The 72089-nt window shown below is 42.0% G+C and overlaps 2 protein-coding genes across 2 annotated transcripts; both read right to left on the bottom strand.

Moving 5' to 3' along the window:
- Positions 1-15356: 15356 nt before the first annotated feature.
- Positions 15357-28978, bottom strand: LOC147884830 (UV radiation resistance-associated protein). The gene is made up of 6 exons (XM_087397551.1): positions 28656-28978; positions 28342-28548; positions 18033-18216; positions 17453-17628; positions 16678-16917; positions 15357-15856 (listed from the first exon to the last, which is right to left on the bottom strand). Exons 1-6 carry the CDS (start codon positions 28869-28871, stop codon positions 15740-15742), a joined length of 1140 nt encoding a protein of 379 aa, XP_087253677.1. The 5' UTR covers positions 28872-28978; the 3' UTR covers positions 15357-15739.
- A 28227-nt stretch (positions 28979-57205) lies between these two features.
- Positions 57206-59954, bottom strand: LOC147884829 (putative inorganic phosphate transporter 1-7). The gene is made up of 2 exons (XM_087397512.1): positions 59769-59954; positions 57206-59565 (listed from the first exon to the last, which is right to left on the bottom strand). The coding sequence occupies exon 2, from the start codon at positions 59512-59514 to the stop codon at positions 57784-57786; it is 1731 nt and encodes a 576-aa protein (XP_087253638.1). The 5' UTR covers positions 59515-59565; positions 59769-59954; the 3' UTR covers positions 57206-57783.
- Between the last annotated feature and the right edge of the window lie 12135 nt (positions 59955-72089).

The raw sequence follows: 72089 nt of genomic DNA, 5'->3' as shown, positions 1-72089 counted from the left end.
TGATGATTCTGGGGAATCAAAGAAGGACTGAGCATTACATTCCATCACACCCCTTTAATGGGAATGTCCTTCCTGTGCATCAAACCAAGAGCTAGTTGGTGTTTCTTGAATAGCTCTTTCCCGAGTGGTTTGGTAAAGATGTCTGCAACATTCTCTTTGCTATCACAATGCTGCAGTATGATGTCACCAAGTAACACTCTTTCTTTGATGAAGTGCTCTCTGACATCAATGTGCTTTGTCTTGGAGTGATATACTGGATTCTTGGCCAATGCTTGAGCCGATTGATTATCACTATATATTGTTATTGGCTTTGACTCATCAAAGTAATCTATTTTTGACAATAGTCTTCTGAGCCATATAGCCTCACATGCACCTGTAGTGAGTGCTCTATATTTGCTTCAGCCGAAGACAAAGAAATAGTTGGTTGTTTGTTTGACAACCATGATATAGCACCTTGACCAAGGAAAAATGCATATCCATGTGTCAATCTCCTAGTCTTATGATCTCCAGCATAGTCATTGTCACAGTATCCATGCAACCATGGATGACTTCCTCTGTATTCTATCCCAAACTGTCTTGTACCTCTGATGTATCTCAAGACTCTTTTGGCTACATTCTAGTGAGACTGTTTTGGATTTGCCATAAACTGTGCCAGTGAGCTTACTGCATAACAAATATCTAGCCGAGTGATAGTCAGATATATAAGAGATCCGATGAGCTGCCTGTAGTACCTATCATTGACCGTAGGCTTTTCTGAATTTTTAGTAAGTTTCAAACTCTGTTCCATGGGAGTGGCTGCAATCTTGCAATCTGCCATATGAAACTTCTTCAGGTGACTGTCAACATACTTCAGTTGACTCATGAATGTGCTATCTCAATCTCTCCAGAACTCAATTCCAAGACAATAGTGCATAAGTCCAAGATCTTTCATGTTGAACTCTACAAATAAGTCTTGTTTTAGTTTTTTGATGAAGCTATCCATGCTTCCTGTCACAATCAGATCATCTACATACAAAAGTGCAATAGTAATGTCTTCCCCTTGAACTTTGTAGTAGAGAGTATGATCTACATTGGACTTCATGTATCCCAGATTAGCAACTGGGATACTTATCAATTCTGTTGTACCAACTTCTGGGTGCTTGCTTTAAGCCATAGAGACTTTTCTTGAGATGGCAAACCTTGTTCTCCTTTCCTAGTTCAACATAACTTGCTAGTTGTTGCATGTAGACTTCCTCGTCTAGGTAACCATTGAGAAATGCATTTTTGACATCGAGCTGATACACATTCCATCTGTTGAGTGTCGCTAGTGATATTAAGAACCATATGGAATCCATCTTTGCTATTGGAGCATAAGTCTCATCATAGTCCTGACCATATTGTTGTGCAAATCCTTGTGCAACTACTCTAGCTTGGTATCTTTGAATACTTCCATCTCAATTTTACTTCACTTTGTATACCCATTTGTTTGCTATGGCCTTCTTTCCGGGTGGAAGGTCGCATAATTCCCAATTATTATTCTTATACAAAGCATCCATTTCTTCATTCATAGCCGTTTGCCATTCTAGCTTGTAAACTGTGTCTTCAAAGTACACTGGCTCTTCTGTAGCCATGATGGTAGTCATAAGAGCATAGTTGGTGGTTTCCACCTGAATTGCTTTGCCTTTTTGAGCATATTCAATCTAGGTGGAGGTCTGCTTTCCCTAGTAGACCGCCTGAGCTATTGTAGCACTACTTGTGGTGTTGCTAGCAATTCTTGCTCTTCTTCACATCAACCTATCTTGTAGATGACTGTGAAGTCGATGCTTCTATCTCCTATGTAGGTGAGGTTTTCCATTCTGATTCCTCATCAAAGTTACATCACAATTTGTATGATTTGCTTTCTTCAGTGTAGCCAACCATGATGCATTTGCATGACTTTGCATCCAATTTCGTGCGATGATCATCATGTATGTGGGCATATGCTATGCAACCAAATATGTGGAGATGCCCAATGTGTGGCTTGTATCTAGTGAATGCTTCATAAGGAGTCATTTGGTTCGGTAGGGAGCCGATTAAGCAAATAGTTTGTAGTGGCTATTGTTTCTACCCAATACTAATTCGAAAGATGCTTCTCACTAAGCATTGCTCTAGCACTATCTGCTAAAGTCCCATTCTTCCTTTCAGCTCTTGCATTCTGGTGAGGAGTATCTGCACACGTGAATTGTCTTCATATGCCATGACTTCTGCAAAAGTTCATGAATGTTGAAGACATGTATTCACCTCCTCTGTCTGATCTCATGACTTTGATCTTTTTGCCTATCTGGTTTTCTGCCATGGTTTGAATTCTTGAAATCTAGAAAACACTTCAAATTTCTCTTTCAAAAAGTAGACCCAACAATATCTACTGTAGTCATCGATGAAAGTCAAGTAGTAAAGTGAACCATTGATGCTACGGGTCTGGGCATAATCCCATACATCTGTATGTATCAAATTAAGACTACCTCGTGCACGAGAGGTACTTCTGACAAAGTGGTTCGCTTTTGTTTGCCAAAGCAGCATACTTCCCAAACTTTTCTAAGAAACTGTAGCTTAGGAATCCCAATTGCCATATTCTGAGTCCTGAGATTTAACAAGTACTTGAAATTAACATGACCATATCTCTTGTGCCATTTTGTAGATAGTGGCATCTGTTGTGGTTGTGAGCTGACATGGCATGCTTTTCTGGTACTGTAGCTAGCATTCTATATAAGCATCCTTCCTTGACACCTTTTGCTACTAGGTGATATCTTTTGGATTTATCTCTAATAGTGCATTCATCACCATCGAAGATGAAACTGTAGTTGTGTTCTGTCATTTGACCTGCTGACAAAAGGTTCTTGCTGAGCTTTGGAACATAGAGCACATCTTTCACCAATCCTTTCGTACCAGTGAAATTGTTCATAGGGATAACACCTGTCCCTTAAACTGGATTCGGTGTATTATCTCCTGTGTAGATGACATTTTTTGCATCCGATCTTAACTGTGTGGGAGGAAATGCATGACTCTACTAATGCAGCAGTTACAAAGACGGAGTTCAGTGAGGTCCAAGAAAGATTGGAGGCAAAGAGGGCGCAAAAATGCCATCGGACTTGAGAATACTGTAGAGGCCTCATCATCGGCACTAGCTCCAACAATTGATGAGAGCAAAAGCTCCATTGATATAACTCGACTGGGAATGGATGAACATGCTACTGACATTGTAAGTTCATGATATTTTGTCAATATGAATGAATTTATGTTCTTAGTTTGGCATTGAGAAGATTACTGATGTTATCTCAATTTTCAAGACGTCATCGAACTTGATAAGTTTGTGACACGTAAAGGGGGTCGAGATGATAGCATCGGTGTGGATTCAGCACTAAGACACTACATGGGAATGTTCGAGCGCCATAGCCTAGTGTGCTTTCATACTTTGTTCTCCGCTTATGGGAAGGAAGAGATGATAAAGTGCAAGGCACTTTCAAAGCTAGTCTCCCTTGTGCCTCTACCCCCTTCTGCGTGCAAGCGTATTTTTGTGAGGCAGGACTTGGCACTATCTACTTTTGGAGAGAAACTAGCAAGAAGAATCATGGCGATTGCTACTATGGGTGCTTTGGCAAGTGTTTATGGTGCTGGGTAGAATCTTTTAGTGAACCCACTGTTTTGTCAACTCAAAAGAGAGCAACAATAGTAGCTAAAGCTAAGCAAGCAAATATTTTGTAAAAAGTGCATCTATTTGATGCAATATACAATAAATATTGTATAGACATCAAAATTTAATATATATTTCTCTTGTTTTCTAGATGGGTGGTATTTTCCATTATAATTGACTCGTTTCATTTCTTGGATTTTAGTATATCCTTAATTTAAATATACCGTTGATTTTGAAGAAAAGTGCATTCCCTTATCAAAGGTTTCAAGAATTCTTCAAGTTACTAGGTGTATGAATAGACAAGATCAAGATTGCCGATGAACTCTAATCAAGATAGCAACAAAAGGTCAAATTGGATGCACAATCTCAAACCCTTCCGTATTTAGATTCATCTTGGGACTAGGAATGTTTTGCATCCCAAACCTAGGAGGAAAATAGAACAATAATATGGTGGCTAATTTAGTTATATGCATGGTTAGTTGGAAGGATTAGTTGGTCCACTCAAAATGAGAACTGTCCCATTCTAGATATACATGCAAATCTTGTAAAACAAGGGGATGTTTCATAGTTTCTTGTTTCTCATAATCTGCCATTGAATTATGAGTTTAGCAGGTCAAGCTTGTCCCTAATGAGTGATTATGAGAAACAAGAAACTATGAAACATCCCCTTGTTTTACAAGGCATAAATTCACCTATGCATTTCAAGTAGATTTCATCTTTGCATTGATCTTAACTTTCTTTTGTCACACTGCCAACTATGCTTAATAATCTTTTAATTAATTGAACATATTTTGGTGTTCAAGTTTGTTCCAAGTTTAGAATCAAAATCTTTGACAAAGCATGCAGTTCTAAGTTCACCAAAAACAATTTGCATGATTTTAGACCAAGAGCACACTATTCCTAGAGCATTTAATATAGCATCCAAAGGTCACATGTAAATTATTTGTCCAATTTAGACCTCATGCTAAGTTGGTAATACAAGATGATGAGTTTCCACAAAAGTACTAATAAAGAGGAAATCAAAACAATGATCTTAAGGAGGTGCAGGTCACATGTAGCAAGATGTTTAGTTGAGATGTCCTAAACTTTAAGAAGGGTCATCATGCTAACTCAAATCTATCCCCGCAGCAGTCTTTCTGCCCATGTGGCGTCTATTAGACCCTTTTCTTCCTACTCGTACACCACCCTCATGTTTTCATTTCAAGCTCACGAGTGGGGAATTGGCCATGATAATCCCAAGATCTCCTCTAACTGACCCACTATGGGCCAACATACACGTCGATGCAGATGCTCCATCATCTCCCTACAAAACTCTCATGACCAAGTCGAAGATGTCCTCCATCGTCAATCTCTGAACCCTCAACTCTTGCTCCTCCACGTCCAACCCCGTGCAAGCAAACCATCTTGGTACATAGGTAATCCAAGTAGCATGCTACCAAAGGTCTATGGCACCACCATTCTCAATCACGAATTCACCTTGTCAAACAATGCTAGCACAAACATCAATTCTATCCATCTATCTCCCTCAAAATCTAAAAACAGCCTGGATCCAATCGAGCACCACCAAGCACCACGCTCACTATGTCTATTTACTTTGCGATTGCCTAAGTGCTCCACTTGAACAATGAAATCCTAGTGGACAATCCATATACATCTCCAAGGCCAAGTGTCTTTCCATAAATCTTTGACCGTGAGCTCCCGCTCCCAACTGAGTAGTCCTCCAATAACAATATACCCTTTTGACTTATACATGCCCACAATAACAATATACCCTTTTGACTTATAGATGTCCGCATCTCCACCATGAAGACTTTAACAACTTCATTGTCACATGCACTAATGGAAGGCACATGTGGCCGTGAAACCTAGCTACATATGCATCAATCTAGTGCATCAACAAAAGACAATGCGGGCCAAACTGTAGAGTTGACTTTTTGAATCAAAAGTCAACGCATTAGCTTTTAATAACGTTGACATTTGATCAACCAAATCAATGGTTAGCGTTGCCCATCCAACCAAGGTTGACCAATCTACCCTAAAAGTCTAAGGAGGTGCCTTCCCATCATTCCAATTCATTAAAATCTACACATTCCAAGCAACATCATCTAAGCTTTCAGCAGCAGTCAGTGCTACAATAGTTAACCACCATCATCTAGGAGCTTACCTACATCAAGAGCAACTTCGAGAAGACAACAGTTCAACTTTAGGCAATCCTTCCACAAGCTGGAAATGCATTAGTATTTGCTAGAACATCTACATCTACACCTTGCCAACCTCAACTTCGCATCAAGAGTTAGTCAAAGCCTAGATCTACTAGGGCTCATCATTGTAATCAGTTCATTGCATTCATTTTAGTAATTGCACATTACGTTGTATCTTATTTGATTGTCTTGTGTTAGACCTTGCCTCTCTGATTAGGAGAATGAAGATGTCCATGCCGTCAGTCATTTAGTTCAATTCTACTCAAATAAATCCAAACTTGAAGATCTTGCTGCAAGTCATGTGCTTCTTGCATGAGCATGTAGGATTATATAGATAAAACTTGCATCAGCATATAGGCATAGTCAATCTAGTCGATCAATCTACAAAAAGCGTTTGTCTGTCTAGCCAATAGGTGCATTACAAACAAGACCACCAGTGACATCTTATGGGGTGGTCTGGCATCCGTCATCGAAGGGAGAGAGTGGAGTTCCCTACATGCTTCGGCATCATTGAGGTAACCTTCAACATTCCCATCATTAGCGGAAGCCCTCAACCTTGGGTAGAAAAATGCGGAGGTGTGTGGTTTCCTAGAGGAAATGGATGGATGACTTGCATCAAGTTGTCAAGTCCCCAACATCACACGCGACAACAGCATGCTCCGATGCAAGGCACAAGTGACAAGTGACACCTACACTTGAATCACCGCCAAGTGTCTTCAAAGCATTCTTGCTTTTTCGTGCACTAGAATGAACAACAAAAAATCCCAAGTTTCTCATCAAGACTCGGCTTTAAGCCACTAGACTCACCATTCACATGACATTACACTGGTGTGGTACAAGGGATGGAGTGGGTGGCAAAAGAAGAAAGATGTAAACATCAAAATGAGTTGTACTTGTGTGTAAGCCTACCACAAAATCCATGGAAATACTTTACCATTTACTCATGGTAAGCCTACCACAAAATCCATGGAAATAGTGCATCAGCAGAAGACAATGCAGGTCAAACCAAAGAGTTGACTTTTTTTGAACAAAAGTCAATGCATTGACTTTTTTTGAACAAAAGTCAATGCATTGACTTTTATCAGTATTAGCTTGGTCAACAGTCGGCATCGGCCATCCGACTAGGGTCAAGGGTCGGACTTGACCTCCGACCAAGGTCGACCAGTCTGCCCAAAGTCTAGAAGTGCCCATCATTCCAATTCTTTCAAATCTGCACATTCCGAGCAGCATCTTCCAGGCTTTCAACAGCAGTCAGGCCGTAGTATTCAGCCTCAGTTTTTGCAACAGTATTCAGCTGCCATCATCTAGGATTGCCTATATCAAGAGCACCTTTGAGAAGGCGCCCGTTCAGCTTTAGCAGATTTCCGGATCTGCATCAGCATCCACTACAGCATCTACATCAGCAGCTAGTCAGCCTCATCATCGCACCGTGAGGTGGTCAAAGCCCAGATCTATTTATTGTAAACAGTTCATCGCATTCATTTTAGTACTTGCACATTGCATTGCATCCTATTTGTGTGTCTTGTGTCAGATCGCACCTCTCTCTCTCTCTCTCTCTCTCTCTCTCTCTCTCTCGTTTTTGTTTGAGCCATTGAGCTCTTTTTATTTCAGCACAGTACTCAGCAAATGGTCTTAGAGCGCCCTTTGCCTTGTGGCTTGTATGAGTTTTTCTCTTTGGTGTCACTTTGTACCATAGGCCCACGAGGCCTTCTATGGACGTTAATATATCTTTCTTTCTTTCTTTCTCTCTCTCAGCTATCTAATTCTTCATTGCAATTAGTCTAAGGTTGTTACTATGGTCAAAGCCCTCCACATATTACATTCACCATGTTCCAGTTCCAGTAACCTGCGACTAAGCTTTGAAGAAGCAACCAGACTTCCCCTTCTGCCTACCGCACCCTCCAGTCCCTCAATACCTGAGAAACACAAAGCAAAGTCTTTGCCCAAAGCATGCTACTGAAGTCTAATGTATGCGCAACGAGTACACGCACCGATGAATCCACCAGTTTGCATGCTTGCTTTAAAAACTAGCAAGGTACCTCCCAGAGACACCCACAGCATCCATGTGTAACCTATAGCTAGACAGTGCGGCAGTAGAGTAGAACAGTAGATCATGTACTATAGATTACTACAAACAAATGGACAAAAGCTAATACAAAAGAATGTTTGTAATGTGCCACCATCTAGCAGACAGGGTTCTACCGAGATGTGGACCCCTGACCACCCAAATCTGTCATCTACCTCCTGCTAGCACCTCCAACCTTTGTGAGCCTGCCCACTCTCGAGCTTCAGTGGGCTGCGTCATGATGTGCTTCTAGACAATCCTTGCTGCTGCTCTTCCTGATGAAGACCTGCAGGCTGACTGCTCCACCAACCTTGATCCTATAGTGTGCAGTGTGCAGTGTGCAGCACTCTTGACCCTAGGTGATCTGCAGGCTGTACTGCCTGATTCCTGGCCTCTCTGCTGTCTGGTAGACAGCGAATAGTTTAGGTACTGTTGCAAGTGACTTAGTACCTCCCTGCTGCTGTGTGCACAGCCCAATTTGAGGCGGCAGAAGACCCAACCAGTAATCTGCAGGCTGTACTGCCTGATTCCTGGCCTCTCTGCTGTCTGGTAGACAGCGAATAGTTTAGATACTGTTGCAAGTGACTTAGGACCTCCCTGCTGCTGTGTGCACAGCCCAATTTGAGGCGGCAGAAGACCCAACCAGTAAATAAGTGAACTGCCCCTCGAGGGGCCATTATATAGGGCTTGGACGCCCCCAAACTAGGCAGAGCCAGTCAGCAGACTGCCCGACCTGTCTGCAAACATAAATGGGCCCCGCAACAAGCGCCTGGCTGCCACTGGCAGACATACATGTCTGCACCCTGTTCTGGCCCCATGTTTTGACCTGTTATAGTAGCCCCATTGCCTCCGATGATGTCATGTGCACGGATTGGTATCTGACGTGTACTAGGTACACAGGACTAGCTCAGGTAGCCTGGGGAGGCTTAGAGCTAGGCAGGCTTGATTCTCGGGTTGAGTGGCAAGGGTACGGACTATTTATAGGTCTTCGCTATTTTTGTCGCTCGGGGCCCGAGTCTATAAAAGGGGCCCAGGGGGTTCAGTTCTCAGTATGCAGTTGGGAGCAAGTTTCGTTCCCAGGTGCTAGGTCTGTTCCTGGATTGAGTCGCGGACGCGCGCCTGCATCTTAGCGTAGCCCAAGGACCAGTGGCAGTTCCCAGGCTTCACAACGCCACCTGGTGGTATGGGACACCAGGCTGGTTTGGATCTGATTGGGAGTTCGTGCCAGTAGCTCAGCTCGTGGCTCGGAGGGGACATCTCCTGATTCGGGATCACATCCCTTAGATGTCATGGTTGGGTGGTGAGCAGCCTGCTCAGTTCTCACATGGTGTGTGTTTGTTTGCAGATCAGAGGTTTCAAGAGTGCTGGGACGTGTAAGTTGGTATCAGAGCCAGCTCCTGAGGTAGGAATTTCTGATGCGAGTACTTTGGACGATTTCTTCCTCCAGGTATGCCCTAAATTTCGAAATTTGCTGCTGCAAATTCTGGTTGGCTCCTGGGTTAGCAAGGGTGGTCAGGATGTAGGGAAAAGGTAGGAGGAAGAAGGAGAGTGTTTCGAATTTACTGAAGGGTTTAAGAGAGAGAAGGATGCACGTAGCAGGGAGAGAGCAGAGAAGAAGGAAAGAGAGGCGATAGGGTAGCTGAGTTGCAGGCAAGCAGATAGCGACTGACGGGGCTGCGGTGGAGGCTGTGTTGGTGCGATGGCTGGTAGGATTTCCGGCCAGGGCAGGGAGAGGCGCAAGGAGCAGGAACAGGGTGCGGCCACCCTAAGAGAGGTGTTGCTTTTTTCGAAAAAGCACCACCCTCCAAAGCTGGGAGGGTGAGCCTTTTTTGGAAGCAGGGCTTCCTAATTAGGCTGCCCTGTTCCCTATATAGTTGGACAAGGTTCCAACCCCAGCCATAGCTTTGCGAGGAGCCCTCTTTGCCCTATGATCTGATTGCGCCATCGGGATTCGGGACAGCCTGCGCAGGCTACCGTACAGCCTGCGTCATCGGCCGTACAGCCTGCGTCATCACCGTACTGCCTGCGTCAGCTACCGTACGCACACGTCAACGACTGTACGGACTGCGTCAACGTCCGTACAGATTGCGTCAGCAACCGTACGGATCACGTCAGCAGCCATACAGCCACGTCAGCCATCCATACAGCTGCGTCACCTGTACGGTCAGCAGGAGGGTACCGTACGGTACAGTTTGCTGCAGGATTCCGTACACTGCAGCTTGCTACGAATTCAGCAAGACACCGGGTTTATTGCGCCTGCGGTTCGCCAGTTTTCAACATCTTCTTCCATCAGCATCTCTTGGGACGGTTTATCTCTGCTCCACTATCCTTTCAGCTACGATTTCTCAGTTATTTCTCTCAGTTTATATTCATTCCAAATCAGATTTCAGTTATGTCTGATTCTGCAAATCCCGAGTTCACCATGGGAGAGCAGGATTTGGATTACACTCCTGTGGGAGAGGAAGATCAGGGTCTTTATGATGACCTGATTACGAAAAGCCGGTTTCATGTCAAGTAAAGCGTTGCTATGGTGGAAGGAACTTCAGCCTAAGCCGGATACATGGATAGATTTCGAAGGGGTCTTCAGGAAGGAGTTCCTGAAGAAGGAGGACGATTATGATATTGTTGGCAAGCTTAAAGCCCTCGATATGTCAAAGCTTAACTTGTCATTTGAAATTTATCTTCAAAGGTTTCGAGATCTGCAGACCAGGGCCACAAAGATGGATCCAGTGACCTTGTTAGGTTTCTTTGTGGATGGTTTGCCAGATTCGTAAAAGTTGCAAATAAAGAACAACAAATGCACAACGTTGCAAGAGGCCATGAACTACGCGCGTATTTATGATGATACCATGGCCGGTGCAAAAGCAACTACGATTTCCAACACGAGTGGAAAGAACAAACACAAGTTCTTTCAGTCTACGACTGGTACTGGGGAGACGAAGTCTACGGACAACGCCTCCAAGAAACACTTGACTCAAGCAAAGAATGGTAAAGCCCGTTTCCTTCGTACTTTGAAGCTCAAGAAAGAAGGACGTTGCTTCTATTGCGAGAAGCGGGGCCACACCAAGAATGAGTGTCCAGAGCGCAAGAATCAAAAGTTAGTACTTGGACCGAAGCTCCAGGCAGGTCCAGGTACCAAAGCCAAGGGAGCGAACCAAGTTTCGCTGACAGGGATTTCTGTAAATGTCATTACCTGCCCACTTTCTTGTAATTGCACTTTCAATACTTCGTTGTTTGGTTCCCATGATCTTTTCCGAGTTTATGAAGAAGTTAGGGACCAACCGTTTCACATTCTCTTTGATCCGGGCAGCTCTCACAATTTTGTTAATTACAAATTTGTGCAAAAGATGGGGCTGTCCACAGTACCTAGCGATCACACCTATGAGGTGTAGCTTCCAGCTGGGAAGCAGTTTTGGGATCGCAAGGTTGAAGCGCTTCCTATCCGGATTCAAGCCTACACAGGGGTTCTTACGTGTTATGTTATGCACCTGGAGCATGTAGACTCGTTGATCGGAATAGAGTGGTTTAAAACCCACAATATTCAGATTGGATGGACGGAGCATACGCTTTCTTTTGTAGATAAGGACACCCATTGTATTCAGTGTGATAAAATTCCCTCTTCTCAGGGACCTATTGTATCTGCGATGCAGCTTCGGAATATATTAAACACTTCTCATTATGATGTCTATCAGTGTGTTTTGATTCCGCTTTCTTCATTTGTTGTTTCTGTAATTAACAAGAATGATTTAAGTGTGTTTGAACACCGGGAATTGAGAATGTTGTTAGATAGTTTCAAGGATGTATTCCCTGCTCAACTGCCGGAAGGTTTACCTCCAGAACGGGCAGTAGATCATCGCATAGACTTAGTCCCAGGGGCTCAACCTATTAGTGTACCACCTTATAGGATGAGCCAGGTCGAGGAGGATGAGTTAGCTACCCAGCTACAGGATTACCTGAATATGGGCTATATACGCCCAAGTAAATCACCTTGGGGTGCACCTGTCCTCTTAAGAAAGAAGAAACATTCTACCTGGAGAATGTGTATAGATTATAAACGATTAAATAAAGTGACAATTAAGAATCGATACCCTCTACCTCGTTCCGATGATTTGATCGACCGTTTGGCCGGAGCGAAGTATTTCACTAAGATTGATTTGCATACGGGTTATCACTAAATCCGTATCTATGCTAAACACATAAATAGAACCGCATTCCGAACTAGGTATGATTACTACGAGTTCCTTGTTTTACCTTTTGGTTTGACCAATGCTCCTGCCACATTTCAGCAGATGATGAACGATTTGTTCAGAGATTTTCTGGGCAAATTTGTTGTAGTGTTCTTAGATGACATCTTGGTATATAGTCGAATGCTTGAGGATCACATAGGACACCTCCGGATTGTCTTAGCAATTCTAAGACAGCATAAGCTCTATGCCAAGATGAGTAAATGTGACTTCTTTATGAAGGAGATCATTTACTTAGGACACAAGATTTCTTCTGAAGGTATTAGCATTGATCTGGATCGTATCCAGAAGGTTTTAGAATGGCCTATCCCTCAGACTGTGAAACAACTTCGTTCTTTCCTAGGATTTACTATATTTCTTCGAAAGTTTGTGCGTGATTATTCACATATCACGGCACCATTGACAAACATATTGAAAGGTCGTGGACGCAGGTCTACCCAGCCGATCTCTTGGAATGATGCAATGAACAAGGCTTTTGAAACCTTGAAGTTTTCTATCAAGGAAGCACCCGTTCTTGCATTACCCGATCCTACCCGACCTTATGTTTTAGAGGCGGATGCGAGTGATTATGCGATTGGGGCAGCTCTATTCCAAGAGGGCAGACCTGTAGCTTTCGAGAGTAAGAAGCTAGACGACACTCAATATCGTTGGCCCACACTCGAAAAAGGAACTTTATGTTGTAGTGTATGCCCTTAAGGTTTGGAGACACTACTTGTATGGTTCAAAGTTCCTTGTATTGACTGATCATCAGTCAATTAAGTATGTGTGTGATGGATCTGAATTGAGGGGACGAAAAGCTAGATGGGCAGAATTAATGCAGGATTTTGATTTTGAAATACGTTATCGTAAGGGTTCGTTGAATAGTGTGGCGGATGCCTTAAGTCAAGTTAAGTTTGTAAATGCTCTGTCATTTACGGAAATATCCTCAGACCTATTTCAGTCCTTGAGAGGGCTATACGCAACTGATAGTCATTTCAGTTCTTATTGGCAGAGAGTCCAGGATGGGAGCTCCATGGTTCACCAGGACTCAGGGATTGTGCCACCTACGGTACAGGCGGTGGGAGATCAGTGGATGATTAGGAACGGCTTGCTGTTCCGGAATCAAAAGATTTGTGTGACTGATGTTATGGACCTTAAATCCAAGATTCTCTGGAAGTGTCATGATGCTCCTAGTACTGGACATCCGGGTATACATACGACTCTGTCTCTTGTGAAGCATACCTTTTATTGGCCTAAGATGCGTGCATTTATTGAAAACTATGTAGTAGGTTGCTGAGTTTGTCAGGTTACTAAGGCAGAACGCCTTAGAAGCGCGGGTTTATTACAGCCATTACAGATTCCAAGTAATAAATGGGAAAGTATTTCCATGGATTTTATTACTGGTTTGCCCACAGAAAAGGTTAACCAGTTGGTTGAAGACATGCTTCGGGCATATGTATCTAAGAGACAGTCTTCATGGGAAGATTATCTACCTATGATAGAATTTGCTTACAACAATGCAAAGCATTCTAGTACTGATTACAGTCCTTTTATGCTTATGTACAGGTTTCAACCTAAGTCACCAGTTATGGTTGGGTTAAAAGGGATTCAAAATGATGCTGCTAAGACTTCTTGCAAGACATGCAAGAAATGTTGCAGTTTGCCAAGGAGTCTATTAGAAGTGCCCAAGATCGCGACAGATTTTATGCTAATAGACATCGTTCACCTAGAGAGTTCTCTGAAGGAACAATGGTATATTTGCGAATTCCCAAGGAATCCAAGAGCCTAAGTACTGGTTTGGTTCCGAAATTATCCCCCAGATACTGTGGCCCATTCAAGGTCATTAAAAGAATTGGACCAGTTGCATATCGACTAGAATTGCCTCCTAATGTTAAGTACATCCAGTCTTTCATGTCAGTAGACTGAAAGAAGTTTTGGGTGCAGATGATCAACTTGTCTCTCCTCACGAGATGATAGAAGTTACAGATTTGACTTTTATTCCCCACGAACCTGAGTGTATTCTTGAATTTCGTGACAGACAGATTCGCAATCGATCTATCACGGAATACAAGATCAAGTGGAAGGATCGTGTTGAGGAGGATGCAACATGGGAGACATTACAAAACCTCCAAAGAACATTCTCGGGTTTTTTAGCGAACTTAGGAGTGAGTTCTTAGAGAAGGGGGAGTATGTCATGTGCACGGATTGGTATCTGACGTGTACTAGGTACACAGGACTAGCTCAAGTAGCCTGAGGAGGCTTAGAGCTAGGCAGGCTTGATTCTCGGGTTGAGTGACAAGGGTACGGACTATTTATAGGTCTTCGCTATTTTTGGCGCTCGGGGCCCAGGGGGTTCAGTTCTCAGTATGCAGTTGGGAGCAAGTTTCGTTCCCAGGTGCTAGGTCTGTTCCTGGATTGAGTCGTGGACGCGCGCCTGCATCTTAGCGTAGCCCAAGGCCCAGTGGCAGTTCCCAGGCTTCACAGCGCCACCTGGTGGTATGGGACACCAGGCTGGTTTGGATCTGATTGGGAGTTCGTGCCAGTAGCTCAGCTCGTGGCTCGGAGGGGACATCTCTTGATTCGGGATCACATCCCGTAGATGTCATGGTTGGGTGGTGAGCAGCCTGCTCAGTTCTCACATGGTGTGTGTTTGTTTGCAGATCAGAGGTTTCAGGAGTGCTGGGACGTGTCAGATGACCCGGCCAGTCTGCTGCTGTCTGTCTGCAGGCCTGTTGCTGCTGTGCTGCTGCCCTGGAACCAAACCTATGGATGGCCCCAGCCTCCCCAGTAGCTGCTGCTCCTCCCTGGACCTCTGCACCGTCACTATAGCACCTCCAGCAAGCTGTCATGCATTCATAGAGCCTTATAGCAGTAGCTTTTCGTTGCTGTCCATGCTGTTCACATGGCGGCCTGCATGCTTCCGATGTGGAATCCCTGCAACCTAACTCAGACCTTCCCCCGTGGCAACCTCTCTCTGTGCCCACGTAGCATCTATCAGACCCTTTTCTTTCTGCTGGTACACCTCCCCAAGTCCTCCGGGAGCTCAAAGGTGGGGAGGTGACCATGATAATCCCAACAGTAGATTGGTGCTCCTTGCGCAGAGGTCACCGACTTTAAAAACAACATTGGCCAACCACACACACATTTTCACAACTTATAATAATTAAACACAACAGCTTGGCCATCAAATATATGTGAACATCATCGTAAGGACACTGACAAAAATGTAGCCAAAAAGGGAAAAATACATTCTAGAGAGGGGAATGGCTTGCATCTTACAGATGCTAAAAATTTCACATCACTCTCCAGAAGACATACATTGGAGATGTGATGACCTTTCTTACATGATAATATACAGAGCCTCATGAACTGTGATTGAATATTTGAACACTGGATTCAACAAATCAATTTCTGATGTGATCTTTTTCTATTGGCAATCTCTCAAGGTAAATAAACTGATTCACAACGTGGATATATCCTCGAGTGGCAACCCCTCCAGCCCCACAACCATGGGGAGTCACTGCTATATTGGTAGTCTTCATTCTCTTTTGATAAGTTGAAATCCTTGCTACATCAATAGCATAGAACAGCTTAATAAATTTTAAGCAATTGTGCAAGCTCCAGAGCATACCAGCTGAAGAATCTTGTTGAGATTTGGAAGTGTATGGCGTGGCCCAACACTTTCTGCACCCAAATAGTTCAGCACTTGTTCCAGATCCTGTGAGGGAGGCAAGAATTTACATAAATACAACAAAGTAGAAAGAGATACATAGGTGAGTTACCACTCAAGACCCAATGAAACATGAATCTGATTGAGAAGCCATGGTTGCAAATAGATAATTTGACCAATGCATACAAAGACGATGGCAACATGCAGATGATAGAAAACAATACAGCATGTTTAAAAGAACCTCGTCATCCATAGTTTAATTTTACTTCAATCTTGCAGAAACCCTTGACAATGCTATTCAGATGCAAGACTTGTAAATATGAATGTGACTGAGGTCCTTCACTGCCTCAAAATTACAGTGTACAACCATTCTGAAATGGAGAGTGCGACCTTTATGGACTGACTATAGTGTAAATAAAACCAAGAACTTCGAAAAGACTTTTTGCTTTTTTTATCAAACAGATGAGAACATGCCCCAAGGGGGCAAGCACGTATAATTTTCAAGGAACAAACCAGAAGGTTGAACATAAGCTGACACCAGAAAGTTGAACATAAGCCGACAGATCTTGCAAAGATACACATGAATATGGCCACTGGATTTTGAAAAGAAGAACCCAAGTACTCAGGTAAGGCTTAAGCTCGTGGCTAGAACAAGAGGTAGTAGGACACGCTACGTTTGAAAGAAATCAACCAGGACATCGTGAAGCACATGTGATCTCACGAGCATTTTATTATGGCCACATCCACACATGGTACGACAAAGTCGAGAAGATTATGTCCATTCTAGTTTGATCATGAGCAGTCCATTCTAATTTAGTCATGAGCAGCCATAGCTTGCCTTAAAATACTTACTTTGTTAAAATACTTACTTTGTTCAGCAGGAACACAGCATATGCTGACCTTGTAGGATCTTGGCCTTCAGAGAAAAGAGGGAACTCAGTAACAGCTTTGCGATTGCCTCCAAGAGACGGCCCTACCACACTCATCCCTGCTTCACCTGTGTTGTTCTCTACTGCTGGTGCAAGGTCTTGTATATATGAACGAGAAGCTCCTAAACGTACAGGATAGCGCAAAGGCAGATCCAAGTAACAGGCCAGCATTGATAGAGCCTGTCCAGCAACATCCAAGAATTATCCGATCGTATAGGCACTGTCGTACTTTGCTAGTCCAAGATTTTAAAAGGGTGCGAAGGAAGTTTGTGTTCTTAAGGATGACAACTAAGCCTACGATATTGAACGAATGATCCTATCAGATCGGGTTGAGGAAGGTAAAATAACAAACGGAAGAAATAATAGAATATTTCCTCGGTAAAAAATGTGCATCATTGGAGACTAAGTCAAGACAGGATCACTTTTTTTGCAGCTGATGTTCGTGGATTCCAATATATCCCTCCAATACATGAATTTACAGATGGGAGTGCATGCAGCAAGGTTTTGTTTCCCCTTACACCATGTGTGGAATGGCTATAATAATTGTGACATAAGAAAAAAAATTGTACATCAAAGTCAGAAAAATGATTAAGCTACATTTTTCTGATCAGTGTTCAAAAATTGAGACTTCACGCCCATTTATACAACTAGGTTATTGCATTCATGTTACTGAAAACCCAAGGAAGCTTCTAACTGCTATGAGCAATATACTCACATGTGCAACATAGCCAAGTGCTGTTGCAGAACCCTCAGAATCCAGTTGTTCTGTATAAAGACCAGGCTTTGTATTTAAAGGAGCCAGGACATGCAATCCTCCAATTGTCATCGGTAGCATGTCCACTTTGTCCACAGACACATCATGAGTAGACTGGCATGCTTTACTGGAAGAATCTGGCATATGCAAAATTGAGAATAAAAAAGAAAATCTAAATACAACTTAAAAAACCATCCACGTTTTATTTTGAAATATGATTCTCATTCCAAACAAAGAAAACTATAAGAGTCGCCTAAAAATTTTGAACCCGGAATGGAAAAACCTTCTTTATTCGACTTCCAGCTTGTGTCTGTGTGTGTTTTTTATTTGTGGCCCACGCACATGGGGGGGCGGGAAGGGGGGGGGGGAGAGAGAGAGAGAGAGAGAGAGAGAGTTGAGATTGATTTCTGGGAAATTTTAAAGTAATGCCAGGGATGGGAAACATTGCAAGAGGCCCTAAGCAGCAGCTTTTCTGTGAGCCATTGGAAAGACATAAACAAGCTTAAATATAGCAAACCCTTCTTTCTGGATTCATCCTCACCTAAACACCTCAAGATTGCTGAATCTTTTTGCTGAGAAGACAAACAATTAGATGCAGAACAAGGAACGATAGGATACAGCGCAGTAATTTGTTTCACCATCAGCCGGCGCCTTGCACCTAACATGTCCCTAAGGTGCAGAAGTCGACCACGTCCCCCTTCCCCCGCCAACAAGCTACAAGCATCCTGTGAATAGACACTATGAAATCAAATGACCACACCTTTGGGATATTACTGTAGCTTGTTTCATTATTTGTTTCTCAATGAAAGTGGTAAAAACAGGACATGAAAAAGAAATTTCACAAACCCTTCGCTTATGGATCTTAGAGTTCCAGTCACTACACATCATGCCTTTCTAAGGAGAGGCAGTGTATGTACATCTATATATACATACATACACGTGTGCATGCATGACACACACACACACACTTTTCTTTTTGGTAAAGAAATTCGCATAAAGTATTTACATTCATAACTGTCCCAGAGAAGAACAGTTACTACTGACAACAAAATACTAACAAGTAAAAGTAGTAGAAGCTGCTGCAGTAAAGAACAGCTATACAAAGAAATAAAAAAACTCAAAAGACAGCCCTAGCTGGACCACCAAAAGATCTCCCATGCAATGTGCATCCTGCAGATAGCAAAGCAGGAAGGAACGGAAGAAGTGATAAACATCTACAGCCGAGTGTCCATAGATCCGAGAAGTACGGGCATGATCTAATAACCAGAGAGCCCAATACCGACACCAACTGAAGAACTGAATATAGTCAGGGGTGGGGGTATAACTCCCAAACAACCAAAACTGCCTGCCAAAAGCGCTACGAGGAAAACGGGTACGAAGATAAGTCCCCAATCTGGGAAGAAAGTCACGCGCAACCGGGCAGTTCTAGAGTAGATGATGGACTGACCCCCTCAATGTGAACAAGATGAACAGTAGAGAAGTAATGCGCCTGGCAGCCAAGAAAGAGCCCACTAGCAAAGCACCAACTAAACACCGCCATAAAAAAAGCCGTTGTCTAAGCCGGAGCTTGCTGTTTTAAATGCGGCCAAGACAAACCTTCCACCAAGCAAGTGGTTTGTCAAGATGCCAAATAGAAAGACCCCACTCATGAATCAATCAATGGCTGCGGTAAAAGAACTGGCTGAAAAGGGAGGAGAAGGCTAATCAAAAGGTAGTCCAAAATCTCTTCATTCAAGCTACAACTGCTTGTGAAGTCTAAACATTTTCATTTTAGTCTCTCCCCAACGAGCAAAATGGCAAAGCTGAGAGGAAAAATAGAACTCTCATGGAGATGGACAGATGTATGCTGAAAAGCAAACACATGCCTCACAAATTCTGGCTTGAGGGTTTGATGTGTGCCAATTACATTTTGAATCGGGCTCCCACTAAGGCTTTAAAAACAAAAACTCCTTATGAGGTCTGGAATGATAGAAAGCCTTCAGTGGATCACTTTCGAGTCTTTGGATGCCTTGCTTATGCTCATGTGCCAGTTGAATTTAGGCACAAGTTGTCAAATAAAGCCATTAAGTGCATATTTGTTGGGTACAGTGCAGAAAGCAAGGGGTACCGTCTCTACAATCCTACTACACGCAAGATCATAGTAAGTACAGATGTGATATTTGCTGAAAATTCAGCTCACACTCAGGCTGAATTTCAAATGCCTTCTTCTTCAGAGGATGTCTTTGAGGGGTTGCTACCCATTGCCTTGGGTTCCCCTGCTGATTTTTCTGATGCAAATCAGAATTTACAGCAACCTCCAGATGCTTTAGTTCCGCCACAGGATGTCTTGCCCCCTCCACAGGCAGTGGAATAGGTGGTGCAACAAGAAATTGCAGACATACATGCAGCAAAAACAGTCCCAAACTGGCTGTTACAGACTCTCAGGGAAAGTAAAATTGATGCTCCGTTACCTGGCAGGACTCGCAGTGCAGCAAGGCACATGGAAGGTGCTAATTCAGTGGAATCAGCATATGCAAGTACTCTTCTTGATGAGGAGGAACCTGCCACATTCGAAGAAGCAAAGAACAATGTGCATTGGATGAATGCCATGCACGATGAGTTGCAGTCCATTGCAAAAAATCAGACTTGGGATGTTGTAGCCTTGCCACCGGGTAAACATGCCATTGGCACACGATGGGTTTTCAAGGTCAAACGGAAGCCAGATGGCTCCATTGACAGATATAAGGCCAGGCTGGTTGCTAAAGGCTATGCTCAGAAAAAGGGCATAGATTATGAGGAGACATTCGCTCCTACATCCCTGATGACCACCACCCGATCAGTTATTGCAATCGCTGCACATTTTGAGTGGAATGTTCATCACTTGGGACATAAAAACAGCCTTCTTAAATGGGGACTTACTGGAGGAGGTGTATGTCAAACAACCTCCAGGCTTTGAAATTACAGCAAATGCACTTCAAGTATGCAAGCTCAACAAAGCTTTATATGGGCTGAAACAGACCCCTCGTGCATGGTATGCCAAGATCCATGCCTTTTTTACCAGCAAGGGGCTGCACAATAGTCCTATTGAGAGCACCCTCTACATCAAGATGGATGGGGGGGAAATTTTAGTCATCCTTCTTTATGTCGATGACTTACTGCTCACAAGGTCCAATGAAAACAAAATTGCAGATTTCAAAGCTGATTTGCAGACCAACTTTGACATGTCAGATTTGGGGCTGCTTCACTTTTATTTGGGGATCCAGTTCTCTCATGAGAGACGTGGCACTGTTATGTCTCAGTCCAAGTATGTTCAGAAACTCTTGGACAGATTTAACATGCATAATTGTAAGCCCATAGCCACTCCCATGGAGCCGGGGCTGAAACTCACAATGCATGATGCAGGAGAATTAGTTGATGCCACACTTTACAGTCAGGCTGTTGGATGCCTCATATATCTCTGCAACACTAGACCTAATATTCAGTTTGCAGTATCTCAAGTGAGCAGGTACATGCACAGCCCAAAAACTATGCATTGGCAGGCAGTTAAGCGCATCTTCCGTTATTTGCAGCGCACGAAGTCTTTTGGCTTGCTATTTCCCAGGGGGGGTGACTTGCAGATGCATGCCTACAGTGATTCAGATTGGGCTGGTGATTATGACACTAGGCAGTCCACTAGTGGCAATTGTTCCTTTTTGGGTAAATCTTGCATTTCCTGGTTGAGCAAGAAACAATCTACACTGGCTACCTCATCATGTGAAGCTGAGTACAGGGCAGCTTTCACAGCAACAGTTGAATGTGTCTGGCTGCGACGTCTATTTGCTGATCTTCATCTGTCTTTGGAGGGTCCTTCTCCAATTCTCACTGATAGTCAGAGTGCCATTGCAGTAGCAAAGAATCCAGTGTTTCATGCTCGCACGAAGCACATTGAGGTTCACTGTCACATTCTGTTCCTTAGCACATTTCTAAATATAGTAAATCTAGGATTTCTTACAGTGGTATCAGAGCAAATTTCGCTCCTACCTGTAGGAAATGCCCCACCTTCTAGCGCCTATCTGATACATCTCTTTCCACTAGAAGGATATCCGCGCACATTGTGCATGGAAGAGATGGAGAGAATGAGCGTAAAAATTTTTAGCGCCAACCCCACCTAAAGTCATCAATGGCCTCTCCATCTCCCCCACATCACGAGTTGATGTGAATGGACACGACAAAAATCGTGTCTTTTGATGTGCTTGGGCTGTCCCAAAACCAAGGGACGCACCTTTTCCATCATTGGACACACCTTTTAATGAAGAGTTTTGACTCCTCACCCAAGGGACACACCCCATCATGAAAAAAAGGATACACCTTTTCGTGTGGGGACACCCCTTTTTAAAACAGGGTCACACCCCTTCATGAAAAGGTACACCTATTCCAAGGGCTCACCCCTTAGAATAGGCACACCTTTTGGCACCAAGCACCCTACAAAAGGGTACCTAAAAGGGCTAAAAAGGAAAACCAGCCCTATACCCAAGACCTAACCCTAGACTACCCAAGGGTTCTCCAAACCCACGTTTTAATTTTTGGTAACCACCACCCAGCAATAGGCACACAAATCAAAACGCAAATTCCTGCAATACGTTTCGTTTTTTCTGCAGTACATGTTTGCACCATATCCCTGCAGCAAGTCGTGCCCCTCGTCAGGCCTCCATCTTGTGTCATTCTCGATGGCCTGCATCAGCCGACTCTTTTGCAAACCTGCTTACAAGACCTGGTGATCGAACAGATCCCCTTTGCAGCCTCTATCGTCATCTTGCTGCCTCGATTTCTGCAAACAGCAAAGATGCCAGAAATTTGCCATCTTCTACCGCAAATCAGCCTGGAAGCAAGCAACCAGCAGCGCCAAATGCAAGCAGGCTTCCATCCTACAATCTACTGGTCGTTTTTGGCAGCCGGCCCTCGCTAGAGCAATCGCCACCATACCTACCTGTGACCAGCAGCCTCGCTGCCCCTCTATCGTGATTCAGACCAGCCTGGATCCTGCTAGCTCATCTCGCCACCTTAGCCTGTGAACAGCGGCCTTTTGCTGCCTTCCAATTCCGACCAGCCAGGCCCAGATCTGCTCCTCGCACCCCACAGGTACTTGCGTCTGAATTCAACGCAGGAAAAGCATGTCTGGTTCCACGCAATCTGCCCTTTTCTGCACCACGCCTCTCTCGGCGCCCCTATCTGCCTCGAAAGTCTCGCCAGGCACTTTTTCTTGTTCACATATCCACGTGGACTTGCAAGGACAGCAACATGGACCTCCGGACAGTGATCTACAGGCCTTTTCTACACAACTAATTGGCAGATCTAATCTATGCCAGGTGGATTCTTTCCATTCTATTTCTAAGGATTCTCTTTCATATTGTTATTTGACGCTCATTATCAAATTACAGCAAATGAAAGCCTCCTCCTTAAAGCATGGAAACCCCTAGTAATTCCCCAGTCCCTTCAAGGACACCTCAGGCATCATCTACCACACAATATCATGTTCAGATTGCACAACCAGCCCATTTCGGAGCTTTTGCATCGTGGGTCTTCTGTGTCACGTGCCCTTCCAATGACTTGGACCACATCCTATACCTTCTGCGTGAGGCACCTCAATTACATTACTTCCTCAGCACAGTCCACGTGGTGTTCCACGAGACACGTAGATACCCAGAATCCGATATTCCTCAGGAGTTTGCTGTCCATCTTTGGAGAGACTTTTACCCCTCAGCTTCAGCATCTCCAAGGTACTCTCCACCTCCTTCAGCTCCCAGATATCCTCCTATACAGGTTGTACCTTCCCCAAGACAGTATTTACACTCTAAAGGCACTCCTCCTGGATATCCTCCACTTCCGACAACAGCTCCTTTTCCCTTCTCAGATCCGTGGACTCTGCAACCTACCCCTGTACTCTCACGAGCAGTAACACCCTTTTCGGCATCACCAGTGTTACCTCAGACAAGACCTCCTTTACCAGATTTCCACAATTGGTTCCATCATGCTTCACCTGCCCCCTCCAACATGAGCAACCTCAGGGAGCAGCCCGAATCTTCTTCCAAGAATGGTACAAACTAGAGCGCACATTCGTGCTTTTCTTACAGGAATCTCAGATATGTCGCAACGCTCGCGTGCAGCCTATCCAGAGATAAGCAACTCAAGTCCAAAAAAGACCCCTGAAGTCAACTTACAAGGCGAAGCACTACTTCAACTTCAAATTTCCCAGCTTCAGGACAGCATCTCCGACTTGGTCCAGAAAGTCCAACAACTCCAAGATTCTCGCAGTACCACACATACAGAGGATGACGTGACGCAACCACACGACTATGTGGACTCATTTCCACTAGAGTTAGAAAACACTGAACTTCATGCCCTCTACCGTTTACTCCAAGCTTCCAAAATTTAAGACTTGACATTAAACTTCCGGAAGCCTACACTAGTCAACGAAATCGCCGAACAGTTGACCAATGGCTCGCAAAACTGCGCATGTACTTTGATACTGTTGACCTCACTGAAGGCAAAAAGATTGCCTTGGCAACCTCCCTCCTCAAGGATACAGCTTTCCTATGGTGGCAACGACGCTTAAAGGACGGCAAAAGTGTGTTAACTTGGAAACGTTTTGAACACGTGCTCTGTAAGCAGTTCATACCTGCCAATGCGGACTTCCAAGCACGTTCAAAACTCAGACAGTTGGAGCAAACAGGCTCCTTGTCTTTCTACATCTCGCAGTTCACCACATTGGTGCTGGAGATTCATGGTTTAACTGATGATGATTGCCTTCATGCTTTCATCTCAAGCCTAAACCCCTCGTTACGCATTGATGTCCTCAAAGCAAACATCACCACCACAGCTGGCGCTATTGCTTACGCAGAGCGCATTACAAATTTCCAAAACACAGGGAAGCAGAGTACTAATAGAACGCAGAACTCTACTATGGCCAAAGGTGCTCGCCCTCAAGATAACCCCAAGTTTAGAAAAAACTGAGGAAATCAAGGTCAACGACACTCTCAAGATCAATGCCCCGGCCACATTCATGACACTAATAAACGACATCTTCAGGCCTTTCCTCGATAAGTTCGTCATCGTTTACCTCGATGACATCCTCGTTTTCAGCAGATCCCTACATGAGCACAAACAACATCTTCGCCAAGTTTTTGAAGTTCTCCGCGTAAATTCTCTCTACATCAACATTAGAAGAGTGAGTTCTTCAAGACCCAACTCGAATATTTGGGACATGTTATTTCAGCTCAAGGCATCTCTGTGGATCCCAAGAAGATCGAGGTAATCCAAAACTAGCCTACTCCTAAGAATGTTCATGATGTGCGCTCTTTTCTCGGATTGGCAAACTTCTACCATACAAAGGTCTATCAGTTTTCCAAAATCGCAGCTCCTATGTCCGAATTATTAAAAAGCACAGCAATTTTTCAATGGCTTTCCGAAACAGAGTATAGTTTCCAACAACTCAAGCAAGCACTCACTACCACACCAGTTATGGCTATTGCTGACCCAAACCTTCCATTTGAGGTCATGACCGACGCTTCCGGCATCGCTACAAGAGCAGTCTTGATGCAAGAAGGCAGAGTTATTGCTTTTGACAGCCATAAACATTTCGATATCCAAACCCGATACCCGGTTTATGATAAGGAGTTTCTTGCCGTTGTACATGCTTATCGCTCTTGGAAACATTATCTCATGGGAGCCGACTCAGTGGTCAAGACAGACCATCACTCTCTAAAGTATATCTTACTCACCCAGTCATGAACGCTCGACAAGCATGCTAGGTTGAGTTTCTGGCCAACTTTCACTTGACCATTGAGTACATTCCAGGACTACGCAATGTAGTTGCAGATGCTCTCAGCAGGTTAACTCTAGCACCAGCTATGGTAATCTCTACATTATCTGTGGATGTTCCGAATTCATTCAAAGGAAAGTATTTCAATAATAAAGACTTCGGCACAGCAGTACAAGTTCTTTCAAAAGATCAACCTTCGACTTCCGAACTGAAGATTTTCTCATCCTATTCTTATATGGACGACATTCTGTTTTATCAAGATCGCGTCTGTGTACCACATGACAAGGATATTACGTCTTTTGTTAAAAGAGCATCATGTAGTTCCTTATGCTGCCCATCCAGGCATCAATAAGACTTATAGGTTACTCAGTGCAACATACTACTGGCCTCAGATGAAAAGCGACGTCATCAAAATGGTTACATCTTGCTTATCTTGTCAACAAATGAAAGCAAGCCGACGACTTCCAGCATGACTTCTTCAACCTCTTCCAGTTCCACCAGAAAGGTGGGAAAGTATTTCCATGGATTTCATTACAACACTACCACGATCCACCAGAGGTAACACTCAAATTATGGTAATTGTTGATCGCTTGTCCAAAATGGCACACTTTGTTGCTTGCAAAAGAAGTGCACAAGCTCCGGACATCGCCAAACTCTTCATACAACACATCTTCCGACACCATAGATTGCCCAAGAATATCGTATCCGACAGAGATCCTAAGTTTACCAGTCACTTTTGGATCGAATCTTTGGGTACAACTCAACTGTTCAGTTCCGCCTACCACCCAGAATCAGATGGCCAAACTGAAAGAGTCAATCAAGTTCTGGAAGAAATGCTTTGACATTATATTCAGTCACGCCTAGCAACTTGGGAAGAGTATCTACCACTCCTTGACTTTGCTTATAATAACTCTTTCCATAGTGCCATCAACATGACTCCATTCCAAGCAGCTTATGGACACACTCCGATTGTACCAACGAATTTTGTACTTCAACATCGAGTGGCCCTAGCTGATCAACTGGTTCAAGAAATGCAAGACATTCTACTCCAAGTCAAGGATCATATGCGAAAAGCGCAAGAGCGGTATCAACGGTCTGCCAACAAACATAGACGTCACCTAGAATTTAACACTGGTGGCATGGTGCTATTATTTGTAGCCCCACATCGCTATAAGACGGTTAAGTCTGTGTTTCCTAAGTTGCGACCAAGATACTATGGACCTTTCCAAATCGTCAAGAAAAATTCACCTTTAAGTTACAGATTGAAATTACCACCATCATGGGGTAAAATCCATCCGACATTTCATATTTCTTGTCTAAAGACGTACATTCCAGGCGATGAAGCAGTTCCTCCTGCAAGTGATTATGTCCTAGAAATCGAAGACGATTATGTTCTCCTTATTTCTGAGCGACTCGACATCGACTTATCACCGAATTCCTTGTTCTTTGGCGAGATCTGGACGACTCCGACACTACTTGGCAATCTGATGAAGACTTACAGCAGTACCCTAACATTTTAGGGCAGTATTTTCAGAATTTACCGTGATATTTTCTACATCAATTCATTATCTCCACCAGGGTCTTATTTTGAGTGGGAGGGGATGTCACGATCTATGACGTATTACGTATTCCTTTCTCTATATCTTAGACTTATGGATCGTTTGATGAATGGACACTTGTGGAAGGGTATGCCCTTTCGACGGGACACTTCCTATGAGGCACAACCCTTCACAAGAGACATTCTGTGAAAGAGACACTCCTATTGTAATGTACCTTCACAAGAGACATTATGTGGAAGAGACACTCCTATTGTAATGTACCCTCTCATCAAGGGTCACACCCTTCACAAGGGGTACACACCTCTTCATGCACATACACTTTGGAGTACACACCTTTTCATGTGTGACTCTTCACTCTCTATATAAGAGAGGCCCAACTGTACGGATGACACACTACAGACACTCAAGCAATACAAATATTCCTTGTTCTCTGCTATTTCAGTCTCCTTTCTGTTCCTTAGCACATTTCTAAATATAGTAAATCTAGGATTTCTTACAATCAGCCCCCAGCAATGGGTGTAGACCTAGTGTAAACATATCTCTCTCTCTCTCTCTCTCTCTCTCTCTCACACACACACACACACATCCATTTATACGAAAGTCTTTGTATTGAGTTTCTGTCAGCACTCCAAAGGTGAAGGGAAGACTCAGCCATGACAAAGGCTGGTACAATAGGAGAAACAACTTAATAAGGATGTTAAAGAAAAACAAACAATGCTGGAGCCTACGACTAGAAGTTAGAGATAGAGAAGCCCTAGTGTCAAGGGAATTAGGCTCTTTATAAGTTGGAAAACCTCCACGTTGCCATAACGTTAGTGTAAAATATAGGGAGACTAAACAAGCAATCATCTTACAGTTAAATGCATCGGTAAGTCTTTTCCAACTTCTAACGTGGATGTGTTTGAGCAGGGCTGCTCAAGTCATTGAACGTGTACCTTCAGTACACACAGCTCTTTACATGTGCACACATGCCAATTTATCCACATAGAAGACCATGACATACAATTTCTTTCACAGTGTTGTTCTCGAGATCATTGCTGTACTGTATGTGCAAGTTAAGGTAGCATTAATTTCCTGGCATGGGAAATGAACCCAAGAAAGAGCTCTGACACCATTGAAGTTTTTGAAGAAGTAAGAGGTGCCTCTAAATTGTCCTGAAAGCCAACCACCTCCAATCAAGGCTCAACCACACATAGAAGTTCGATTGTATACTCTTACGACAGCATGAGATTAAACTTTAAAACCTAGACGTATGCAAGTTTTATTGAACAGGCCTTTCTTTTCTACACTTGTGCTCCTCCTATACAAGAAGAGACGTTTAACGTCGTAGGGTATGGGACACTGAAGAGAACAATCTCATGCATGTCGCTGTCCACGAGCAAAACCCACTGTGACTGCAATGTGATATGCACTTATATGGGAAAATCATCAGTGCCCTAAATTGACATCACCTTAAACATTACCAGACAGTCAACAGGAGTGCTCCGATTACGACGTGAAGACGATAAGATCACCTGTAAGCGACTTTGTGCAGCTCCCAAAGCTCTGGCAGCGACCAACAAGGAGCGCACAGAAGGAAGAAGTTTGTCTTTAGTAATGGCTACATCCTCAGATTTCTCTTGCAAAGATACTTTGGCATTTTCCAGACTAAAGTCCCTGAACTTGAGTTTTCTTTTAATAGCTTCCAATTCGTCGATCCGACGCAATGACTCCTTACGGATCTGTTGGAGTAATATTGAGATCAGGCATTGGAAAGCATCAGCGTCATCGCCTCGATCAGATACAAGAACAACAAGTCCAGATTACGCAGGGGCAGCATAGAAATCACCTGTAAGGCCTCCTCAAGCTTCTGAGCCAGGGCCTCGCGTTTAGCGCGAAGCTGGGTGTTGAAGGATACAACACCGCATAAGTTAGCCAAAGAGTTTTGGAAATCCTCCCATGGGATGATTTTCAGATCGTGGAGGTCTTCGTGGGCAGAGGAATCTGGTGCATCGGTACTGCGCTGGTGCCCTAGATCACCCATGGAAGGGTGTGGAGAGCCCATGGAAAGCTCGAGGGAGGCAGTCTGGCGAGAGGCGTCATAGTTTATGGCGTTATGGGAAGAAGGAGACCATGAAGAAGGCACAAGATGAGAGGTTTTGCACCAACAATGCTTATATTATATACCCACCCAATTTGATGATATAGGTTCTTCTTTATACTCACACCTCCCCTATTTTCACCCCACGTGGGAGTGAAAATGAGAGGTTTTGCCACCCAATTTGATGATATAGTTTCTTCTTTATACTCACACCTGCCCTATTTTCACCCCACGTGGGAGTGGTCACGCACGTCGCTCTGACTCAGAGTGTGTTGTTTTATGGTTGTGCATAAGACTTGGTGAAAAATAAGGTTTAATGCGACTTCGACCATGCAAACAATAGAATTCACGAGAGTCCTAGTATTAATTCATAAATGCCAGGTATAACTTTCATCACTTCAGTGTCAAGCCCCATCCTAAGGGGGGACAGGTTTGAATCTATGCAAGCTATTGATTGGTGGACTTTTCTTGGACAACTTGGGTCACATATTGAGGTTGCCCGACTTTCCAAACCCAGACCCAATGAAGGTGGTAGCAAAAGATGCTAAACAGGCTGGTAGAAGCTAACAAACGATCCAATGCACTGTCAAAACGCTAGACGGGTTGGCAAAAGCTGCAAGGTGGTCCCGTTGTGGCTTGAAAACCAATAACATAAAGAGAAAGGGAGAGAGCTCGGAATGCTGGGGTGGAGAGCCCAAATATCCGCCCAAAATTGCTACATTTTGGAACTACAGCCAAGATACATCCTTTCCATTCAAGAACATAGAGAATAGTGTATAGCCTCAGCATAGAACTTACCCAAAAGGTATATGCAATATGAATCCAGTCAAATAGTAGTTAGATAATAGTCAGACTACTACATATCAAGACACCATTACCAAGAAGATCCCCAAAGGAGGTATAGCTAACCATCATGATTCTTGCTAACTGCCACACATATATGGCTGTTGACATTCATGATTACTAGGAATTATGCCTCACCTATGGTGTCTAAATACCCATCAATAGTCACCTTGCACTTTTATTGTGCTTTGGAGTATTCCTACAAGGGTTTGCTCAAATGGCACATGGAAGTTGCCCCGAAGTTACCTGTTGTGCACGTGCTCATTCATTCAGTATTCTTGTTTGCTGTTTGTTGTTTGCTACATGCTTTGGAGTATTCCTACGGGGACATGTGATTGTAACTTTAATGGTACATGCAATTTTCATATGGGGTGTTGATTTGAGGGAGTGCATGTGATATATTCTAGCGGGTGTTGATACACGGATGCGTGTATGATCATTGGTGATGTACAAGTTGAATGTATATTCTTGTGAGGAGTCACTCAATACATTGGGAAACATTATGGCCATCATGAACTTCTCCTGTGCTTTGGGGTATTCCTATATGGGTTTGCTTTGGGGTATTCCTATATGGGTTTGCTCAAATGTCACATGGAATTTGCATGTTTGTTCATTGGGTGTTCTTGTTTGCTACTGCTAATACATGGACTTGGGTATTCTAGAAGGGAGTCATGTAAAATGTTCAATGTATGTTCTTTGTGCTTTGGAGTATTCCTATAAGGGTTTGCTCAAATAGCACATGGACTTCACATCTAGAGGCTTGTTTTGAATGCATGAATGATCATTGGTGATGTGCAAATTGAATTCGAACCCCCCATCGGGGGCATTACATCACTGGCTTTGCACTCAAACCCCCACTAGGGGCATTGCCCCTAGACCCCTAGGATCCAGGGTACTGCCCCTGAACCCTCGAGGAGTATGTTGTTCCTTCTACCATCTCCTAACCATCAAACAATCACCATGAGACCTCATCTAGTGTCAAAATTAGGATCTTTCCAATGTCCAGTGCTCACACTATCATTTCTCCTCATAATGGGGGCCTTACAAAAGGGCACTATGGAACATCGGTGGTTACATATAAGAGGTAGGCATTGCACATATACCAACAATTGTCTCATCAGGATACCCTTCATCATTGTTTTTGTCCCCAGCCCACGTTTAATAGTATGCTTCCTTCCTTGTTTTTTTCTTTTTGCAGCATGATCTTGTATATTATTGTGAGAGTCACTTAATACATTGTGAAATATTATGGCAATCATGTACTTTTCTTGTGCTTTGGGGTATTCCTATAAGGGTTTGCTCAAATCGCACATGGAATTTGCATGTTGTGCACGTGATCGTCTGTTGGGGTGTTCTTGTTTGCTGATACATGGGTCTCTTTACTGTGGGGTTTCAAGATTACCTATTGTAGCTTCTCCAATGTTAAAAGACAGATTTGTGGATTGTATGTTTTGTGTGCTTTGGGGCATTCCTACAAAGACTTGCTTAAATGGCCTAAGGAATATATTTTGTTAAATTTCTCTATTTTTTGTGATGTTTGATGTATGCTCCTTGTATGTTTGAGCATCCCTACAAAGGTTTTCTCAAATGGCACATAGACTTCACATTTAGAGGTTTGTTTTGAATGCATGAAAGGCTGTTGAATGTATGTTCTTGTGAGAGGTCATTTAATACATTATAAGACATCATGGCCACCATGTGCTTTTCTTGTGCTTTGGGGTATTCCTGCAAGGGTTTGCTCAAATGGCACATAGAATTTTCATGTTGTGCATCTGTTCCTTTGTTGGATATTATTGTGATATACAGACTTGTTTGCTACATGGTTTTTAGATTTCTTGCTATAACTTCCCCAATGTTGAGAGAGAGATTTGTGGATTGTATGTTCCATGTGCTTTGGAGTATTCTTACAAGCTCTTGCTCAATGGCCTATGGTATACATTTCATTAATGTTCTTTTTTCTCTAGGTAAACAATGTTTCTTTAATAAGCATGCTGTCAGTGTGCATTGTCTTTGAAGTTGAGTATTGTTGGAAAGAATTGCTCAAGTGGGATATAGTAGTCCATAGTATTTGCATACAGGCTTACTTGTAGACTATATACATAGATTTAATTATCTGATAATTTGATGTAGATTCTCCATTTATAGAGTTTGTATATGCATGCTATGCACTCCATGTATATTCCATGTGATTAGCAATGAGGTATAGGTGGAAATAGCAATGTGATCCACGTATATTCCATGTACTTGGCAATGAACTATAAGTGGAAATAGAAACTGGTGTGGGTTAGAGTTTGTGTGATTTAATTGCAAGTTACCCATTGAATTTATATAACAAGGGGTTGCTTGAAATTCATAAGCGTCCTTTGAGTTCTACTTGGAAAAGTCTAGTTAAATGTTCCGAGAGTTGTTTGTTCTCCCAACAAGCAAACATGGTTCAAGTGGAAGATCCAAATCCATTCAGTAGGCCGTGCTAGAGCACTACAGTTGTTTTTTTGCTCTACCTTATCAAAGATTTGCCCCATCTTCAATACCTACCTAGTAAAGAGATATTATCTTTTCATGGCGACGAGGTCGCTTGGGGTGAAGCCATGGTGCCATACTTAAATGCTATTGCTATTATTTGATCCATGGATAGCCTAAAGTGGGTTGATGTACATTACTTATACATGGGTTGGCAAGATCCTTTCTTGGTGCATTGCCAAAATTTATTTGTTGGGTACGTGCCTAAAGAGAAGCTTAGATTTTTTTGACGGTGTGAAATGTGTGCTGAACCTAGGCTTCCAAAATTAAAATTGCTACTTGGTGTTGCTAGAGTTCGACTCTAAGGAAGCGTTTGTATAACGGGAAGAAACCTATTTTTTCTATGCTTTTTTAATAAGAAGGAACCTCTTTTTGCTATTCTTTTTTTTAAATCATAAGATGTACTATCGTAGAGTGTCTTTTGAATGCAAAAAATCAATCATTCTGCATTATATACTTTATTGCTCTAACTTGTAACATTTACATTACTAGCAATTAGGCATGGTCTATTCAATTGGCATTGAATCTTACATTCATAACATTGTTGCAAACGTAGAAAGATGGATGGACATGAGGGCTTGCCAAGAAATTTGAATGTTGCTATAAGCGAACTAGATGAAGGAAATGCTAACGAATGGCCTAAAGCTAGAGACCCATTGACTTTGGATGATTTAAAAGGAGGAATCTCTGACCTATCTAAGCTTTTGCCTAAAGCTGAGGAAATGGAGCCTGGGGCCAACGGGTCATAATGTGCTCCTGTGTGTCGCCATTGGACCTTCTTGTCTACTATGAAGGCCTCAATGGGAGTTTTTTCGGATTAACGTATATTATCATTGAGAAGTTGGTTGAAGGCTTCCCTCATTTAAAATATGATCAAGCCAAGGATACTTATGTGGTGCATTTGAATGGGACACTACTGTAGGCAAGCAACAATTGAATGTAATGGCTATTGTGTGCCATCTTGGAGTTGTTACAACAATAGATGAACTAGTGACAACTATGTAGGATCGGGAGCACCAAATTTTGTTAGGGTGCAAAATCAGCTTGTGCATATGTGCCTAAGAAAAAAATTAGGTTTCTTTACGGTAATAGGTATGTCCCAGTGCTAGGGTTCTTGCAATGAAATATTGTGTCCTATTCTAACTGAGTGATTTTTTGGGAAGAGCCTTTTTTGCTTTTACAACAAGAGTTGAAACAAAAAGGTTTTGTTTCGATCTATGTGCAAATCAATAGCTATTTTATTTATTCTAAGTGAACTACGTATTCCTTGTTATTGATTATAGTTTGTCCAAGTATACGATGCATGTCTTATAACCTATGTATGGCTATGGAAACTAAAAACGATAGAAAGGAATTGAAAGTTTTATTTGCTTTAGTTACCCTGTACATGAGTGAATTAGTAGTTGAGGGCCGTAGGTCCAATGAGAATTCATTAGATATGTTTGCTAGAATAAAAAATTTGGTCAATTGAATGGTTAAAATACATTGTAATAGTTGCAAGGAACATTAAATGACATGCCGTTTGAATTTATTTGGTATATTCTAAGTTATTAATTAAAGTTCACCTAAATGTTCCATTTGTACCTTGCCATGTATGTGTAGGTATGGAAACTACAAGAGACCCAAAATAATTGAAAAAACTATTCGCCCTTGTACAACAAGAGGTAATTGTACTTATTTCACAGATGGGCAAGCCAGCAATTGAAGAGGTTGGGCTCAGTGAGGATTTGTTAAATGTATTTAAGGCAGTGATTGTATAAAGAATGAGTAAACAGGAAGATGTTCTAATGATTCATTTGTAGATGAATGACATAAGCATCGAAACTTGGCCAATGGAGTTGCTGAAATGCATCACAACAATTATAGGAAGCATCAAACAACATGCATCTTGCATTGGTGGCACCATCCTATCAAATAAAAGAAGGCTCTTTGGAATGCTATGTGGGTAATGTTAAGAATGGTGTAAATTGCACTATCTAGATAGGGCATTAGGGGCAAGCCCTAACACTAACCCTAAGGGGTTCACATGTATATATCATGTTTACATTCAATACAACATAGTGTACAAGTAGCTATATCATGTGCACTCCTCTCTCTCTCTCTCTCTCTCTCTCTCTCTCTCTCTCTCTCTCTCTCTGTCTCTCTCTCTCTCTCTCTCTCCCCCCCCCACTTAACCATGGTATTAGTGCAAGGGTTTGGTCAACAGGATGCCACATGGTAGTCTTATCTGAAGGCCACGTGGCACCCTATCCCCAACTGCCATGTCACTACCATGTAGGCTGACTCGCCACATGACTAGCCACATCACCACTCTTGTGCCAGGTTATCATGACCTTTGCCATGCCATCAGTAGCCAAATCACTACCACATCAGTAACACTACCATGTCAGCAATGCCACATCATCAGTGGTTCCCACAGCTACCACCTCATTGCCCTTGTGGTAGTGCCTTGTAACTTACCTAGTCAGCATGCCGAACTTATATTTGCTGGATGATGATGCTATGATCTTTGTATCCTCGGAGTCCAAGATGTCTTTTGCTAGGGATTTGTCCCAAACTTTTGCCCATGGAATCTTTGCATAGAGAACTAAGCAGTTGGATTTTAGAACCTCCTTCAAAACCTCAATTGTGAAATCTATAATTGGATGAGGGGGGAAGCAACCCACAAAGACAACTACCATCACTTTCGTCAGATCATTTGTTGTTCTTTCATCGATCAACGATTGGTATAGATCTAGATCAGAGTAGACTAGATCACCATAGAGGGGATGCTTTGAATCTCCCCAAGTTGCCAATCTAAGCCATGCCCAAAAATTCCCGACTAGTACCTACTCAAAGTCAGTCCATATGCTCACATACAGTTTCACATCATTACATTACTTGAAACCTGATGTTCCATCAGTTTAGTGAGCAGACTTCAGAGTGTTCAGAGGCATTGCCGATTGTTCAGTTGGGCAGATAGCACATGATTTGGTTTCACACACACATGCCATCATTGTAAAGCCTATTCGGCTATTTGAATGGCATTGTGCACATCATTTCAGCCTTGTAAAGCCTCTTGGCTATTCCCAGCATCATTTGCCACAAGCCTTGTAATACAGATCAGATTTTATTTATTGCAGTTCTATCTTCACCGACAGTTTAGATTTCACTTGGCACAGTCAGTGTTTTGCAATTGATTCATACAGAGATTTTTACAACACTTTGAATACATTTCCTGCACCACGTCTACAACTAGCAACCTTAATTTGGAGGCTTCTGCTAAACTAGACAACTCCAATTACAGCACATGGAAATACCAAATGGAGACCATTCTTGTACTTTAGGACAAATGGGAGTATGTCAATGGATCTACACCTAGACCATTGGACAATCTAGCCACCAATAGCTCTACTCCACCTGTTGTCACAGCATCAGCAGTGGGATCTACAGCTACACAAACAGTTTTTGCACCCGTTGCAGATCCTACCATTGCCCGAGCTTAGGCAGAATGGGATAAGAAAGACAAGTATGCATATCATCTGATCAAGCTGAATGTGCAAGATGTCATGCTAGGACAGCTCAACACAGTCAAGACATTGAAAGAAGCATAGGATATGTTCGCAGCTCTTTACGAGTCCAAGAACATATCCAAGATTCTCACACTGAGAAACCAAATCAACCAGAGTTTCCACAACAGTAGCAAAACTGGTCATGCTTATGTACTTAGGATAAAAGACTACAACAATCAACTTGCAATAGCAAGTGAGACTATGAACCTAATCATCCTAAATGGACTAGGAGAGGGATACGAGAATCTAGTCCAAAGTATTGCCATCCAACGGCAAATTCCAACACTGGAAGAACTCCAGTCAGTCCTACTTGGTGAAGAACTCAGGACGTGAGCAATGCATGGGTTGGGTTAAGGGTTCACGAGCATAGAGCACTAAGCACCCTTAAGTTAACCAAAAGGGTAGTGAGAAAATTAACTCATCAATAGTCTAGGTGGGTATTGTTGGAAAAATAAGTGTTAAGGGAAGACTTTAGAGTAGGTAGGTCAGACTAATTTTATGTCTTTGATGAGGGCTCCATTCATCAGCTCCTTTATATCCTCATTATGTTTATTAAATCATGTGCCTATGCTTTGTAATCTCTCTCTACCCACTGCTCTTGGACTAAGTTGCATTAATTCATCCTTTGAATTTTTCTTTGATTCGAAAAAATGGGTCAAATATGCATTTTTCCCAATTTAAAATGTCTTAGCCAAATTATCCTTTTTTATTCATAAGTACAAACACTTTTATTCATACAAATGCCTAACTATTTGTACAAATAAACTGTTTTATTCATAGAAATAAAATACCTTCATTTTCAACCTGTATTTAGATGAATACTCCTATCCATCTACTTATTGCTTCCTTCCCCCCACCTACCTACGAGTGCTCCCACAGGAGTATACCCATAGGTAAATTCATCTCCCTTGTTTGAGAATGGCACTCATCTCTCTTGGAAGAGTTGTGTGTTGTAGTCTTTGTTTTAATATTGATTTTTGTATTTGGGACTAGTACTCATGTCTCTTGCAAGAGTTGTGTGCTATACTATCCGCTTTGATATTAATGTTTGTTTTTTATCTAAGGTTGGCACTCATCTCTCTCTTAGAGTTGTGTGTTGTAGTCTCAATTTTGGTATTCATGTTTGTTAGACACGTAGACTGGCACTCATCTCTCTAATCAATCTTGAGAGTTTTGTGATGTAGTCTAAGTTAAGAGATGTTTCCATAGATGCTTAGGCTAGCACTTGTCTCTCTAATCAATCTTGAGAGTTGTGTGATATAGTGTAAGTTTAGAGATGTTTTCATAGATTCTGAGTTTGGCACACATCCCTCTAATCAATCTTGAGAGTTGTGAGATATAGTCTAAGTTTAGAGATGTTTTCATAGATTCTTAGTTTGGCACATATCTCTCTAATCAATCTTGAGAATTGTGAGATGCAGTCTAAGTTTAGAGATGTTTTCATAGATGCTTAGTCTAGCCCTCATGTCTCTCTTGAGACTTGTGTGCTATAGTCTAAGTTTAGAGATGTTTTCATCTGCTGGCACTCATCTCTCTCTTGAGAGTTGTGTGTTGCAATTTAAAGCCTAGTCTTAGATGTATATAAATGGTGAGTCAACATTGCACATTCACAAGGTCTCTTAATTAGATTTGGTGTGATTTTATTTTATTTTTATATGAGTCAAAATGTAGTTTGGACAATTGTAAAATTGCTTTCTATGTTATTTGTCATCGTTCGCACTGAATCAGTTTCAAATTCTATGTTGTAGGTTGCATGATGGCTCACTCGGGAGAGAAGAGAAAGCTTGAGCATCCTGATCTCAATAAATCTCAAAAGAAGGTGCTAAAAGATGATAACATGCAAGTTTTGATGAATGTCAATCAAGACACTATTAAGACCTCTTTCAATAATGGTGGTGAAAGCGGCGTGGAAAATCTTGCAAGGACCATGGTTGAGGGTGGAGTGAGGGCCTTCTGTGAAAGATTTCCAAATGTTTTTTCAGCACAATTTGGAGATCAATTCATGCACCACTTTGCCTTGGAGAGTCAGGGATGTCTTGGTCAAATAGATGGAGAAATTACTACTTGCAACACAAAGTGGGAGGGTCTCTCCATAGAAGATAGAGTTGCGTACATAAAGAATGCATGGCGAGGCTTCAAAGGCAAGTGAGCTGCCTCATCCTCCATTCCACCAAAGCACCCACATCCCCAAGTAGCATTGCATCCCCCACGTCCACAACCATAGCCACTGCATCCCCTATAGAACACCCACAAGCGACACTACAACCATGCCACTCACAAGCACCATTACATCCACCACAACCCACCTTTTCACGTCACTGTCTCTCTAAAGTTCTTCATGCTCCACAATCTGTAGTTCTACCTTCCTTTGTTACACATGGTCCCCCACATCCTCTATCACCATATCCATATGTTTTGCAATTTGTTGCACATCTCCCATCATATTCACATCCTGATTTTGCACATTTTGCACATTTTGCACATCCTACTGCACATTTGGATAGATTTCCCTCTCCTTTCAGTCACCAACATTTGCAGCCTTAGCCACCCTGCCTTCACTAGTAGCAACACCACCAAAACACCATGATGAACCCATTGAAACAAGAATGCCAAAGCGACCGACACTAGTGCTTCTCCAAAGATGAGGCTTTTAATTCACATTTGCATCATCTATGAGCACTAGCACATCTAGGAATGTAGCATGTGCAACATTTTGCATCAACTCATTTGATACAGAACTAATTTTGGGGACTTAGACGCAACGCAGAAGATGATGTTGATACTTTTGATATTGTAGAATCAACTAATTTAGATAGACAGGGTGTAGGACCTAGCACTCATGGTACTTCAGATGTGGGCCCTATCACATTTGTCCCTTGAGATATTGTATACACTAACCTATTATATGAGACACTCTATTGTGAGCATGTTTTTTTGGAATGCAATTTTGTAAAGATGATCTTGAAATATATTGACTCTTTTTCAAGTTCTTTATGTGATGTTTATTTTTCAAGTTCCTTATGTGATGCATAATTCAATTAAGTTCAATTTCGTAATCTTGCAGAATGGGGATTACAAAAAAACATTAAAGCAATAGACACAGTGCATAGATGCACATAACTCTTCAACACAAATTTGTTCCAAGGCGACATGTTAAGAAATGAATACTTACATCAATTCATTTTATTAATGAAGTCCATAATAGAAGGCAAAACCTACATCAATGCATATCAGTGAAAATCTCATAATGCATATCCATGAAAATATTTCCATCAAGATTTTTTCATGAAGGAGCATCTATTATTTGAATATTCTAATTCTTTGTGCTCTTTTTGCCTCTTTGACTTGTCTTTGCTTTGTCTTTTCTCTTGCTTGAGTCCTTCTTTTATTCTTCTTACTTTGTAAACCCTTACATTTCCCAAGGTGTGTGTCCTCCTTGTCTAATCATCATTTGCATGGTCTCAATAGAATCCTCTAAAATCTCCCAACTAGACTTATCTTGATCTGAGATATCCATGTCAATGCCATGTTGGGTGCTAGAGACAAGATGTGCCCAAGGGAGTGTGCCAACACCAGTAGGGGGTCCCATAATATCATGGTATTGGAGGTATAACTGCTCCAAATATGCTATTAAAGCTTGTTCAATGGGGGTGACATTAGAAACAAATATATACTTATGAAAATGCATGACAACATCATAACATTTGAAAATACATCAATGGACACACAATACACAAATGCAGATAACTCCAACACACAATTTTTTTCCAAGGTGAGATGTTAAGAAAAAAGGAGGTGATATGGGCATTGGGTATTATAGGAATATATCAAAGCATACATGCACCAGAATTAAATGAACATAATTCTCCACAAAAGCATACAAGTCAAGATGGCGAGACAAGGTGGTTACAAGCATATGCGATCTTCCACCACTTAACATATTCCCCTATCCATCCCCTAACAATTATGTACAACACTCAATATTGTAATTAACATTGATACGATATCATCGATCTCTTCAAATTTCCTATTGTCACTAAGTGGCTCAATATCATCCTCTTCTTTGCTAAATGCACCCTCAACAACAACTTTTGTAGTCAATCATTGTTCAATAATTCTCATTGCATTGGATTCCCTTGCTACCCTTGCCACTGCAACATTAAACCCTTTCAAATAGTCATAGATTTCCAAAGCAATAAACCAAATCCATAACTCTTGATGGCTTTGACTGATAGCTTCTCTTTGAATGAATAAAATCATATACACACCAATTTCGCTCACATGAACTTGATGATGTAGCAAACAATAGAGAGCACATGTGTTGCAATATGCGGAAGCGTGAAAAAAAGGGCCAAAATGATATAAGGAAATGCTAGAGACTAAAGCAACTAATGCTAGAAATAAATGCTAGAGACTAAGGCAACTAATGCTAAGTACCAAAAGAGAATATCAAATACTAAGCACCAAAAGATAAGAGTAAGGTATGATGACTTAGCAGGAATAGGGATGACTCCTTTGGCTTCTTTGGTGAGGAATAGGGAGGACTCCTTTGTCTTCTTTAGTGGGGAAAGGACTTCAGGATGGAGTGAGGGAAGACAAGGAGAATGAGGGAGTGGGGCCTTTTAGCTTGGAGGGGGTGATATTTTGAAAACTGTGCTTATGGAATTTTTAATGCCACGTGGCATCCATACCTCGATCGAGGTGATTGATCCCTTATTTGAAAGGGCCAATATTAACCTATTGAAGGGGTATCATTGTGGTGAGCCATACCTCATTTGAGGTATTACATGCTTTGTTTTTTTTAAATAAAAAGAAAAATAATAATAAGCATGCATGCATGGCCATGTAAATACCTCAATTGAGGTATTTACATGGCCATGCATAAATTGCATGAGCATGCATTACCCCATTGCATGAATGCACCTAGCCTGCCAACTCGCACCACCTAGCTCGTTTGAGGTATTCTGGAGCTTGCCACCTTGGCTGCCACTTGGATGCCATGTCATATCCACATACCTCGATCGAGGTGGTATCCCTTGCCAAGCCATGGTGTCAGTACCTTGATCGAGGCATTTGAGTCCTTGAAGCTCCAATGGATGACATTTGGTAGAATTGGATTGCTTGAATTACCTTGATTGAGGTGTGCTGCCTGCTGCCCACCCTTTTTATTTTTTGGGACATGGGTGTCACACTCTACCCAAAGTGGTCAAAAGGTGGACACCCTTACCTTGCAACCACCCAATGTATCTAGACATTGCACGGTGCATTTTGTTTATACTGCATGGTGTGAGGTGATATTTTGCAGTGTGAGGTGATACCTCGCAGTGTATTCTCGCTCAATCGATACATGTTGACTGGTTGAAAAAAATGTGTTTTGAATGTTCCCAGACATTTTTAAAGCAAAAAGCTCATTCCTTTCTTTAAAAAAACATACTAAAAAATTCCAAGCATGTGAAGCATGCACTCAAAGGAAAATAGGATATAAAAATTTATTCAAAAACATCAAAATTTGGTTATTCATTTACATGAAAACAAGAAATCATTCAAAAGTACACTATGTGAGCTTCTCCTCAACCAAAGGACACACCTAATTGAGAACATTAGATATGGTTTAAGGGGCCTCCAATGTTGTGCTAAAATTATGTATACCCATTTGAGAGAATGCTCCATAACTTTTTCTTGATTTGTTGAAAACCAAAACCAATTGAAAAAATGGAAGTCAAACTAGTGGGGCTATTGTATGGTCATCTTAAAACATTGATAGTTGGTGATATTGATATCTAGATTTACCCTAGAATTAAAGACTTTGAAATTTGCAATTTATGCATGTGCAAAGATCTTTTGACAAATCAAACATTATTTATAAATTTTTATTGGTTCTTTTTCCATACAATTCCTTGATATATGGTTCATGAGCATGTCAAAGGTCATTGCATTTCATAATGTAAAACATCAAATCCGATAGTGTGCCCTTTGACCTATTTGTGTTTTGAAGCAATTTGGGCCACATTGCACTTGATTGAGGGCAACTGGTATATCCCATTTTGCTAACGTGTATCACCATACAGGGGAAATCATGACGGCTAAAATTTTTGCCACCCCCATGCAATTTTGAATTTTTACACCTCTCATTCTATAAATATTTGAATATTAAAGTGTATCCTCCTCTTCCCACCTTGCATCCTGCAAAATGTAGAATCACCTCAATGTGCATGTAGTGGGTCTTAGCAGTGACTCACGTGTCGTGGGGTTGTTGAAGATATGCCAACGGAGTCTCCACTCCTAGCTACCCCTTGTGGGAGCAATGCATAGCACGAGTCATCTGCAAGTGTCACGCAAGCCAGATTGTTGCAATGTGGTTTCATGCAAGCAAGAGGGAAGAGGAAGAGGAGGAGGAAAAGGGAGAAGGAAGGGATAAGAGAGGAAGAGGAGAAGGGGGAGAGGGGAGTGAAGAGGGATAGAGTGACAACCACAAGGGCACTAGGAAGGAAACAAGAGAACACCCAAAACACTCTTTTGGAAGAGAAGAGGGAACTTGTATTCAACTTGGTGCAAACAACAATGAAGACCAAAGTCAACCATTTGGCCTTTTATACAAGTCAACTTTTAAAGGGAGGGCTAACCCTAATCTCTTTATACCACTCTCCCTTCTCATTCTTTTACCATCCTTTTGGGCCCATCTAGCTCCAAGACACAATCCTAGCTCTACGAACTTGCCATTGTCCATCAAACCACATCACTTAGCTAGTAGTGGCATATTGTTAACCAATCTGTTAGCATGCCCCCCTTCCTGATCTCGATCCAGTCCTCTGGATCGTGTAGTGCTCATGGTTGTTGAAGATCACTTCTTTGTTGTGCACTGGGCTGAATCTTCTTTTGGTCCATTGCAGCTTGTAGTGGCTCCTTGATATGGAATGCTTGCTGGAAGTATGGATGCGTGATTCATCTGGAACGAGCACCTTAGGGTTTGTGTGAGCCGAGTTGAGTACTTGTAACCATTCAAAGAAGGAATAAGAAAAATAAAATAAAAAATAAAAAAAAGTCTAAGGGTTAAGTTATTAGGAAGAAGGTGTTAGTAAGATCCTAGTGGTGTTAGTGTTAGTAAAGTAAAGTGCATTCTCACACTCCTCTTATGTCCCATATTTGATTTGAGTAGGACTTCTAATGGATTCTCATCAGATTATGTCTTTGTCATGCCATGTTTGAATGTCTGGAGTTGTGCATGACATTTTTGTATTGCTTCTTTACACTGAAGTGGCTTCAAAATCCATTTTATGGATTATATTTAATCGAGGGCTTTGCTTGGAAGTATTTGAGCCCAATAAGGTTGTGGCACCATCTGGAGCTTTATATGTTCGAGTCATCAAATCGAGAGGAGTCTGATAATACACCATACAAACCCCTAAAATGAGGATTATGGCTGATGAGGTTTATAGAAGGGGAATTCTAGGAAAGGTTAACGGAGAAGTAGTTTGTGTGAATGTCAATTCATTGTACATCTATAGAAATAGAAAATGTGAAATAAATGAACACCATCTCCTTTTTTCTAGGGCCTCTAACTATTAACTACAGGCTCCATTGCCATGTACTTATTTGATCCTGCTTTCTTAGCCCGGGTGATGCTGGTAAATGTCAGTCAACCATTGTATTGTACCCGGATTGGTTACTAGAGTTGCTACTGAATAGCTTGCAAATTGCTATTGCTTCTTTATGGTGTGCTTCCTAGTTGTCACATTCTTTATCATGTACAGGGAAGGGAGAAGATCATTTAACAGAGAAAGCATTTCATATTTGATATGTTCAGTTATTGTAAAATGTCAACTAAAGGCCGTATTAGGAAAAATGGGAAAATCCTAAGTCCCACGTTTTTTTGCACTAACAATTTTGGGGTCTAAAAGAGAGGAATTTTGAAACAAACATGCATGGCATGAATTTGTGAAAAACATTAATTTTTTAGAAACATGAATTTGTTTAAAGCATGAATTTTGAAACAAACATGCATGGCCTTAATTTTGAAATAGGCATTCATGATTAAAGTTAGCATAATCATTAGGTATTGTTGGAGCATCAATGGATCATAAACTGAACACGTTATTCATGGAGAATGCCCAATATATAGGCAAGAGAGTATACATCTTTGACATACTCAATGATCTCAGGATGGAATCCTTAGATCCTATAATCACTCCTTGATTCTCTCAATCACACCCACTCTAGCACACCTACTCTCACACACTCCTAGCCCTTAGGCACATACCCATGTTGAGAGTTCACGCTCAACATCATGTGATCATGTGTGCATAGCACCATCATGTGATCATATGTGCATAGTACTAACCCAAAAGAGTGCTATAAAGGAAAGGGTTAGATGCCCTAACCCTAACCCTAACCCTAACCCTAACCCTAACCCTAACCCTAAATGTTTTTGTATATATTCTAGTTTTTCAACTAAATCTAGTGTACTGTTAGTCATTTGTGGTGTGCTCTTTAGCTATGCCCTATGTCCTCATCTCCACTCTTCTCCACTCCCCTCTTCATATTTTGTCATGGTATCAGAGCATGGTTTTGCCTTCCGTTGAGGTGCCATCCTCCTTGTGAGAGATTTAGAGATTGAAAGATCGATTGTTCTCTTTTGTGAGAGAAAAATTCCATTCATTGAGAGTTCTTTGAGAGAATTTTCATCGAATTCTATTCATTCGGTCAGTGAGAGTTTTCTAATTGAGAGAGATATTTTAGTTTAATATTTAGGAGAGATTTTCATCTGTTTGAAAGAATTTCGTCTATTCTTTCCATTGTGATTTGAGAATGAGATGTTGAGAGTACACACTCAACATCATGTGATCATGTGTGCATAGCACCATCATGTGATCATATGTGCATAGCACTAACCTTATAGAGTGCTATAAAGGAAAGGGTCAGATCCCCTAACCCTAACCATAAATGGGTTTGTATATATTCTATTTTTTCAACTAAATCTGGTGTGCTCTCTAGCTATGCCCTCTCTCCTCATCTCCACTCTTCTCCTCTCCCCTCTTCATATTTTGTCATGGTATCAGAGCTCCCTTGCCTACTATTGAGGTATTGCGATCCTTGATAGAGTGAGTGATTGAGAGATTGAGAGTTCTCTTGAGTGTTGTCAGTGAGAGTCCACTTTTAGTGAGAGATCTTCATCCATTCCTTGAGGGAAAATTTCCATCCATGAGTGATAGAAAATTCCAGTCATTGCATCTCTTCCAATGAAACAATTCTTCCTTGTTCGAGTGAGAGATTTATAAGAGTTATTCATTTCCTTCATTCCTTCGTGACATAAATCTTCTTGAGAGAGAGAGTTTTTGATTCAATAAGCTATGGTGGTAAGGTTCTCTGAGAGTTTTTTAAAGCTCAGATATAGGGAGAGTTCAGATAGATGGAGAGTGTATGCTCTCTCTAAGGCAACTACATAGACTACAGGGTGAGAGGGATAGAGTCTATGATCTAAGGTGACTACACACAATAGCCAAGGGTATCCAGCTTCCTTCTACTACAACAAACTCCAATGACATACTCCATCAACATCGTTCCCTGCTCCCTCGCATCACAGTCTCCTTCTCAATGCCAGTGCCAAAGCTGCACCTCCATCAAGCCGACTTGCCCAAGTGCCCAGTCAAGACAAACACAATGCTGCAAATGGTGTCCAATGATCTGCATCTCCATCAACATGCATGCAAAGGCACTATCCAATTGAACTCTACTGGCAAAGGCTCCCACGACTCTAAATGCTAGCAACGGGGGACCTCTTCGCTGCTCCACCTTCTGTCAACAGATGCGGCCTCCAGTTTCACAACATAGCACTAAGCAACATAGAGAGCAGCAAGCCTACAGTGCCTATCTATGACCCAATAGCTTGAAGCTTCTTCAACAACCACTGGTAGCCTTCTACGCTATCAGTTCTTCCATTGTGCCTCCACGAGCGGCTCCCTCAGTGCTCCAATGAGCATAATGCCTCCAATAGCCCACAGAGCTAAGCTGTATCTGCATCTTCAATGACCTTTTATAGCTCATAGAGGTGTAGCTCACATGACGACTCGCAAGCCACGCCTCAAGTTCTCCAAACAAAGCGCACCACTCCAAGCGCACCGACCTCACCCTGTTGCTGCAAATCTAAACAAATACATAGCCCTTCCATCGCTCTGGGCTTCCAGATCAGCTCCCTAACAAATAGTGTTGAGCACTTTTGTTGCTCTAGGCTTCCAGACCAACTCCCTAACAAATAGCAACACCAGGCGACTTCAATGGCACGTGGCATCCCACACTCAACCCAACCTTATCCTAAGGTCATCCTCAAGCTTGGTCATCACCAAACTACCACGTGGCACTCTATCTGCCACATCAACCTTATCTGACACATCACTCAAGCCACATCAGTAGCCCTATGAGGTTGCCACATCATCATTGCCAGCTCAAGAGCCACGTCAGTTGCCACATCACTCCTGCCAGCTCAGCTGCCACATAATTTGCCACATCATCAATGACACATCACCTACCACATCATCTACCATGTCATCTGGCCACATCATCTACCATGTCACTTATGCCACATCATCTTCCACATCAGTTGCATACCACCTTTGCTGACATCATCATCTTCCACATCATCAGTGCCACATGGCACACTAGACCTCTGCAAGCACACACAGTGATCCACAGCCACTGCATGTGACCACTCCTGCCACCTCAGCACAGGGCTCCATTGGCACACCTCTTGCTAGGCACAGTGCCATATTGTCACTGCATGTGACCCACAGTGACAGAGTCATCATTGAGCACCATTTGCACTCCTTTTGCCCCTCCACCTAGATCAAGTCGTATCTCTTGATCTAAGAAGAATTTGAGGGTGCTCCAAAAAGGAAAGTCGCTCAATTTTCCATGCTCTACGTGGTCATCACATCACTTGCACATTTTAGCCCAAGTTATACTTACATTTGAGCCTCGCCGCTGCGACAAAACCACTTCCTTCACACACATTTGCCTCTACATCGACGCATCTGACCTAGCACTTAAAAAGAACAAAAGAAAAGGAATTATTTGCTATTCTTTCATCGATCGATGGTTGGTATAGATCTAGATCAGAGTAGACTAGATCGCCATAGAGGGGATGCTTTGAATTTTCCCAAGTTGCCAATCTAAGCCATGCCCAAAATTCCCGACTAGTACCTATTCACAATCCATACACTCACATACAGTTTCACTTGATTACATTATCTAAAACCTTACGTTCATCAATTCCGTGAGTAGACGTCAGAGAGTATAGAGGCATTGAAGATTGTTTCAGTGGGCAGATAGCACTTGATTTCACACACACATGCCAACATTATAAAGCCTATTCGGCTATCTCATGGCATTGTGCACATCATTTCAGCCTTGTAAATCCTCTTGGCTATTCCCAGCATCATTTGCCACAAGCCTTGTACTACAGATCAGACTTTATATATTGCAATTTTATCTTCATTAACAGTTCAGAGATTTCACTTGGCATAGTTAGTGTATTTGTAGTTGATTCATACATAGATTTTCACGACACTTTTGAGTACATTTCTTGAACCATGTCTATGACTAGCAACCATCTGCTAAGTTAGACAACTCCAATTACAATACATGGAAATACCGAATGGAGACCATTCTTGTACTTCCAAAGTGTTTGTAGGTGCCAAATCTGTGCACCTATCCAACCCCTCTTCTGGGTAACCTAAGTCACTACTACTCTCCCAAGCGGAGAGTGCCCCTAGTACTTCATCTTCCCTCAAATTTTTAATATATTGAATGTCAATCAATAATAAATATTCTGTGTTTTTAATCAAAATATATGGAAGGGTTTGCATCAAAACCTCATCCGTCATACCTTCTTCCTCCTCTTTTTGCTCTCCTTCCTCCTCTTCCTCTTCTGGCTGTCCTGTGGGGGATGATGTCTCGCTGACTTCAAGAACCACAACCAACTCTGTCATCTGCTCTATTTCTGCTGTGTGCTTTCCCTTGTCCAAAGTTGCACTAGACCAATCTAGAGCAACGACGGCTTCCACAACCACATCAGGATTCTCCTCAATGTCCACATCTTGCCCTGCTGCTACTGCTAGAAGAAGAGTTGGCTCTACATTGATGAATGGAGGTGCATCTGTGTCCTCCATTTCCAAAAGAATTACATAATAGGCTATTTCTAGGGAAACAAAACGAGTTCCTATAGGACCCGCTTGTAGATCCAACTCTTCATCCTTAGAAATCCTTATAAAACTTTTTGGACTAAGGGATTTGCAAATTCTTTGCAACCTTAACTTGAAAGTGCTATCAGCCCGACGACAGTCAATGAGGAGAATCACAGGAACCCACTATACTCTATCTATGTCTAGCCAGATCAGGTAAGGCTTGATTTTCTCTCTCACGTAATCTACCGTCATCTCTAAAGAGATCTAGATGCTTGTGGACTGTGTGGATGACATCTATCTGACGATCAAAAATGTCATACAACTCTGCCTCTCTACTCGAATGATGAGTAGAAGCGACGAAGTCATGGTATGCCTTGTGGGGTGTGGCCATTGGAGGTTTGTGGAAGATGGCAAGAGTAGGCTATCTAGGAGGTGAGGACAATAAAGGCTATGTCATACCTAATGGTTCTTTATATAGTTGACTTCAATCTCTTTAAATACCTTAAAGGTCCGACTATAATTTAGGTAATAAAATATTGGACAATGTAATATATTGGCCTAAATAATTTGCCATCATATTCCACTCCTGCCTCCTCCCGCCTCCCCTGCCACCCAAAATAATGGATTTTTTTTTGGAATTTAGGGAGTCCTATGTTAGTACAAATGACATCACACTTAACAAAAACTATTACATTTAGTAAAAAACTATTACAACACAGTTTCAAAACTTTAACATTTATTCAAGTGCTATTACAACACACTTCAAAAACTATATCATATTTTCAAAACTATTACAACACACATCAAAAACTACTAATTTTATTAAGTATACTCATGAATTGCCATTACAAATGACATCACACTTCAAAAACTATTACATTTATACAATACCAGTATGAATGGACAAGTTACAAGGAGGCTTCCATTTCTCAAGCATTGATGTTCCTTCGAGTCGCCTTCTTACTATCTTCCCATTTAGTCTAAAGAAAAAATCACTATCATCAAAGGTGACAGTGATGTATTCTCAAACGTGCTTCAAGCTCTAACTACTTGTGACCTCAAGATATTGGATATCCCCATTGGGCATATGTACCTCTACCTCTGTGGTGTCCACTACATCAAAATCCATAGGTATCCATGTGCCATGATTATTTTTCCAATGTTTGTAAGCGTATCTCATGTAGCAAATACTCTGCACTACTTGATATCTTATTACCATACTTTCTTTAGTTAGTATACATCGAAAAGGGTCTCCCTTCTGCAAACCCTCCCTAACATCCCACATTGGGTATAGAAGATTCTCAAGAAATTCATTTTCTAGGCCTTTGCATACCCACATGGTCTTTGTCTTGTGAATGAAGACTGATTTGAAAAAATAAATAAATTTAATGGAGGGCATGAACCAACTAACACCCACAGATTTTGAACTGAAAGTCAACTTCATTGATGATTGAATATTTGATCTCATCTTCATTCTAAATGCATCTATAGAGAATGGATCAAGAAGAGGCCATTATGGACTATGAAAGTTAGGGAGAGGAATAGGACGTAGGCTTCCATATGCATCTTCTCTTCGAGGAACTTGATAACATGAATTATAGAAAAAAATGCTAGACTTTGTCAAGGAGGCAGCACTCCATCCTGAGAACATTAAATCCCCAATATTTGAATGGAAAGCTTGAAATATTCCCATAAGACTAGAGGCTGGGTTTCAACTTTGGTAGAGGGAAAGATAGCTACATAGAAAGCAAAGAAAGATGTTAATGGGCCAATCAATTTGTCTCTCTCACTCTCTACCTCTCTCTCTCTCTCTCACACACACACACACACACACACACACAGAGTTCTCTCTCTCTCTCTCTCTCTCTCTCTCTCTCTCTCACACACACACACACACACACACTTCTCTCTCTCTCTCTCTCTCACTCACTCACAAATCTCTCCACTATCTCCCCCTAACACCCCTCAACCCCTCCATCTCTCTCTCTCTCCCTCCCCCCCTCCCCCTCTACTATCACCACAAGACACCCTCTCTCAAAATGCATGCTCACATACAATCATTAGAATATTACACAATTGAACTGAAAATGAGAAAAAGTTAGTGTAAAAGAGAGATACAATCTGAAGGAAAGCAAGTTTGACTGGCAGGATCCAAGTTCATGTCTCGAGCCATATACACATGCTGAACCTTCACCTTAAGTGCTTTTTTTGCATTACAAAACCCAACAATGCGACCCTTCCAATGCTTCTCTTTCTTTGATCTATCTTTTCTAGAAACCTTGAATGAAACTATTGCAGATGGTTGCATTGTGACCCATGACATTAACCTAAACTCTCGAGGGATCCCAATATCACTTTTGTCCTTTAAAATGTGACCCACACAAGATTGAATTGATAGCTTTGGCCTAGGGGAAGGGGAGTGCTTCACCATTGTAGAAAGAATGGGAGCAAGCAAAGATAAGGAGGTTGGGAGGAGGAAGAGGTTGAGAGGAGGTTGAGAGGAGGAAGAGGTTAGGAGGAGGCCGAGAGGAGGTTGAGAGGAGGAAGAGGCTGAGAGGAGGTAGAGAGGAGGAAGAGGCTCAGAGAAAGGTGGGGAGTTAATGGACTTAGTTTGGGGAGACTCCTGGGAGGAGTTTGGGGTGCTAGGGACACTTTTGGAGAATTTTGATTTTTTGGAGGGAAAAAAAAGTCGCAGATTTGGGGGCCTACCAAAGAGAGCCTAGGAAGGTATGGGGACCATGCAAAAGTGAAAGGGGGGAGTAAATGCCTCAAGAGGTGGTGGGGGAAAGAGAGAGGAAGTGGAAGCCTAGTGGGGACCAAGGAGGACTCTCCACCAATGAGAGGCCAATATGGAATCCTCCATTCTTTTAATGCCCAGGCCTTCCCATTGGTTGGTTTGCTAATCACAAATCTTAAGGGACTAATCCAAGAAGCCCTTTTTGAGTCCAAAATTCCCCTGATGCCTCAACAAAATAGTGCTATAGAGCGTAAGAATTGCACTTCTCTTGATGCTATGCGATGTATGCTCCTTCATTCTAGATTATCTCAGAGCTTTTGGGTTGAAGCAATTCTGATTTCCATCTTTGTGCAAAATCATCTTCCTACAACTACATTTTCTGCTAAGATACCAATCATAGCTTGGACAGGGCAGAATCCTTCTATATCACATTTTCAAGATTTTGGCTGCATTGCTTATATTCATGTACCAAAAGAGACATGGAAAAAGCTAGATCTTCCTGGCTTGAAGGTCATATTCATTGGATATTCTCCTAATTCTAAAGGTTATAAATTCTATGATCCCTCTTCTAAGAAGGTGATAATAAGTCGTGATGCCATATTCAATGAGCAGTTAATGGGAGGGACATGGTTTACTGAGGATGCCGAGGATACTAAGTCCTTGCTTATTGCTTTTCCTTTTCTATTTATAATGATTCTACTTCTTATGTCATTACTACTTCATCTGATGGCATCACTGCTACTCCATCTGTAGAGCAATGTGTTGACAATCTTGATTTGCATTTTGCACACACACACGCTTCTGATGATAGTGCTGATCATATTTATGTTGATCTGCTTATTGATTTTGAACATGGTTCTCCTCATGGTTGTGTTGATGACTTTGACAGCATTGACCATGCAATGGTTTCTCATAAAGACCCTACTACTTATACATAAGCTATCTCTTCTGCACAAAAGAGTCAATGGCAAGAGGCCATGGAAGCTGCATATGATTCTTTAATCTGTAAAGGTACATAGGTTATTACTGAACTACCTCTCGGTCGTACTCCTATAAAATGTGAGTGGGTTTATAAAAACAAAACCAAAGCCGATGGTCCTTTTGACAAGGTTAAAGCGCTCGTATGGTTGCAAAAGGATACTCACGAATTGCAGGAGTTGATTATCATGATACATTTTCACCCATTGTTCGTAGTACAAGCATTCGGGTACTCTTGGCTTTTGCTATACTCAATTTGATTGGGAGATTCATCAAATGGATGTAAAAACTCTTTTCTTAATGGAGATCTTAAAGAGGAGATTTATATGTAGCAGCTAGAAGGGTTTATACTTCCTGGTCAGGACCATCTTGTTTGTCACCTTCATCATGCTCTTTATGTTCTAAAACAAGCTTCCCGTTCTTGGTACATGAAAATTGATCAGTTTCTCACATCTCAAGGTTTCAACTCTTGTTTCTCTGACCCCAAATTATATGTCAAACATGATGGTGTTGTTTTTGTCATCCTTGCTCTTTATGTGGATGACACCATACTTGTTTCCAACAATCTCGGTTTCCTGCAACATGTCAAGAAAATTTTATCCTTAGCATGTGATATGGTTGATCTTGGTGACATTCATTCATGTCTTGGTATTCAAGTGTAGCGATATCGTCACAAGGAAATTCTGCTACTTTGATAAACAAAATTCATTCAAGATGCACTTCAAAAGTTTGGCTTGATGAATGCTCACTCTACAACCACTCCTTTTCTTGTGAGCTCTATCAAAAATACTCGATCGACTCACGATGTTGTAGTTTCACATCAACCCTATGCCAATCTTGTTGGTTGCCTACAGTTTGTCGGGTTGAACACTCGACTAGATATTCTTTTTACTGTCAATTTTCTAGGTCAATATCTGGTTGCTCCGATCCCTCAATTGTGCCAATTCCTTACAAATATTGGACATCCTCCCTCATCCAATACTCCTCTCAAATGTGATAAAAAAAGGGTCATTAGTCTGGCTAAAGACTATGTTCAGCATAACAAATCCAACAATATTGTTCTTCATTATCATTATGTCAGATATGAAGTGAAGAAAGAGTTGATAATGATTGAACATTGTCCCACTTCTTAGATGCTTGCGGATATTCTCACTAGAGGACTTAGTGAGGCACGCTTTACTGTGCTACAATCAGAACTTGGAGTTCTTACAGCTTCTCTCTTCCAAGATTAACACACCTATGGGTGACTTTTGACATTTGTATATAGATGCATATATGCATTGCTGGCAATTTATGATCAACATTACATACTTGTAAATAATTATACAAATGCATCACTTTAACTCTATGATCAACTTGTATACTTGTTTATAGGAGCTCAGGTTTTTCTCTTGTGCTCCCCAAGGGTTTTTTCATCTGTAGCTAGAGACCTTTGTTTGATTGTATATAGATGCACATCTGCATTGCTGGCAATTTATGATCAGCATTACATACTTGTAAATAATTGTACAAATGCATCACTTTAACTCTATGATCAACTTGTATACTTGTATATAGGAGCTCGGGTTTTTCCCTTGTGCTCTCCAAGGGTTTTTTCATCCATAGCTAGAGACATTTGTTTGAGTGGGGGAAATGTTAGAGCTATATATAGCTCTCTCTAACTTGAACTAAGTCTCACCTATATATGTGTAACTTGTGATCAATATGAATCAGTCTTTGGGAGTCTATTTGGTGGGTCTATTATCTCTTCTTCTTCTCTCTCAACATGGTATTTCTTGAAAGTCATATGCTCAACCATTAAGACATCACACACTCTAGTATGGACTACCACACACTTGTTGCAGTAGCTCATGAATATATATTCTCTCAAAAAAAGGCCGATGGCCACCTATGTAACAAGCTAAAAATAAATTTCTTTTTGCCATAGATATATATAGGATCTCAGGTTTCCCCTTTGTACTCCCCAATGGTTTTATCATCTGAGCTAGGGACCTTGGTTTGAGTGGGGGTGTTGGAGCTATCTATATCCCAGAGCTATCCATAACTGATACCCTAAATCTAGCTAAGGTCCCACCTATATAATCTGTGGGATATGATGAATATACATCATTTCTGAGACCAATCACATGTGTTATGTCCTTCTCTCCCTCTTTCTTCCTCCCTCTTCCTCTCTCTTTCCTTCCTCTCTTATGTTCTCATCATGCTAGGTTGTTGTGAATATGAATGTGATTGCGAGGTTTCAAAAAGATGATTACCTCCTGTGATCATGTGACTTAGGGGATTCACCTCACAAATTTTAGGGTACCACATGTTTTTAAAAGGAGGGGTATTTTAATCCAACTTTTGGATAGGATTACAATGACAGGATGGGGTTTTAAATTGTACTTTAGAAAAAAATCCATTAGCTCATAAATAAAGAGTGGTGGTTTTATTGGGAAAATCTTTTTAGATAAGCGGTTATCTAAAAACCCCTTAAACACGCATGATACATGTGGTTCCTTAGTAGTGCAACCCCCGAGTCATGCAATTACATCAACACATGATCATGACATGGAAAAACTTGAAATCAAGATTCAAATTAAAATTGATTCAAAGAAAAGCACATGAGAACTATAGTCAAAGAGAATACACAATACGATAATCAAATGCATGAGAGGACATGTAAAAACCACACTCAGTGACATGGCGCAACACATGCATAACATATGAAGATGTGTGAAAGTCACAACTAGCATGGCACAACACATAACATGAGAATCAAATTAATAGATAGATAACTCGGAAGAGGTCATGGAAAGTCTTCCATGTGAATGTGAAAGGAAACACACACACATGTCCCACACATAAAAGCACTAAGTCACATGAGGAAGAGAAAAATAGTACGACATGAAAATACTTAGTCACATGGGTGAACGTAAATATCATGAGAAGAAAGTCACATGACAAGACATGTAACAGAATAGTCCTACGTCATGGTGTCCTATTCTAGAGGAGAAAATTCAAGGAATTGCATGTATGAGGTCTTTTCCGTGATTTAAACGTGAGCTCCAAAAATGAGCTTTAAAGGCACATCACAAAAAGAATAATGCAACATTATAATGTAAACATAGAATGAATGATAATACATTTCAAGAAGCTTTTTATATTTCTTCATGATTACTTTCTCACCCACATCAATGTGTATTTGGGGGGATACTTATTGAGCCATATCCTTTCACCACCAAATCATCATTTTCCAAATTTGACTCCTTAAATAGACCTTGACTCTTTGATCAACTTTGCACTCTTTCTGCAAGTATATTTGAACTCTTTCTTAATTGAGGAAGCGGCAGTGGCAGCCCAGTGGTAGGACACCAACCTACCAAGGCGGCGGCCCTCATTCGATCCCTATAGGAGTAGAGGCAAGGCAGCTACCCCTCGAAGGCCTCAAACCGTGTGTGTGAGTTTCTTTTTTTAAAAACTCTTTCTTAATTGTTATTAAAAGTAATGGGACTTACATCCATTTTTATTGCATTAATATATGAATGCAAATTCTAACAACATTAGCATTTGGAACTTAATGTCACATTTAGTTACTCATAATAAACTACGATAATTATGAAATATGTACATACACGTAGAAATAAATACATAGACATTACAACGTTGCTATGAAACCATAAGCAAAGAATTTGACATCATCATGGATGAAGCATGCATATTAGCGTTTAAATAAGCTTGCACATTTGCGTAGGCATTGTCTTGAAGTGAATGAAAAGGGACCCCTAGTCGTTTGATAAAAACAAGTATTAATTAATTATAGTGAGGAGATCAAAAGAATTAAGCTAAGGTAGGCAAAAAAATCAAGAGACACGCGATTAAGGTAAGGTAGGAAGAATTAAGAGATTCATGTTCCAGAACCTTCGTTCTGGAACGTTCCAGGTTGCCCCAAGCGAGCCCCCATGCAATTATATAGAGGGGAGGCCGGGAGAGAAAAGAAGTATAGCAGGGGAGAGAGAGAGAGAGAGAGAGAGAGAGAGAGAGAGAGAGAGAGAGAGAGAGAGAGAGAGAGAGAGAGAGGTGAGGAGAGGGAGGAAGAGTGGGAGAGGGGTGACAGTGAAGAGGAGTGGAGAGCAACACTAGGAAGAGTGGAGAGCGGTGGTAGGAAGAGTAGAGAGAGATGTGGGAGGAAGAGTGGAAAAAGTGGTGCGGAGAGGAGTGGGCAGAGTGGCGATGGGAAGAGGGAGGAAGAGTAGAGACAAAGGGGTGAAAGAAGTGGAGACGGAGGGAGGAAGAGGGGAGACATGAAGGGGCGATGTCTAAAGGGGTGACAAAAGAGGAGACGGTGGTGAGGCACCGAGACAAAGGGGAGACTTAGGAGGCGAGATGCAATTAATAGGATTAAGGGGTGAGATTAACACAATAAGATAGGTTAATTGTGGATTGGGGGGGCTTCCATTCACATTAATTAATTAAAAAGAACGGAGGAGTGATTATGATTAGCTTCTTTTTTAATCAAGTAGACAACAACTCAGTGATTAGCCGGTTGTAACTCTTGAACATACACGTAATAAAAGTAGCTCCCTTGCATTAGCCACTTGAGATTCTAGTCCTAACATTGAAGAACGACGATGTCTCTTCGGAGACATCTGATAAAACATTGACGAGCGACCAAATTCTAAAAGGACGTCGGTATCTTTTTCTCTATTAAGGAGAGGTTTGGGGGCGGACGATTGGGGAATTCTCCATTGTTAGCTTAGATGTACAAATATGGACCATTGGATTGTACACGTGGTAGTTTGCATACATAATTGATCCTTCATCTTCATCTTCTGCTTGCATTCCCATAAAGCTGCTGCATCCTCTTACACAAAGCAGCCACTCAATTTTAATCAAGAAAACCTGCCCCCTCCTCTCAGGCCTGCTCGTTGTCTAGCTCCCCCGTGGGTTTCTTGCCTGTTGGCTATCGCGCCAGCCACTTTGCACCATCCTGCATCTTGCATTTGCATTTCTGACAAGGAACATTCCAAGGACGATCAAAAGTTCAAAGGCAATAATGTCGAAGGAAATAATGTGGTGTGTGGTTCAATCAATTGAATTGTTTGTCCATTCTTCATGAAAGTAGGAGAGGTCATTCGTCATGCCATCTCCCTAGCGTTAAAGCGAGACAACAATATTTCTCCTCCGGGGTTACATGAACATGAGAACTACACTCTGATTTCCCTTACATAACTACAATCTGATCAATGGGGATACACGAACATGAGAACACGGAATTATGTAGAAACGTTGGGTCATTACATTGGGCAATGTTCAAAACAAAAACAGAGAAATCGTAGGATTGTCATCAATGCTTACAGGACGGATGATCTCACAAACATCGGAATGAAATATCTAGAACAAATTATGTAGAGCATTATGAAATATCTCACAACAATAAAACTATTAGTTTCAGCGGCGGGAAGTAGTCATTTGTGAAGTCCAACTGCAACTTCACATAATGCACATTTCTGACGACACTGCGTAGATCACGAGTTGATCAACCGTAGAAGGAAAGCATGGAGCTCAGAACGTTCAATCTAGAGCCGAGTGCTCGTCATATGATCTCAGTGTAATGCTGAGGTGCCATTGATATCATCTCACTATAGCGCCTGTGGCCTTCCAACGGGTTGCACACTAGTATATGTAATCCAAAGGCTACAGAAAACACAATTCAACAAAAGGGCAACATCAAAAAGTAAACCTTCTCCACCCTCTTTATGGCGATGTTCCGGTGTGCATACCCATATGGCCAAAAACACCCAGACGGCCATATGTGTTTAAGCCTATATACAAAAACACCCATACCCATACGGCCAGATGTGTTTAAGCCTTCTAGACGCACATACACATTGACACTTGTGAATATAAGCACAGAACGAGACTTTTGAGGCACGGCTATTTAGAAAATAAGAGCTTTGGATGGTTACAGAATGTAATCTCAATCCCACACGACGTCTCCTTTGATTGCTCATTCGCAGGGTAGAATGCAATCTCAATCCCAAACGACGTCTCCATCGGGAGGATATAAGTCGAAGAGAAACAAGACGTTGCTAAAGCCGTAAGGTGATGGAAATGTGTGTCGAAGAAGAGGAGGCCGGGCCGGAGGTGGTTGGTGAGAAAAGAGGAGGGGGAGGAGGAGGTTGCTGAGAGAGGCGGAAGAGGTCGAGGGGTCGAGGAGGGGGGAGGTGGGAGGAGTGTTCGAGGGGGAGTTGTTTGGTTTCGGGGAGGAGAAGGAAGGTGAGGAGGAAGCCGAGGGCGGAGAAGGAGGCGGCGAAGCAGAGGGAGAAGGAAGGACCGAGGCCGGGAGGGTAGCCCGAGCGGATCTCCGCAGGATGACTGCGGGAGCCTTGGGACGCATACAAGAAACCCAATGAACCCACAATGGCTCCCGCCATCCCCCCCGCCGCTGATATACCATGACACTTTGCCCTTACCCTCGCTGGATACAGCTCCGCCGCCACTATGAACACCGTGCTCGTCGGCCCGCAGCTCATGAAGAAGAAACTCAGCCCATACAACACCGCAAACCCCCCCTCCTTCCCCTCCCTCCACCTCTCGTATGGTATCCCCATCGCTAATAGTAGCCCCGCCGTCACCATAAACCCTTGTAGTTGTATCTTCCTCCTCCCTACCCTGTCTACCGCCACCGCTGCCGCACAAAACCCCGCTATCATCGCCGCTGTCTCCTCCACCTCCTCCCTCGCTATGCTCGCCACCTCCCCCACCCCGCTCATCTTCCCCCTCGCCTTCAGCCATCCCACCTCTGTCATCACGTTCTTTAGAAATAGTGCCTCGAAGTAGAACACCGCGTTTACCAGGAACCACGTCCCCGTCGTTCCCAGCAAGTGTAGCCCGTGCCTCCTCGCAAACTCCCCCGAGAACAAGCCGTAGCTCTCCGCTCGCACTACCGCGTCCACTTTGTCTTGCTCCGCCTCAAGCTCCGTATCCAATACGTGGGAGATGTCCAGAGCCGCTTGCTTCGCATCCCCTGCTACCAACGCCGTGTAGCGCGCGGTCTCCGGCATCTTCATTCTCCAGTAGTAAGTCAGAGCAGCCGGGACGCTGCCGAGCGTCACGATGATCCTCCATACGAAGTCGGCTTGCGGGGGAGTGGATCTTATCGGGTCCTCGTCGAAGCTGGGTGCAGGGTACTTGGCCTCGAAAGCTGAAGACACGCACAGAGATACCAAACCAGCAGCTAGAATCCCCACTCCTTGCATTGCAAAGACGCCTACCATGAAGGCACCCCGAGTCCTCGTGTTGGCATACTCCGCCATGATTGTCGCAGACAGGGGGTACTCGCCGCCCACGCCAAAACCCAGCCAGAACCTGAAAAGGCACAACGTTGCAATTACAGAGTGTGTGGTACTCCCGAAGGACAGGCCCGATCCAATGGAGCTGAGTAGCATTATCATCAGCGTGATGCCATATGCTTTCTTCCGTCCCAGCTTGTCTCCTAGCAAACCAAAGAATAGCTGGCCGACAAAAGCCCCGACTAATGGTGTGCTAAAGAGCGCTGATTGAACAGCCGCGGGAAGAAGACCAGGCTCTTTTGATCCCGGCTTGTAATACAGACGCCCGATAAGCCTGCTTACTGTCGTGATGCAGAAGATGTTGTAAGATTCGGTCAAGAATCCCATCCCCGCAATCAGAACTGCAGTAAAATGATACCACTGTGTTCGTGCGCTGTCGAGAGCAGCAAAAACCCCTATTGGATCCCGCGCCATCGTGATTATTTGCATGGTTTGGACCTCGCCTGCTGATTGGGAATCCACATACATCTCAGTAATTCAAAGAAGATGTGATTCTTCGTCCACAAGCAGCTTCAAATCCTGAAAGCAATTAAGCATCCACGCATAATATTAGCACGCCCGAATAGCAAAAAAAAAAAGCACTCAGCCAACGCATTCCAAGCCTCCGTAGGCAATTCTAAAACATTAATTTTAACTTGTATCGTTATTGTACAAGAATTGGAGAGCTGCAAACGATTCTAGAGGCAGCGTGACGATTAGGACTATTCGGGAGGCAGCATAACGATTCAAAATTTGCTTGGCGGAGTGCCGAGGATTCGTTAGGCGGCAGCTTAACGTTCTTGCACCTCGACTGGACGTCTTCAGATTCGCCCAAAGCTAGAATTCCAATGCCCGAGGGAATGCATCGCGCAAATATTACTGTGTTCACAAATATCTGGTGATCAGCCTCAAGGCGAGTGATCAAACAAGCGCTACTATATCTGATTAAACCGAGTCGCAGTTTTGAAGGATGTGCTGAGACTTTGAGCCGAAAAGAAAGTCGAGGTTCGCTGAACGTGTTGCAAAATGAATTTAATTTTCAAAGAAATTGGGATCCATGTTGAAAGTAATCAAAGAAATAGTAAAAGTTCATATTAGTTGGGAAAGAAGTGGGGTGTAAAGTAAGAGGGCATGTGAGGGGAGGTGGCTAAAAAGGGGGCTATTACTTTTGGAGAAAAGAAGAGGGGTGAAAAGGAAGAAGGCATCTAAGGGGAGGTGGATATAAAGGGGACTATAGTTGTGGAGAAAAGAAAGGGGTGAAAGGGAAGAGGGCCTCTAAGGTAAAAAAGAAAGAAGGGGCGTGGAGGAGGGGAAGGGGGGGGGGGAGGGGTTTCACACTAACAACTCAAGAGTTACGAGGCTTGTTAAACTTTGCCCCATAATAGGTGCTCCACTAGGCCAAGAATGAATATCTACCAAAACAAATCCTTTGGCCTATGACTATCATTCTAGCCCCCATAAAGTATATGGAATCATTATTAATATATTGAAAGCAAGTTAGAAAAAGGTGGATCCTGTAAATGCATTATACCTAATTTCCAATCGACGGTTATTATATCAAATCAAGTTAGAAAAAGGTGAATCTATTTAATAATCACCTCTTAAAGTCACGGTCATCACCTTTTAAAGTCAAGGTCACATGACTTTTTGATGACCTTTTAAAGTCAAGGTCACATGACTTTTTGGCTCTTTAACAAAGCACTTGTTGGAAATTAAATATCTAGATACATAATTAAATGTTGCATTTTCTCATATGATAGTTCCATAGAAAGTATTAGACAACAACAAGATGGTGATTGCCACAAACATTACAATTAACACCATATTAGTGTTTTTGGAAAAATCTTAATTCTCAAAGTTCTCAAAGACCCAAAAATTGATGGCACTTCGTTTCATTTGGAAGGGATATTTTGTAACTAAATGAAATACATATTTAAATTTTAATTTGGCTTAATATTAGTCATTCTCTTGGGTATAGAGAATGTTACATGAGAATACCAATTATCATGCATTATGAACCCAAACATGTTCATATGTTCATATATTATAAGTCTATAATATGTTTGATGCTTTAACAGAAGACCAATTTTTTAAAAGATATAGTGTGATGCCAAAAATTGATATTTTTTATTTGGCATTGGTATTGTTTTCTTCTATGTTTAATAAGAGTTTGAGTATCAAGTGATAGCCTAGCGGCTCTCACTTATTTCTATTTTCTAAGATATTGTATGGGATTGAGAGGATGAGTCACTACAAGACATAGGCCATTTTCCGACGAAAATACCGACGCTTTTTACATTAAATTTTTTTTTTCACGGGCGCAAACGTCACTATAAGTGTCGCTATAAAGCATCGAAAAAGGACCGTCGCTATAAAGCGTCGCTATATAGCGACACTGGCAAACGTCGCTATATAGCGACGATGCAAATGTCGCTATATAGCGACACTATTAATCGTCGCTATATAGCGACACTGGTAAACGTTGCTATATAGCGACGATTAACAGAAGTAAAAAAAAAAGGGTTAGTGGGGCTAAACAGGGCTTCCTTTTAGCCCTGTTTAGCCCCACTAATCCTTTTTTTTTTTTGTAATTACAAAAGAAAGTTTTTTATAACAAAATTTCCCTTGCTTGCAGGGTGATACAAAATTGTTCTTGTGAAATGATGAGTAACAAATGCATATACATGTTGGACATATACAATAGTGTTTGTAACAAAATTACCCTTTCGAAAGGGTGATACAAAATTGCTCAAACGAGCGGATATACAAAATGCTACTACTACTACTACTCATCCGAATCCGAATCATCTTCGTCTTGTTGGCCTGTTCCCCTTGGTCCTCGACACCTGCGTCTTCTCCCTCGTCCTTGCCACCTGCGTCTGATCCTTGGCCCTGTTGATCGCTCGCCTCCGATGATGGGACGCTTGAGCTTTGACCCTAAGAGTGAACCATATAAATAAAAAATTAGATTGGAACTTAAATTAAAAAGTGAGATTACAAGTAGGAGTAAACTTATACCGTGCGAGCAGCCACCTCAGCCCAATCGACCGCCGTCGCTCCCATTGCCTCTTGCTCAATGAACCACGGCTTTGTTCCTATCCGAAATGCGCATTGCGTCTCTGCATCTGTAGGAAGACGACCCATTGCAGCTTGCTGTGGATCCAATTTACGAGAGTTAGAGTTAGCTAAAGTGCATGTAATATGTAAGTAAAACAAATAGAACAATACATTAAATGAGAAGAAGTAGACTTACCACGGTTGCCTTGAATGCATGCCGTCCGCCTGCACCAAAGTGCGAAGTACCTACGACATCCAGCTGCCCTCCTCTGACCCTCGAACATTTCGGGATGTGGTCCCTATGTTGCTTCTTGAAGTACTTCCAATCAGCTTTGTCTGCCCAGCTGGGTTTAGCCAACCCCTTTGTGATGGAAGTACGCAAGGTTGATCTACGATGCTTCAGGACCAAACCCATGCGCTCTTGCATATAATCGTCATTAAACTCCACATTTGGCGGATTAGGGTATCTTTGTTTTAACTCATCGATCATCGCCTGCTTCTTTTGGGCATCTTGATACCGCCATTCGGTATTTATGCCGCTCTTAAAGTGATGACTCATCAACCTCCTCATGGCGGCCGTCATTGCTTTGCCCTTTTTATCTTCTATTATCTCTTTGGTAGAAGTGATTTGATAGGAGAGATCCCCTGGTGAGTAAGGGGGACTGACGGTAGCAGAGTCTGAAGGAGTGGAAGCTGCGCGAGCGCTTCCAGAGCGAGGAGTAGCAGTGGGACTAAGAGAGGGAAAGGGACCTGACTGATACTGTGTCTCCGGACCAAGTGGAGACCTAAAGGAGCGTGAGTCTGCTGACTCATCTACATCTCTCGAGTCAGCATAACATGAGCCGCCCGTCCTACTCTTCCTTTCCTTGCGAGAGGCATGCGCAGGTGATGATCCTGTGGTCGAAGGGGCGTGAGGGGATGGCTGGGCAGTACGTTCACCCGTCCGTGTTGGGGAAGGAATTGCTGAGGTCCTCTGAGAGAGTAGAGAGAAGAATCTCACTGCCTCCTCATCGCTCATCTGCGCTACAAACTCGTCGAGACTCCCGACAAAGCCATGCGCGGCTAGCAAAGGAGTTCCCCGAGGGGTAGTCGCAGTGCTACATGGAAGAGGAGTCGGACCAGGGGTAGTCGTAGTGCTAGGTCCCAGAGGAGTCGGACCAGGGGTAGTCCTCGGGGTAGTCACCTGAGAGGAATCAAAGTCTTTTGGAGCATATAAATCGTGAGCTCTCCTCCTGCGAGGCTGTCCGTACTCGTCGGATGAGCGACGTGATCCCATGTCTAACATAGACACAAACATGAAAACAGAAAACAAAAAAACAAACATAAGCATAGGCATAGGCATAGGCATAGGCATAGGCAAGAAGAAAGAAGAGGGAAAGGAAAGAAGAGGGAAAGGAAAGAGGGAAAGAAGATGGAAAGGAAAGAAGAGGGAAAGGAAAGAGAAGAGGAAGAAAAGGGAAATAGAGAATAAGAGTTAGAGAGAATAAGCTCATGCTTATGCTTATGCGGAAATAGAGAATGAGAGAAGGGGGAAATAGAGAAGGGGAAAGAGATGAGGGGGAATGAGAGAAGCATAAGCATAAGCTTATGCAGAAATAGAGAATGAGCTTATGCGGAAATAGAGAATGAGAGAAGCATAAGTTCATGCTTAATATGCTTCTCTCATTCTCTATTTCCGCATAAGCTCATGCATAAGCATAAGCTTATGCGAAAATAGAGAATGAGCTTATGCGGAAATAGAGAATGAGAGAAGCTTCTCTCATTCTCTGTTTCCGCATAAGCTCATGCATAAGAGAAAGCTTGTGCAAAAATAAAGAAATAAAGAAGGGGGAAAGCTTATGCGAATGAGAGAAGGGGGAAAGAGATGAGGGGGAATGAGAGAAGCATAAGCATAAGCTTATGCGGAAATAGAGAATGACCTTATGCAGAAATAGAGAAGGAGAGAATGCTTATGCTTCTCTCTCATTCTCTATTATGCTTCTCTCCTTCTCTATTTTCGCATAAGCATAAGCATGAGCTTATGCGGAAATAGAGAAGGAGAAGGGGGAAATGAGAGAAGGGGGAAATAGAGTGGGAAATAGAGAATGAGCTTATGCAGAAATAGAGAATGAGAGAAGCATAAGCTTCTCTCATTCTCTATTTCCGCATAAGCTCATGCATAAGCATAAGCTTATGCGAAAACTTAAGCATAAGCTCATGCTTATTCTTAAGTTAAGCACAAGCTCATGCTCATGCATGAGCATAAGCATGAGCTTATGCTTATGCTAAGCATAAGCATAAGCATAAGCTCATGCGGAAATAGAGAAGGAGCTTATGCGGAAATAGAGAATGAGTTTCCGCATAAGCTTCTCTCATTCTCTAGCATGAGCTTATGCGGAAACTTAAGCATAAGCTCATGCTCATGCATGAGCATAAGCATGAGCTTATGCTTATACTTATGCATAAGCATAAGCATAAGCTCATGCTTATGCTCATGCGGAAATAGAGAATGAGCTTATGCAGAAATAGAGAATGAGTTTCCGCATAAGCTTCTCTCATTCTCTATTCCCGCATAAGCATGAGCTTATGCGGAAACTTAAGCATAAGCTCATGCTCATGCATGAGCATAAGCATGAGCATCAGCATAAGCATGAGCTTATGCTTATGCTTATGCTCAAGCATAAGCATAAGCTTATGCTTATGCTTATGCTTGAGCATAAGCATAAGCATAAGCTCATGCTTATGCTGATGCGGAAATAGAGAAGGAGCTTATGCGGAAATAGAGAATGAGTTTCCGCAAAAGCTTCTCTCATTCTCTATTCCCGCATGCGAAAATTTAAGCATAAGCTCATGCTCATGCATGAGCTTATGCTTATGCTCATGCGGAAATAGAGAAGGAGCTTATGCGGAAATAGAGAATGAGTTTCCGCATAAGCTTCTCTCATTCTCTATTCCCGCATAAGCCCATGCATAAGCATGAGCTTATGCGGAAACTTAAGCATAAGCTCATGCTTGTGCATGAGCATAAGTAAGAGCTTATGCTTATGCTTATGCTTAAGCATGAGCATAAGCATAAGCATAAGCTCATGCTTATGCTCACGCGGAAATAGAGAAGGAGCTTATGCAGAAATAGAGAATGAGTTTCTGCATAAGCTTCTCTCATTCTCTATTTCCGCATAAACTCATGCATAAGCATAAGCTTATGCGGAAACTTAAGCATAAGCTCATGCTCATGCATGAGCATAAGCATGAGCTTATGCTCATGCGGAAATAGAGAAGGAGCTTATGCGGAAATAGAGAATGAGTTTCTGCATAAGCTTCTCTCATTCTCTATTTCCGCATAAGCTCATGCATAAGCATGAGCTCATGCTTATGCTTCTCTCATTCTCTATTTCCGCATAAGCTCATGCATAAGCATAAGCTTATGCGGAAATAGAGAATGAGCTTATGCGGAAATAGAGAATGAGAGAAGCTTCTCTCATTCTCTATTTCCGCATAAGCTCATGCATAAGAGAAAGCTTGTGCGGAAATAGAGAAATAAAGAAGGGGGAAAGCTTATGCGAATGAGAGAAGGGGGAAAGAGATGAGGGGGAAATGAGAGAAGGGGGAAATAGAGTGGGAAATAGAGAATGAGCTTATGCGGAAATAGAGAATGAGATCCGCATAAGCTTCTCTCATTCTCTATTTCCACATAAGCTCATGCATAAGCATAAGCTTATGCGGAAACTTAACCATAAGCTCATGCTCATGCATGAGCATAAGCATGAGCTTATGCTTATGCTTATGCATAAGCATAAGCTCATGCTTATGCTCATGCGGAAATAGAGAATGAGCTTATGCGGAAATAGAGAATGAGTTTCCGCATAAGCTTCTCTCATTCTCTATTTCCGCATAAGCTCATGCATAAGCATGAGCTTATGCGGAAACTTAAGCATAAGCTCATGCTCATGCATGAGCTTATGCTTATGCATAAGCATAAGCTCATGCTTATGCTCATGCGAAAATAGAGCTCATGCTTATGCGGAAATAGAGAATGAGTTTCTACATAAGCTTCTCTCATTCTCTATTTCTGCATAAGCTCATGCATAAGCATGAGCTTATGCGAAAACTTAAGCATAAGCTCATGCTTATGCTCATGCGGAAACTTAAGCATAAGCTCATGCATAAGCATGAGCTTATGCGGAAACTTAAGCATAAGCTCACGCTCATGCATGAGCATAAGCATGAGCTTATGCTCATGCGGAAATAGAGAAGGAGCTTATGCGGAAATAGAGAACGAGTTTTCGCATAAGCTTCTCTCATTCTCTATTCCCGCATAAGCTCATGCATAAGCATGAGCTTATGCAAAAACTTAAGCATAAGCTCATGCTCATGCATGAGGAGTGCATGAGCATAAGCATGAGCTTATGCTTATGCTTATTCTTGAGCATAAGCATAAGCATAAGCTCATGCTTATGCTCATGCGGAAATAGAGAAGGAGCTTATGCGGAAATAGAGAATGAGTTTCTGCATAAGCTTCTCTCATTCTCTATTCCGGCATAAGCTCATGCATAAGCATGAGCTTATGCGGAAACTTAAGCATAAGCTCATGCTCATGCATAAGCATAAGCATGAGCTTATGCTTATGCTTATGCTTGAGCATAAGCATGAGCTTATGCGGAAACTTAAGCATAAGCTCATGCTCATGCATGAGCTTAAGCATGAGCTTATGCTTATGCTTATGCTTGAGCTTATGCTTATGCTTATGCTTATGCTTGAGCATAAGCATGAGCTTATGCGGAAACTTAAGCATAAGCTCATGCTCATGCATGAGCTTAAGCATGAGCTTATGCTTATGCATAAGCATAAGCTCATGCTTATGCTCATGCGGAAATAGAGCTCATGCTTATGTGGAAATAGAGAATGAGTTTCCGCATAAGCTTCTCTCATTCTCTATTTCTGCATAAGCTCATGCATAAGCATAAGCTTATGCGGAAACTTAAGCATAAGCTCATGCTCATGCATAAGCATAAGCATGAGCTTATGCTCATGCGGAAACTTAAGCATAAGCTCATGCATAAGCATGAGCTTATGCAGAAACTTAAGCATAAGCTCATGCTCATGCATGAGCATAAATAAATAGAGAATGAGCTTATGCATAAGCTTATGTTGAAATAGAGAAATAAAGAAGGGGGAAACTTAAGCATAAGCTCATGCTCATGCATTCGCATAAGCATGAGCTTATGCATAAGCATAAGCATAAGCATAAGCTCATGCTTATGCGAATGCGGAAATAGAGAATGAGTTTCCGCAAAAGCTTCTCTCATTCTCTATTCTCGCATAAGCTCATGCATAAGCATGAGCTTATGCGCAAATAGAGATGAGCTTATGCTTCTCTCATTCTCTATTTCCGCATAAGCTCATGCATAAATAAATAGAGAATGAGCTTATGCGGAAATAGAGAATGAGAGAAGCTTCTCTCATTCTCTATTTCCGCATAAGCTCATATATGCTTCTCTCATTCTCTATCTCCGCATAAGCTCATTCTCTATTTATTTATGCATGAGCTTATGCTTATGCATGAGCTTATGCGCTTCTCTCATTCTCTATTTTCGCATAAGCTCATGCTTATGCATAAGCTTATGTTGAAATAGAGAAATAAAGAAGGGGGAAACTTAAGCATAAGCTCATGCTCATGCATGAGCATAAGCATGAGCTTATGCTTATGCTTATGCATAAGCATAAGCATAAGCTCATGCTTATGCGAATGCAAAAATAGAGAATGAGTTTTCGCATAAGCTTCTCTCATTCTCTATGCCCGCATAAGCTCATGCATAAGCATGAGCTTATGCGGAAATAGAGATGAGCTTATGCTTCTCTCATTCTCTATTTTTGCATAAGCTCATGCATAAATAAATAGAGAATGAGCTTATGCGAAAATAGAGAATGAGAGAAGCATAAGCTTCTCTCATTCTCTATTTCCGCATAAGCTCATGCTTATGCATGAGCATAAGCATGAGCTTATGCTTATGCTTATGCTTATGCTTATGCTTAAGCATTAGCATAAGCATAAGCTCATGCTTATGCTCATGCATGAGCATGAGCTTATGCGAATGAGAGAAGGGGGAAATAGAGAAGGGGGAAAGAGAGAAGGGGGAATGAGAGAAGCATAAGCATAAGAGAATAGGGGAAATAGAGAAGGGGGAAAGAGAGAATAAGAGAAGAGGGAAAAAAGAGAAGGGGGAAAAAAGAGAATAAGAGAAGGGGGAAGAAGGAAAGAGTGGGAGGGGAAGAAAGGGTTCCTACACCCATCACTGCACCTAGCGCTTAAGGCGCTACCTGCAGGCCAATGCAAATTAAAAAAATAATAAATGGAAAAAAGAGGAAGCACTTACCTGAAATAGTATGTCCTGCTCGGTGTAGTGGACTGGCCCTACAAAAGAGAGAAAACAACCCATTTTTTCAAATAAGATGTTAGTGGAAGGAGGAGATTACAAAAGCAACTTCTTGAAGGGAGGAGATTGAGGAGACAAGGAAAGGAGGAGATTGAGAAGACAAGGAGAAAGAGAAGGAAGAGAAATAAGGAGGTGAGTTTTCTTTCTTTCTTGAAATCTCGTTTTTTGTTTCAATCCTTTCAAAACAAGCATGAAAACTAGTTTACAGGTTTAGCAATACAAGAAGAAACACTCACAAAACTAAAGCTAACAAACAAACAACCTACATTGTTGAAACAAACTCACCTCTTGAAGAACTTTCTTTCAAGAAACCAAAGACGGAAAAGGATAGAGAGGGAGTACAATAGGTAGGAGAAGGGTGAGGAGTGGAAAATAGAGTGGGAGGTTGCTTGGAATAGGTGGGAGGTCGTCGAAAATAGGTGGGAGGAGATTTTGGGTTGCTTACTTGAGAGATTAGGGAATGGTATGAGCAAAGCACCGCGCGTTTAGCGTTTCGGGTTTTAACCCACAGTGTCGCTATATAGTGACGCTAATCCGTCGCTATATAGCAACATTTTTAATTAAAAACGTCGCTATATAGCGACGGAACAGAGTAAAGCGTCGCTATATAGCGACGCTTACTGTCACTTTTTTGATGTGGCATCAAGAGAAGCTCAAACATGCTATTTTATAATTGTCAATATTTCCTCTTCATGCTTATGTTGTGATTTTATAAGTGTAGATGGAAGGGACGAGTGGAAGCTTGTCCGATGATGCGCCAACGCCCGGGAGCACGAAGTGGCTTACGGAGAGGTTATACTGCCATTGCACTCATTGCAAGCGAGAAGTACGACATCAACGTCGTATTATCATGCGCCACTTGCGGATGTATGGGGAGGAGCCGGAACCAGTACCCCCCGTTGGTGTTGCACATGTTGATGGATCATCGGTAAGTCAAAGCTATTTAAGTTCGCAATCTTATTGTATACCAGGAAATAGAAGATGTTATATTTACACGAAATCTTAAAACAGGATGAGGAGGGTGATGAGGGTACACATATACCTTCTCACTTTCAGCAAGACTATAGTCTCTCGGATGACGACGAGGGTATGGTCGACATAATGGATTCCATTTTTAGGGGCACTACATCCCACGTACACGTGATGTCAGAGTTTGAGGTCAAAATGCGAGAGTTGCAATCAACACAATTGTACGAGGGTGCTAGGATGTCTAAACTACGTGCTTGTCTCTCAATCTTGAATCTACAAGTACAATATGGGTGGTTGGATACAAGTGTCTCGGCCTTAATGAGGTTAGCCCTTGCATTAATTTGACTCATTATTTGGATATTGTTTGTCGGATACAAGTGTCTCGAACATTATGACAACTCAAGTCCACTTGCTTGTGCACATAGTTGATGAGGTGGCTATAGCAAGTACCGTTCATAGTCGATGGATGTTTTTTCTCGAGCGGTTTATGAAAACTTTAAAGGGGTTTGTAAGACAAAGAGCAAGACCGGAAGTAAGCATGGTAGAGGGATGGCTTGTGCAAGTGTCATTAGTATATATCACAGAGTTTCTTGTATCCACGGATCCTGATATGCCGCAAGCTTGGCACAACAAGGATGATAATTGCATCGTTGGCGAGGTTCCCCAAGGAAAAGGGATTGAAAGAAAGATGAGCGAAGAGCAAATGGAGAAATTCAATAATTTTTGTATCCTCAATAGCCCTGAGATGCAGAAGTGGATTGAGAGATATGAAGTGGCCAAAGCAGAAAGAATAAATGCAAAAGGACGAGATTCAGAGTAATGTACAGGCGATCACAACCATATCCACGAGATCTGGCTCTTCTCCCTACTCACATGTCACTTGATTGGCTACAACTGGCTCTACGTAAAGCCGAACGTGATGGAGAGACAATAAACGAGCACGAGCGTTATCATCTGGATGTATGGTGCATGTAAGTTTCTTATCTCTTGACATAATTAAGTAATTATTTGTGGCAATATATGCTATAAAATAGGTGCATCTTCATTGTTTTAATGATGCTCTTTTACAGTACAAAAAGTACAGTGCATTATGGTCATATGGACGACATTTTCGCGTGGAACGCATCGATTCAAAGAGAGTCACGTATGATTGTGGAGTCATGGCTAACTTCACACAAGATAGCTGAGCAAGTGCTTCGGATACCAATCTTCTCTCCTCACAGTTGGATTATTGTGGAACCATATGCGACATCTATGAAATTGATTTCAAACGATTTACTATTTTCATTCTTGATGTAAAATGGTTTAGAACTACTTACAACGGTCCCCATGCGACAGTAAGAAAAGATAGTAGCGGTCTCTTTGCAATAGACTCCACCAAACATTGGACCGATGAAAGTGATACTTTTGTTCTTCCCGAGCACTGTGAGCAGGTGCATACTAATGATTTAATTAGTCGAAGCTTTCGTTCTTAAAGTCCATTGATATATATATAATTGACAACATTTGGCACCCATCTTCAATATAGGTGGTTTTTCATCCGGATCGTTCTGATCCAAGATGGTGGTACGTGATCCAAGTTGCACCATGAAGTAAGCAAATTTTTGAAGATCGAGATGTGGATATCGAGATGCCACTACCAATGCCGGATCCAATTGATGAATCTAGCGAAGAAGATGTAGATCACCATATGAGCCAAGAGGAAGATGCGCATAATGACATCGCACGGAAGGAGGATGGAGATCATGATATTGACGAAGAAGACAACAATCATCAAGATCAATCACCACACTTAAGCTTTATTGAAGAAGATGATCAAATACCTTTAGGTGAACGTACAATGCTAGAGTACGATGATGATATAGGAGATCAACTCGGTATAGAGTTGGAGATAGACTTGCTTGGCGCCTTAGACTTGGCTCAAGATGAAACAGTTGATGTAAATGCTCTTATTTGATTTTTCTCATCTCAAATTTGGACATGAATATATGAGCTTCAAAGGCTTGATGTACATGCTCTCATTTTTTTATTCTCTATGAGTTCAAACATGTATGAAAATTTAAAAAAATTTGTCATTGGAAAAAACTAACTTTTAAGGCCTTAAAAAAAAAAAAAACACCTCTGTAAAAACGTCGCTATAATATTTTGTATCAGTGTCACTATATAGCGACTTTTTAAAAGTTGCTATATAGCGACTTTTTCTATAAAAGTCTCTATATAGCGACTTTCAACAACAGTCGCTATATAGCAACGATTTACGAAACCCGCTTTTTATACCGACGATTAACTCTAAGCGAGCACTAAACGTCGGTATGTAAACATCGCAATAGGATCCGTGTGTAGTAGTGAGTGGAATGGATAATTGTAAATACCATAGGTATGAATTATAAATACCTTGGTATGGGGTGAGAGTTATTTGTGTATTGGATATTATGGGGTTTTTAGAAAATAGGAAGAGTGAGTCATATAAAGAGGTGGGCTCATGTCCATGTGTTTCAATAATATAAGAGAGATCACACGCCAAGCATGTGGAAGGCATGTGGAGGAGTAAGGAGTCAAGAGGAATCCTTCTAGAATTCCTATGTGGAATAAGGAGGATGTGGAGATATGGAAAAGAGAGGGTCC

The sequence above is a fragment of the Dipteris shenzhenensis genome, chromosome 26 (genome assembly GCF_047967505.1).
Source record: "Dipteris shenzhenensis isolate YYH24624 ecotype China chromosome 26, Dip_SZ_1.0, whole genome shotgun sequence".
In the NCBI taxonomy this organism is placed as follows: domain Eukaryota; kingdom Viridiplantae; phylum Streptophyta; class Polypodiopsida; order Gleicheniales; family Dipteridaceae; genus Dipteris; species Dipteris shenzhenensis.
Note: the sequence above shows the minus strand (reverse complement) of the source record. Positions and strands in the feature narration are given on the sequence as shown.

Excerpts from the sequence above, each read along its gene's own strand:
- LOC147884829 (XM_087397512.1), bottom strand. The coding sequence starts at position 59,514 with ATGTATGTGGATTCCCAATCAGCAGGCGAGGTCCAAACCATGCAAATA.
- LOC147884830 (XM_087397551.1), bottom strand. The coding sequence starts at position 28,871 with ATGGGCTCTCCACACCCTTCCATGGGTGATCTAGGGCACCAGCGCAGT. Across the intron at positions 18,217-28,341 it reads CTGCACAAAGTCGCTTACAG|GATGCTTGTAGCTTGTTGGC; the intron begins GTGATCTTATCG and ends GTCTATTCACAG. Across the intron at positions 15,857-16,677 it reads CTGTGTTCCTGCTGAACAAA|GATCTGGAACAAGTGCTGAA; the intron begins GTAAGTATTTTA and ends CCTCCCTCACAG.